Source organism: Gallinula chloropus (genome assembly GCF_964237585.1).
Source record: "Gallinula chloropus genome assembly, chromosome: Z".
NCBI lineage: Eukaryota > Metazoa > Chordata > Aves > Gruiformes > Rallidae > Gallinula > Gallinula chloropus.
Genome location: NC_140089.1, coordinates 37,987,694 through 38,059,782, shown reverse-complemented (window position 1 = coordinate 38,059,782; position 72,089 = coordinate 37,987,694).

The following is a 72,089-nucleotide window of genomic DNA, read 5'->3' as shown; positions in this document are numbered from 1 at the left end:
AGGGATCTTTAAGAACACAAGAAAAGCATCTGACAGGGATGTTTACTGAGCGGAACAAGAGACTAGATTACTTAAGGTCCCTTCCAGTTTTATTTTTCTATCAAATACAATTTTTCTTCTGATTCCTATGTCTTTATTTGACTCAAACACATCAAAGAATGTCTGTCTTTAGATCTATGTGACCTTACATTAAACATTAAAATATGCTAACATATATTTTCAGGAAAAATATTGATCTTGGTATTCATTGTCTATCTATGGAGAAATGTAGCAAAAGCAATAACATTTCTTTAATTCAGAAAAGATCAGAGACACCTAAAAGGGAGAAATATCAGTAGAAAGTTGGTCTCTTCCATTCATTTCCTTGGTTTTCATCTGTATGAGTAAGCATTTTTTTCAATTTGAGACTATCTACACCAGTGCCATGGAACGAGCACATCTGTGCTTTGGTCTACTAGTTATCTACTTCCCACTCTGTCTAACAGGGAACTCATTGGCAGCTTTTTTTTTTTTTTTTTTTCTTTTAAGCAGACAGCTGACACAATTCTGCATGTGTCATCAGTGCTGCTGTACTGTGAAACCTCTTTCTCTCCATCTTGCACACCATTTCTCTTTCCTTCCAGTAGTTAAAATACATCTTACCTCGGAGGCATTATTGTGACCTAAAGGGGGGCTACAAGCAAGCTGGAGAGGGGCTGTTTATAAGGGCATGGAATGATAGGACAAGGGGTGATGGCTTTAAGATGAAGAAAGATAGACTTACATTAGATATTAGGAAGAAATTCTTCATTACAAGGGTCTTGAGGCATGGGAAACAGGTTGCCAGATGACCCCTCCCTGGAAGTGTTGTGGTTGTCCACTCCCTGGTAGTGTTGAAGGCCGGGTTGGATGGGGCTTTGGGCAACCTGGTCTAGTGGCACATGTCCTTGCCTGTGGCAGGAGAGTTAGAAATAGATGATCACTGAGGTGCCTTCCAACCCAAACTGTTTTATTATTCTATGATTCTATGATTTCAAACTGTGAGACACATGTCACTCACAGCTGTACTGGTTTAAATTTAATGACTGCTCCCAAGTCACAGGACTCCTGCTGCAAATGGTGACAGGACCCTAGGGAACCTGGCTGGAGGCTCTTTACTTTCTCTTGGATAGACTTGTTGGGAATCCCACAATGTGGCAGCAACTGTGCCATGTGACTGCTGAGAAAGTGATGTTGAACTTAAAGATAACATGAGCCTTTTCTCACCAGGGTAGGCTTCCAAATAGTAGTAACCTTTAAGTCAAAATGCTCAATAATTAGTGACTGACTTTACAGAAGTTACACCCTAAATAACTACATTTATCAACAGTTTGTAAGGTTTTTGCTCAAATACTGTAGGATCATCTAGTTGACATAAAAGTAATTTTCATTTGCTAATTAACAACAAAATCTAAATGGTTGATTTTTTTTTGCTAGAGTATCACTCTTTCACTCATTTCTTTTGATGATGCCTTCAAATAGCAGATATCAGTTGGATCCAGATTTCCAACTATGCCATCTTTATTTGATATTCTCATTCCACACTGATCCTGATGAAAAATAGAGGATTCAGGAAGAACCAACCCACATTTAACTCTAGCAGTCCCTCACACCAACAGGATAGTTACTAGTTAGTTAGTAACTGCAGTACAGTTCAAACTCTGTTAATGTTTTGAAATATATAGACAGTAAATTTTTTTAAAAAATAGAAAAAACCCTCCAAAAACCCCCACAATAACCAACCAAACAAACAAACAAACAAAACAAACAAAAAAAAAAACCAAAAACTTTTACTGCTTTGTTCAACAATGATGTAGTTTCAGTACAAGAATGGACGAAAAGGAAACCTATCTGTGCTCCTTGAAACTTCTTGTCAGTGAGGATTTTGGCTCTTATATCTGTAGAAAAACTCCCTATGCCTCAAAAAATGACCCCTCTCCAGATCCTTCATCTTATGTGTTGTCAAATTCAGTTTCTAAGGGCAGCCTGCCATGCTGCATGGGCGTGGTAAAAGAAGCTTGTCCATTATGCAGGGGATATTGGAATACTTTCATGTTTGTTCACCAGCCCAGCATGGGCAAGACTGTGGCTGAGATTTGACTTTTGGTTCACATCTTCTCTATATCAACATATATCAACATATACTTCTTTACTGGGTGTTTGGTGTCCCCAACACAGTTACATTGGTGCAGCATTATGACAGAGCTGTCTCTGAGCTTCAGTGACCTGAATTTAAAAATCTGATTACAGAATACAGGCCTGACATTTATTAGTCTTCCCACTTTTGGGGATTGAGAGTAGGGTGGAGTCAAAATATGAAATAAACAACCTCACCCTGTCAGGGGAATGAAGATGAGATTGCACCAAGCTCATCCTCAGCATATGCCCAGCTCCAATCAATGCAGGAAGACAATGCTACTAGGAAAATCGCCAAAATTTCCAAATCCAGTAATTTACGTCAGCTTTTACCACATTAGTCTTCTATTTATTCTTTTCCTTTGGAAATGTTATTAACAGAGAGTTAAGGTATTAGACCTTGAACTGTGTTTACAAATAATGAAGCCATTTCTCCTTGGCTCTTCCAGTCACATGGATTCAGTGGGTTCAACTGTGGGTTTCGTGTCTATTGATATGCTATATCAGACAGTGCGAGTTTTGGGAAACAAAGACTTGTTTTGTTTGGTTCCAAGGCTTACATAAATTAAAGGGCAACACATCAGAGCCCAGCACAGAGAAACCAATATAGAACCTGACTTGGTAATTTGAGAGACTAGTCCATCTAGGTGAGGATTAAAAATTTTGTCAATACGGAATACACTTTTTTCTCGTGTTTAAGCTTTCACTTCTATTTCTTAAGCAAGGATAAATGATGGACCAGTCTTATGAATTTTTATGAGCACATACTCCAACAAGCAAAACATTCTATAAAAAAACTTCTCTCTAGATTATATTTACTTTGGGGGTATAGTCTGCTAGGCAAACAGTTCAACTCATATCAGGAATCATTAATAAGTCATATCCAAGTCTGAAATAATGAAACAGACCACGTCTGTTATCCAGGCTTTTAAAAAGTCAGGGCAAGCCAAGAAAGGGAAAAAAATAAAAAATTTTAAAAAATAAAAAAAAAATTGAGCTGTGTTTCTAGCTTGAAACATCTGTATTTTATCTCATGTACTAGATGATGAAATGGCTTTGGAAGCCAGGAGACACACTAGTGTAAGCTTGATTCACCAAGTGAATACAAACACCCTTTCAACTGGATTAGACATTTTGCAAGTTATGGTCAGGTCTTCATTTTGCCTGTTCACTGAAAATACCACACTCTAAAAAACTCATTCATTCCTTGGTTACAGGTTTAGTTTACCATTTTCTTCTGCAAAGTACAAAAGGAAAAAAATGGGTATGGAATGAGCTCTATTTCAGGTGTAAACTCAAAATGGAAAATGTGCTTCTTTACATGCAGATAATATAAGCTGTAGTCAATCATGTAGCTAAATAGCAGCTGGTTCTGTTTACTATTACATACCACCCCCTATAATAAGAGCAACCTCCCACAAGCAACCATTGACCAACTACATCCATCTTACCTATTTTCCGTTTCTTAAAAACAGAATAAAACAAAGCCAGTAAAAATGTACTGGTTGAAATAAAGCAATAACTCAGGCTATAAAAGTATTATTTGAAAGGACTTTAATGTAGTTATGCAGATATACCTACAAAAGTCTCAGAATATGGAAAGGAGGAAAAAATAAAGGAATGGGCAGAAAAGAGTAGTAAAAAAACCATCATCAGCAGAGAACAGGTCATAGTCTTCCAAATGTGAAAATATTATGACATTTAACGTGCAGAATTAGAGCATCATGGGAGGAGTTGGGAGACCTTTTTAAGCATCATCCATATGTGAAATTTCAGGTTGCTAGAGGCAGGCAAAATGATTCATTATCCCATATGTTCTTAGGCATGCCAATTTCATATTCTAGCTATTTGTTTGTAAAGTAATACTATGGTTGTTACAAGATAACTAGATTGGGAATTAATGGTTATTGGGGATTCTGATTTACTTCTCAGCACTGCTATAGTTTCCCTAAATTTACAGTTCACATAAGTCTTCAAAATGGGATAGGTCTAGTATTTTATTACATATGTATATTGTTTTCATTATGTTTTACCATGTTTATGTAATTGTAATTACCTCATGGAGATAGGTAACCTGGTTTTGTGGGTTTATTCATGACTGCACCAGTTTTGCAAGGCTAATGCCATATGCAGAATAAAATCTAACAAACTAAGTAGCATCTCAGCTGGATCACATTCAAGTCACATCTTGCTACACAATGTAAAAGCTAGACAGGTCACCTTCTAAAAGGAATACACTTGCAGTTACAAACAGCCGTTGCATTTAATTTCCTTCTGCATTTCTCACTGCAACAATTGTGCCATGGTCTGACAATAAAATATACTGTAAAAATTCTACTCCTTGTAGAAGTCAATGTCTAGAAGTTCAGGGTTTAAAAAATGCACATAGGGAAGTAGTTCAATAGCAACTTAAAAATACAAGTTTTTAAGTCCTTCTTTTACTCATAGAAGAGAACAAAGAAATTTTAAATGAAGATGACAAACCATCTTTTTTCACTCTGAACACTTACTGCTTTCACTACCCACCACAGAGATGCATTGTCCATAAGAAGCAGGTAGAGAGGGAAAGATGGACAGCACAAAGAGTATGAGTATACAGCATTATGAACTCTTATAACACAGTTGTAGAGTTAAATGAAACTGAGGAGGAGGCCATAAGGTACTTCAGATGCTATTATATTTAAAGGCATGTCTCTTTAGGTACTGCTTGTACGTCCTCAGGTTTTGTGAAGGATTTTGTGGTAGGTTTTTTTTTTAATAAACTTCATGTTTTCCAGAACAAATGGTTAGCATATGAAGAGGACCATACGTCTTTTCACATGGAAATGTTTTTCATCCCAAATATTTTTGGCTACGTACTTAATTTTTCTCTAAAAGCATATTAAAAAATTCTGGGAGTTCAAAGGAAGATCATTTAAGCAAAAGAAAGGAAATATAGGGACACTGCATCAAATGGAGTTAAATGTTATTCATTTTCCCCTTAATCCAGATTGGGGTCACAATTAAAGTGTTACAGTACTATATTTCAAAAAACTATCCCATTGTCTCATTAATACAGCACAAGCCTAAATGAGAAAATAGAAAAAATATATTTTTCAGTTGTCCCCTACACTTCCAGTTCATAATCCCTTGACAAGAGTGAATGAATGGTCAAAAGCATTGTGGCAACTTCAGAGCAGCAATAAACCTTAGCTCAAGAAATGGAATGGTGTGATTCAGTTTCTTGATATTTAAAAAGGAATATGAGAGACTTCACTGATATATGTCAAAGTTGTTACTCATTCTGACAAAGACACAAAAATCAACATGACATTGAGTCAGATTCTGACCTGAATAGAGTTTAAATAGAAGGAATTTTCATTTTGAGGCAGTTGGGGGGGAAGTGCCAAAAATTCCCACAAACCAAAATACACAAACAAAAAAAAAAAAAACACCAAAAGAGCAAACAAAACAAACAAACAAAAAAACCCCACCCCAAAAGTATAAGCATAAGGATAGCAACAGCTCAACAGGTCTGAAAAAGTAATGCATTTTGGACTTTAGAAAAGGAAGAGTAGAACAGTATAATAATAGAAAAGAGTTTTTTCAGAGTCAATGTCTTACTTGTAGAAAAGGGGGTGGTTTACAACTCCACGTCATAGACCTACAGCTTCTACATTCATGTTTCATTTGCAACCATGAGAGGTATAGACTGAAATTTTAAAGGAAAGATCATTGTATCCTCAAGTACAGAATGGCATCCTTTGTGGGAAAGCAAAATACAACTCAACTGCTAAAATCAGTCATTTCCAACTTTCCATTTATTGTCAGTCCAAAGACCAAAGAAATATACTTTGCATGGACGTTTTTCAGCTTTGTAAGGCTGTTCTTAGGAAAGCTCTGGTTAAATTATTGAAACTAGCATGCACAAGTTTCTGTAAACAAATCACTTTCATCTCATTTGTCTGTTTGTGGAACTTTTTTTATGCAAGAAAATTAAGATTTAAAAAACTTTCAATTATTCTAAGGGTGTGTTGAGGGTGACATTTTTAAGTAAATGAAAGCCTACTTCCAGTCAGTAAGGGCTTTATTTGAGGAAAAACTCGTTTTAACTGTCCATAATTTGAGGGGTGGGGAAGATTTCTTCTGTCAATACTAAAGTTGGGTCCTTTAAGCACTTACAATTGACTGGTAAGCTAAACGTTGTCCCCTGTGCCAAGTACCAAGAAGCCCAATTGCTTGTGTACATTCCCCTCTGGTGGCGAGTAGCAATTATTACAGAAAACAACAAACGCTGCCAAAAGGGCAAGGATTATATGGGAATAAAAGTTACCAAAAAAGATCTTTAATTGTAAAGCTTGAAAAGTTTTTGAAACTATGAGCTCCTTTAAAAATGTTTCAGTGGTAGTTAACAACTTCTGTGCTTAGCCATACCTTCCTCCTATTTATTTTTTTATATTACACCAACTGTCTTGCCAGGATCCAGGTTCTTTTCCCTTGGCAACACATAGTTCAGTAACATTTCTGGCTTGCTTCTTCATACACATAACTGATATTGAATTGCAGCACTTAAAACTACCTAGTAGGGTTTAAAAAAACCCCAAACAAACCCAAAACCTTAAGCCAGGGAAAGGTAGCTGTATGCAAAACTGCTGAAAAAGGAAGTGAAAATTTGCATTATTTACTACATATCTAGAAGGAGGCCAATGACATTTTCAATGAGAAAGTTAGAATTCTGCCTTGACAAATTCTGAAGGTTTATCAAAGCAACTGATGGAGGAACATAGGATGTGCAACTGCAGGCAGACATCAGGAACAGATGGCCTTTCTTTCAGCCAAGGTTCTAGAAGCAAAGTGAAAAACATTAACTAAAACCTACATGTCTGCACAATATATAATCAATTGTTCAATGCTATTTTTCAGAGTGTGCCACATGACTAGTAGTCAAAGGGTAAAAACTCTTGGGATTTGCAGGCCAGTGGGCATATTCTCTCAAGATCAGAAAAAGATAAAATGTCTGCATAAGCACAGAAGAACAGAAAATCTACTAACACCAAACATCCAGATTTTGTGGAGTATTCCCTATAGTCTTGCAGATGACATCAGGAGAGGCACTCTTTAAAATTAACAACTTAAATTTGCTTTACATTTGCTTGAAAAATAATACATTCGCTTGATAATAGACTCAGGAAAAAACCATGAAGCTAAGGAGTAGTCTCTCCAAAAACATTATGACAGTGAATTTCTGCATCTCACAAGACTAAGCAATGTTCACCAGCAAGTTACTTTGAGGATTATTTGGATAAGCAAGCTGAAAATGCTTGTGTGCTATATGGTTAGGTACGTACAGACGCTTGAAAGAAGCTTGAACTGCCCTCTAGACTCACAGCACTTAAACAAGCTAGAATCCTCTTGAAACAGCATGTTGTAGCTTGAAATATAGAAAATAGGTCTTCAGTGGGGAAAAAAGCCACAGAAAATATATCAGCAAGAGAGAGAAAGGATCTAAACTCACAAGGACTGCTATTGCAGAAAGCCCTAGAATATGGCCACATCATACATGAAAAAAGGGCTATGAAAAGCAGACCAGAATGCTCATTCTCCTCCAGAAGAGTTAAACTTACAGCCAGTTAAAACCAGAATTTTTTAAATACTTTGTAAGTCTAGTTCTTCACTCTCTAAACTATATGACTGGTAAGGTTTATGTAACAGTGCAAAATACAAAGCCTAATCAGAATGTTTCAAAGAATCTCACTCTCAATGTTCAATGAATTTGACAACTGCCTCCCCAGCAGCAGGGACCTCATTGCCCCATTTACACTGCTGGTAACAGAAGGTGGGGCACTTCATTGCTGCTTTTGGGATCACTGAATTCATTTCACACATTGAGGTCTCCTTGTTTGTCTCCAACCCTTCACCAATACCTCAGCAAGTCTGCAGATGACACCAAGCTGAGTGGTGTGGTTGACACAACAGAAGGACAGGAAGCCATCCAGAGGGATCTTGACAGGCTGGAAAGCTGGGCCCAGGTGAACCTAATGAGGTTCAACACTGCAGAGTGTAAGGTGTTGCACTTGGGCCGGAAAAATCCCAGACATAGACACAGACTGGGAGAAGAGCTCCTGGAGAGTAGCCCTGCTGAGAAGGACTTGAGGATTCTGGTAGATGAGAAACTTAACATGAGCCAGCAGTGTGCTCTTGCAGCTCACAAGGCCAATGGTATCTTGGGCTCCATCAGAAGAGGGGTGGCCAGCAGGGACAGGGAGGTGATTGTCCCTCTCTACTCTGCCCTCGTGAGGCCCCATCTGGAGTACTGTGTCCGGGTCTGGGCCCCCCAATACAAGAAAGATGTAGAACTCTTGGAGGGGGTCCAGAGGAGGGCCACAAAGATGATTACAGGGCTGGAGCACCTCCCCTACAAAGAGAAGCTGGGGCAGCTGGGCTTGTTCAGCCTAGAGAAGAGAAGGCTGTGGGGGGACCTCATTGCAGCCTTCCAGTACCTGAAGGGAACATAAAAACAGGAGGGGAATCAACTTTTTAAAAGGTTAGATAATGGCAGGACAAGAGGGAATGGATTAAAACTAAAGGAAGGAAGGTTTAGATTAGATATTAGGGGGATGTTTTTACAGAGAGAGTGGTGAGGTGCTGGAACAGGCTGGGCGGGGAAAAATTACATGTTGAGAGGCTACTGTCTTCTATCCACTGACCCACAATTTCTTTTTTGTAAGACACATATTCACCTGTTTTTATAGTTGCTTGTATCAAAATACAGAGCTGCATGCTGGAACTATCACATTGCACACCAGACTTTGTATTAAGTATGATCCTCAAATCTCCTTGCCATTTTGGAGTTAACAGATTGAACAGATTGGTCTGTGCAAACCCACAGGCATAAAAACTCCATTTAACACACATCAGATTCTTCCTTTTGGTGGGAAATGGCAGGAAATGGCTTTGGGGAGAATTATCTTCTTTCCAAACACTCATTCCTCTCTCCTTTCTACTCTGAGTTTTCTCCCTTGGTTGCAGGGTAATGATATTCTGGAACCAGCTAGTACAAAAATCTCCATGAAAATACCTCACTACACTAAGTCTCACAAATTTAGACACTTCCTTTCTCTTCCTCTTTTCAATCTATTAGGATTGCAGATCTGGATTTGGGTTTGAAGCACTACTTTGAAACTAATATTTGTAAACTAGATTATTGTTCTCATTTGTGGTGAGCAGTTCTGAACTGTGCCTTAGTGAATCTCAGGATAATGCTTATGTTTCCTATATTACAACTCCTAATATTTAAGAGAGTGGAGATGAACACAAATAATGAAGATCTTCAACTGTGCAAATTAAAAAAATCACAGAGGTACATTTTCAAAACAGCTTAGAAAAAGCCATAGGAGATGGCCTCCCAAAGGGAGGGGAAATGAACAAAATCAGTCTAGAAGAAGTAAAAAATTGATTTTTTTTTCCTTTCACCTCAGAGGCACAAAAACTATTAGAGTCCTGTGAACCTTCATGTAGGACCTGTGAGAAATCTGCTAACATATGTACTTCATGTCCAGAAGGTAAGACACTTCACCTTCTTTGGGTAAGTTTTGCAAAAAGCTAACATATTCTCTATCCTACATACTTCCAGGGAATATTTTCATCAATGGTCACCAGAAAGTTCTTTGACAGCTTAAAGCATAGGCAGGTACTCATCAACTGAAATTAAGCATCAGGTAGGAATTAAGAACATACCCTTGGCAGTATGGGTAAAAAACTGTTAGGCAGATGTTGTTCTTTTTCTTCCTTTAAATCAAAAGTTATAGGCATGATGCAGGAATTACTGAATAAGGATTTATTTAGGAAGGTGTACTAGATAATCACAATGATTCCTTCAGACCTTAAATTCCAGTGAAGGCTGAATAGACTGCTTTGGAAAATGGCTTATTCATATCTTTAAGCATCAAAAAAGTTACATCTTAAGAAAGTTGAAAGGTTTTCCTTACAGCCATCCACATCAAGAATCTTGTAAATACATTTCTAATTGTTGCCCTTCTCAACCTTTGTTGCTCTTTTGCCAGGAAAATTTCTTATCCATGACAGCTGCATTTCTCCATGCCCTCAAAAAACTTACGGCAACACTGTAAGTGGAAAGTGTGAAAAGTGTACGGATGGCTGTGAGGTGTGCTCTGACCAGTCACACTGTCAGAAGTGTCAGGTGGAACAGGACCAGCCACTTTTCCTCCACAATGGCAGATGTTTACAGGAATGCCCTGAGTAAGTAACTCCTCTTGGATGACTGCTCCTTATTTGCTCACTCTGCTCCTTCTCTTTAAAGTTCAGATCCATTTTAAAGCTTACAATGGAGACTTTAATGTGGCCTAATCTACCAGAGACTGACACAAGGAAAAAGCAATTTTCAGCTGGCCTGAAAAAAACCCAGCATTTTCTCTTGCTTAGAGAAGAAATGAAAAATCAAAAGTGAAACTAGACATGAAATCTTACGACAGCTGGTACATCTCCCCTTGACTTCAGTAAGACTATGCTACTTTAGGATGGTTCTTTAGGGTGACTGGACATAAGCCTATATTCATTCTCCGAACTTGTTACTTCATAGAATGGTTTGGGTTGCAAAAGACCTCAAAGATCATTAGTTCCATCCCACTACCATGGGCAGGTACACCCTCCACAAGTCTAGGTTGCTCAGAGCCCCTTCCAACCTGGTCTTCAGTGCTGTCAGAGAGAGGGCAGCCACAGCTTCTCTGGGCAAACTGTGCCAGCGCCTCACCACCCTCATAGAGAATTTTTTTCCTAAAGTGTGATCTAAACCTACCTTCTTTTACCCCATGCCCTATCACTACACTCCCAGGTAAATATTCCCCTTCCATCTTTCCTGTAGGCCACCTTTAGAAACTGGAAGGCTGCAATAAGGCATCCCCCAAGCCTTCTCTTCTCCAGGCTGAACAAGCTGAACTCTCTCAGCCTGTCCTCACAGAAGAGGTGCTCCAGCCCTCTGATCATCTTTGTGGCCCTCCTCTGAACTGGCTCCAACAGCTCAGTATCTTTCTTGTACTGGAGACCTCAGAGGTGAGGCAGTATTCCAGGTGCAGTCTCACAAGAGTGGAGCAGAGGGACAGAATCATCTCCCTTGACCTGGTGGTCACACTTGTTTTGATGCAGCCCAGGATACAGGCTGTGGTGGCTCGACACTGGCTGGAGGCCAGATGCCCACCAAAGTCATTCTATCACTCCATTCCCCTTTTCAGCTGGACAGGGGAGAATATAATTATTGGGAGGTTTCGGAGTTGAGATAAGGGCAGGGAGGGATCATTATGCAATTAGTGTCACGGGCAAAACAGACTCAACATGGAATAAGGGAAAGAAAACTCATTTATTACACTGCACTACACACACAGAGTGAAATCAGAGTCAGGTAATGAGAAGTGCAGCCAGATCTTAAATCACCTCCCTCCACCTCTCCCTTCTTAGCAGACTTCCCTTTAGTCAGAATTTCTCTCCCATCTTCCCCCGCTATTGGGACACAGGGAGGGGCAGGGAATGGGGGTTTCGGTCAGTTCCTCCTGAATTGTTTTCCTTCTTGGCAGAGGGGGACATTCCGCACACGCCTCCTCTGCTGCACCATGGGGTCCCACCCACAGGAGACAGTCCTCCATGATCTTATTCATGAATCCTTTCTGTCAGGACTTCAGCTCCTCACCAATTGCCTCAGCATAGCTCCCTTCCATGGGGTGCTGACCTTCAGGCCCAGACTGTTCCAGCCTTGTCCCCCACACAGTCACAAGTCCCCCAGCAAACCTGCTCCACCGTGGGTTGGTCTCCCCATGGGCTGCAGGTTTCGCTGCCAGGAGCTTGCTCCAACACAGGCTTCCCACAGAGTCACAGTGTCCTTCAGGTGTCTCCACCGGCTCCAGTGTGGGGTCTTCCACAGGCTGTAGATGGGATCTCTGCTCCCCATCATTATCCATGGGCTGCAGGGGGACAGCCTGCTCCACCATGGTCTTCTCCACGGGCTGTAGGGGAATCTCTCCTCTGGTGCCTGGAGCGCCTCGTCCCCCCCATCTCCTTCTTCCCTGACCTTGGTGCCTGTAGAGTTTCTTACATCTTCTCACTCGCTTCTCTGGGGGCAAAAAAGCATCTGCTTGCAGGTTTTTTTTTCTCCTAAATGTGATTCCCAGAGGCGCTGTGACCGTTTCTGATGGGTCTTGGTCAACAACAACTCCGGCCTTGAGCCAGCTGGTGTTTGCTCTGTGGGGCCTGCAGAGAGGTTCTGGCTGCCTCTTGCAGAAGCCACCCCTGCAGCCCCCCTCCTCCACCAGAACCCAGCCACACAAAACAGGCCTAAAGGAAAGCTAGAGAGGGACTGTTTACAAGGGCATGCAGTAATAGGACAAAGGGTCCTTCAACTGAAAGAGGGTAGATTTATATTAAACATTAGAAAAAAAAAGTATTTCACTGTAAGAGTGGTGAGGCACTGGAACAAATTGCCCAGAGAAGCTGTAGATGCCCCTTCCCTGGCAGTGTTGAAGGCGAGGTTGGATGGGGCTTTGTGTAACCTTATCTAGTGGTGGGCTGGTTTTGCCCATGGCAGGGGGATGTAACTAGATGATCTTTGAGGTCCCTTCCAACCTAAACCATTCTATGACAATTCTATGATTCTTTTCTTCCCAGCCTTCTCACTTCCAGGTTTTTCTCTTCTCTTTCTGCCCTTTAGGGCTACTGGGGTTATACTTCTCTTTCTTTCCCTGATATTCCTGTCTTTTCCTGAACATTATAGAGCTTCCAATATTATGTAAGAGGCAAACCAAGAAATGAATGAGAAAGTAAGTTCAGTATCCCTTGGACAGTAGGCACAAGAACCAAGGAAGGCCCAGACTCCCTTCATAGCACTAGCCATGCACATTTTCTGCTGGCAGACAGAGGGAATGGAAGTGTAGGATGGGCAACAAATCATGTGCAAATCCATTTCATCCAGTGAAATGTGTGTGCTGCGAAAGCCACATATATACTCATGATTCTTATAGCCTGGACTATTTGATAACTGCACATTGACCGTCACTTTTCTTTGTTTCCATTCAATAGGGGCTATTTTAATGATTCTGGGACTTGCAAGGAATGCAGTGGATCTTGTAAGACATGTATGGGAAGTGCAATCAAATGCCTTTCCTGTGAAAGTCCTTTGCTTCTGGAGGAGTGGAAATGTATACCCACCTGTTCAGAGAAGCATTTTGCCTCTGAAGGCATCTGCAAACACTGCCCTGAAATGTGTCAGGAGTGCATTCACAATCAAGTATGCAAAGGTATTACAAAGAATTGTTCTTATCTTGGCTAAAATCCATATGGATCTGTCTAGAGACAGACTGACAGAAACACATATCTGAAAAGAAATGCTGTAATCAGCAAAAATTCTTAAAAGTTATGTATATATCATTGCTAATCCCTAAAATAGAGGCTAAGCAATCGGTGCTTTGTGATGAGACTCAGTCTAAACCAGTAATTGGTCAAGATTTCACATTGCTTTTCCTGTTCCTGTTGTCCTTCCAAAATTCCTATTGGTTTGTTCTGTTTATGACCTTGTGTATCCATGCCTAAACACTTGCATACACCTTTACACCAGTGTTTCACACAGAATTTTTCTTTCCTAGTTCAGTCAAATTTGACATCTCTTTACTAATTTTGCAAATGACTGCGTCATGGTGGAGAATGAAATCTCTGTAATGAAATGTATTAGGAAAGCCTTAGATGTCCTAATGAATCTGGATGCCCCCACAAAAATTTCCACATTGTTATTTTCGATCAAGTCATTCTGAAAACATAAACATGGACAGGGGGAAAAAAAAAAGTAATCATAAACAAGGCTATTAAACCAAGTACTCAAAATTAGCAGCTGAATTCCAGCTTTATGCAAAGACAAACATTCAGGTCCATGTATTCTAGCCAGACTCATGTTTTAATAATAAAACAAATAAGACATCCAACGTGGACACACCTGATTTTGCAGGAAGTTCATAATGCAGATGTAATATCTCAGCAGAAGTCCACCTGTATTCAGTGGCAGCAAGGTTTGGTTAATATCAGCAAGGCTGAACACGTGGCTCGGATTCTCTGTTTCTTGGTGTAACACAGAAGATGCTGTGATTTGTTGTCATTATAGGTGGTTTGAAGGGGAAAGAGTTGAAAAAGAAAGTACCACCTTAGCCAACTGTCCTCATTCCTCCTGTTATGTCAGGGACCGAATAATTTATGATTTCCTAGGATTTCATCACTCTTTGCTTAGAGAGGTGAGAATTTGCTGCCTTCCTGCTTACCTGTTTGTTTGCTGTCCTCTACAGAGTGCATGGATGAGTTCTTCCTGCATGAGGGCAAGTGTGTGCAGGACTGCCCTTCTAACTTCTATGCTGAAGACAAGCACTGCTTTCCCTGCCACGAAACCTGCAAGGCTTGCAATGGGCCAGACTCAGACGACTGCACTGAGTGCTCCACCAGCAGCTTTGTCCTCTACAGTGGCACGTGTTTGGAAGAGTGCCCTGATGGGACATACTACGAAAAAGCCACTCAAGACTGTCAAGGTTGGCAGCTGCTGTTTTCCCCAGAACAGTATTGAGATACATGTAGTTCTGGTTAAAGACTATCCGCAAAGGGCCTACGTGACTGGCTGATGTCACTATTGGTGTCCTGGACATGAAGGAGATAGCTGATGAAATAAAATAACAAGGCATAGCTTAGAACAGAAAGAAATGGAGAAAGCTGAGAGGGAGGTAGCAGAGCTAGATTCATATAATGTTATGGGCAACCACTCCGGTAAAGTGCCAGTGTTGGAGGCAGCACGTTGAAAACCACTGCTCAGCAAAAGCAGTGCCAGAGCAAAAGGAAACCTAAGGAACTGTCTGCATAAGATTGAAAATAGCAAAATGCTTGACTATACAGATGCAGAGCTATCTGCTCTGCTTCCCTCAACCTCTCATTCTAAGATGATGGCTGCTCCTTGCAAAATTAAAACTGTCATAATAATCTGAAATAGAAGAAGACATGGTGACACTCCTATTGTTTGTCCATTTCAGCATGCAACAGGACATGCCGAACCTGTTCTTCTTCCACTGCCTGCCGTGACTGCAGGAATGGCCTGATGCTGAACCATGATGGGCAATGTGTGGCACCTGGATACTGCTCTCGCACCGAGTACTACATTGAGAAAACTCAGACCTGCAACCCTTGTCATAAGAAATGCCTCCACTGCTCGGGACCCACTGAACACGAGTGTCTCAGCTGTGTAAAGAATCGCTATCTTCTCAGTAAGTACAGATAGTGATCTTGCTCCTGCCTCTGGCTTTTATTCTACACTGAAAGTATGAAATAGGCACGTTTCTGTCACATTTATGAAACATGTAGGGCTGCTTCACCCAATCTAAATATTGCAAAGTTGACCTGACAAGCAGGTAAGTTGTGCAGAGATAATCACTTCCACAGGGCTGCTTGGAAAGGCTTTAAAACTGGGCTTGACACTGGGACCAAAGCAGGACTTCTATGTAGCAACAAAATTCCATGGCTAAGCAAAACATATATGTTTAATTTTACTTGGTAGGTACTGTTCCTGTTGTTTCCTTCAAGGAACTTAATAAGGCAAGAAGGACATCCTTAGCTTCTTTCATTTTTCTTTCTTTTTTCTTTCTTTCTTTCTTTCTTTCTTTCTTTTTTTTTTTAAAGAAAGAGATCACATTTTCACGTTCTCTAGTTTAATCCCTGCAGGAATCTGATGAGCAAAGAAATCCTTAAGCAGAGACATTAAAAAGTTGTTCATGGATCCCCAAGTATCTAGTGGATACCTGAGGTGCAAAATTACTTTTCTGACATTGTAGCAAAAGGCTGTACTGTACCTGAAACAAATTGGTCAAAGTATAAAATCCCAGAATTTAAACTTTTTTTCCATATTCTATAAAAAGCAAACAAAAATCTTAGAAAAGTATTGGGAGGAAAAAAAATTAAATTGATCTTTCATGCAGGAAAAATCTAAAGAGCGTTTGAATCAAAAGTGAATCAGAGCTTTCTAATTCTGACACAAGTTTTTCATTATTAGATTTCTCAAGTCTTGAATCTGACCTGTCCTTTTATCAACACACTTGGCTGCTTTGCACTTTTACAACTGGTAAAGTTGATGGAAGTATGTAAATAAACATCCTGGAGTGGAGAAAGAACTGCAAGAAAACTATAAATAAGGGGAATTACCTTCCTTTGCCCAGTTGCAATCCAAGCAGCAACACTAGAAAGAAAAGCTACATAATGAGTACCAGCTAAGAGTAATCACTGCTCTCTCAGCTTGGTCTGCTTGCAGTTGGTTGCATCAGTCCTAACTTCTCATTCAAGACTCCTATTTTAATGGCCCTCTGAAATCTCAATGAAAAAGCAGGATGTACCTGGTGCGTTTGGCAGCATTACAGGCACTTATTTCCATAACATAAAGCAGCAGTCACAGGCAGGGATAAGGACCAAATGTCATATCTCAAATTTACCATCAGATTCATCATACACACAGAATGCAATGAGGTTGATGCTTAGAGTGAAACCTAAGGGAAATGGTAATGCAGATATAAAGTTTCCTAATTACTGTTTCTTCTTTTGCATATTCTGAAAGATATCACAGCTGTTGTTCATTATTATTTATTATGCATCTATATTCCCCAAAATAAAAACTTACCTGTTTTTAAGAGCCTGCTAATGCACATGAAATGCAGAAATGAGGACTAATTAAGACATAGAAGACACAAAACATAATTACTATATCCCAACATTCTCATTTCTTGTTCTGGTACATGCTGTTACAGCTTCTCCTGTTAGAAGGTTTGCTCCAGCACTGCTGTACAAGATGTTTTTTATCAGCAAATACTGAATATGACGTGTAACTCTGCATTGTTGTCTGTGCAGATTCAACCTGTGTTAAAACATGCCCAGATGGGTATTATGTTGACAGCGATGAGGGACAATGTTCCCCATGCCACAGCGCCTGTGCCACTTGTACTGGAAAACACAGCTCACAGTGCCTTTCCTGCAAACCTGGCTGGTACAGACAAGGAAAAGGATGCGTAAGCCAGTGTCCATCTGGGTAAGATCTTTAGCTAAGAGCCACCTCACAGACAGACCTTTGAGAAATCAGATTACTCTGCCCTATCTTATTTTAGAGTGAAGTAAAACATAAAATTCCTATGTTGTCCCACTACTAAGTTGGTGAAAAACCTCCCCTCACAGTAGAAAAGCATAAAATTGGGGATAGCTTGATATGGTGTGACCATGCTTACACTCCAAGATGCTCTTAGGTTATGTTTATATAGAATAGCGTGAAACAGAATAAATATACTAAGCTATCTGTTAGTCAGTTTGATGACAGGAAGCAGTCTGACTTTCTTCAAGCACCCTTGCAGGCTCCACTTAACTTGAAGTTTGGATGAAGTTACTTTTGTTTTGCATTGAACTTATAATGGGTCATAATAAAACCAATCATTTGAACACCTTTTAACTGAGGACTTTCTGGTTCAGGTCCATTTCATTTTACAGTACAGTACGATCACACTGACTGCTAAATTGAGTTATCATGCAGTTAAATTGGAAGTCTGTAATGACAACATCTCAGCAAAATCACTGCTCAGCAATTCTTCTTTTCCCCTGACAGAACAATTTAGGTGAACACTGTTCCTCTGCTGGTATCCCCTTGGCTAAGCCTGTTTGTGCACTGAAAGGAAATATGAAATTTCTGAATATCCATCTGACAGCAGGTCATCAGGAGCAGTGAGGAACTCAGTGCCTACCCAATATCTCCAAGCTATCCCTTGTAGAGTCAAAACAGAGCTGAGGTTTTCTGAGCCCTGCCTGTTTGTATATTAACTTTGTGTCTGAATTGACCCTAGATTTTAAAAAGCCTTTCTTTATGTACCCCCAATTTAGAGAGTATTACTTTATAGCTGGATTCCAGTGGCCAAGGGGAGTTAAAGAAAACTAATTCTATTTTCACTGAGATTGCAAATGTTTACTGGGATCATATGAATATCAATTTTTTACATTTATATAATCACAGAAAAAAGCTAAGGGTGAAGGATGTTTTGGTTTTCCTGTCCCTGCTGGGCTCAATGCAAAGTCATGACTATCTGATTTATTTCAGGTATTTTGCACAAAACTCCACCGGATCATGTGAGAGATGCCACAAGGGGTGTAAGGAGTGTATGGGCCCCCAACCCACCGACTGCCTCTTCTGCGATACCTATTTCTATCTGTTGCGCTCCAAAAGCAAATGTATCAGCCCTTGTCCTGAGTACTACTACGAAAACAAGGACAACAACGTCTGCGAAAGATGCCACCCTTCCTGCCAAACTTGCACAGGTAAAAGCATACATTCTGCTTTGACCAAAAGAAGCTATTGAAGCACCTGCCATCTCTCTTTCTTTTTTTTCTTTTCCTCTTCTTTTCTCTTTTTTTACTCTCTGCTCCAAGATTTGGAAACACTTCACTAAGTACATACCATGTACAGTGCTACCAACTTGTGTGTGACCCAAGGAGCTGCAGTGGGTGACGCAGAAGTCCCCTGGGGCTGCCAGGCTCTCCCTGCCCCTCCTCCCCCGAGTGACTTGCTGTGCTGGCTGCTCCATGCTGCCCCCTTACTTTTAGAGTATTGATTGATCAAGATCAAAGCAAGGATATGAATTGCTGCCAAGCTTCCCCCAGGGAGCTGCAGCCACAGAGCGCAAGTGTAAAGCCAGCTGCACAAGCATGAAAGGCAGCTGCTGTTCACAGGGAGCACTGGAACTGAGTCCCGGTGCCAAGTCAGCAAAGGGAAAGAAATGGACAATGGTAATGAATTTTCCATCAGCTCATCGACTTCAAAAAATGGGGCTCTGTGGGCTACAGAGTTGGATCTTGCTTCTCACATGAACTCTGAATAATGACTGGATAGTATCACACTCTTTGAGCTGTCCTACTACGTATTACCCTGTGAATGCCAAGGAACCTAAATCCAACCACTCATCTTTACAGTCTGCACAGGGAAGAGCAGAAACAGCCATACAGTACATCTTTATGGTGATAAGCCAAAAAAAAAAAAAAAAACCCCAAAAAAACCCCAGTGATGTCTGCTGCTTTTAATATAGTTAAGCATTTTTCAAAGTTAACTTTGAGACACCATCTGTTTTACTCTGTGACACACTTATGTATTCAGTTTCTTCTTTTTTTCTAATTCATCTAATTCTGAAGCAAGCAGCATAAATCCCCTTGTACCCATTCGGTGTCCTTTTCTGTCTGAATGGTATCAGCTGATAGCTAACAAGCTCTGCCTGGCAGCTTAGACCACACCATGTTGTAATATACTAAGTTTGTTTTGGATAGTGGATGTACTGGATAGCACTGAATTGCATTTAAAATAAAGCAAATAACTCTTCAGAGTGAAGCTACCTTCAAAAACTATTACAATGTAACTGTATAACAAAATTGTAATGAGTAACAAATATTTTGGCTTGGATTTGGGACAAGAAAAGATGGCCATTTTAATTTACAGACTACTTTCATTGCTTTTTCCTACATGCGAGATAGATACTACAGAACAGATTTCCTGTCGTAATTAGACACTAAAATGAAACACAAGCCAGCCTTTCTAACCAGCAAACCTGTAGGTGTTCTGAAATGAGTCTGCGTTGCTGATGGATGAGCACATAAGTGTGATGTCTCTTGTTTCTCAAGAGCAGGAAGGCAAACCCTGCTCCACTCAGAAAATTCACAGTAAATTCACTGTGTTACAGAGGGTTGATAACTTCAGCTGCTTTAACTGCTGCTGCCATAAGCTACTTGCATTTCTGTTTTCTTCCTTTCAGACAGTGGCAGAAAGTGCCTAGTTGCAGGGAAGTGGACAGGTACATCTCAACACATAGGACAAACATTTGACTTCAGGGTTTCTGTGAAACACTGCATGCAGCATCTCTCTGAAAAGTTTCCAACACAAAATGTTGGAAAGTGAACAAAGTGCATCTAGTGAAGCTTTTTTTTCCTATGCAACTGAAGAACTTATTTTGCTATTCAAACATAAATATAATTTAATTCATTGCGGTTTTAAAATGGTTAGCTCACCAGCCTAGCAAGTATTGATTTTGTGAAGGAGGGCATTTGGTGAAGATACTTCATTTTACTGACCTAATTGATTTTCCTGAACGTGTTGCAGCGAAAATCATCTTTTCATTAATATCAAAACACGTAAGAAATCACTTTGTGGGCTCACAAAACCTCAAGACTAGGCTCAAGTCCCTTCTAATACCAACCTCCTTACACTTAATTCACTGCATCATTCCTGCTATTGACTAACACCCTTTTCCTTGGTGGCAGTAGTCAGTATAACTTAAAGAAAGTTAGATGACAATTTTTCCTGCTGTAAAACTAATGTTTTATTTGCCTTTCTAGGGAATGGAGCATTCAGCTGTACATCTTGTGTATGGAGCCACAGTTTATTCGCTGGAATATGCATTTCAGACTGTTTTGTAGGTGAATACAAAGTCCAGGAGACACCAGGACAAGAGGTATCTATTTGCAGGCACTTTTACTGTGCTTTGTGTGCTGAACTTTAACTTCTGAACACAATGCAAACAACACACTTCTCTGAGTTTTCAAGGCTGCTTATCTTTAAATATGCTTACCTCTTTCTTCTCTTGGCAGAGGAAGCATTGTTTCTCTTCCTGGAGTAGTCTACTAGAGAGGAATCCTCTACCAGTAAAGGCAGAACTTTGTCCATGATGATACCAAAGCCACATGAACAAAATCAGCTATATGAGTAGTATAGGACTTTTTTCCTTCCAGTGCAACTGAGATTTCCCTTCAGATTTCTGCTGCTTTGTGTGTATGAATTCACATGGCATTCCTGATTGACAGCTTTGCTGGCAGAATCTTCTAGTAGAGGCACATGCTGATGTTAACACAGATGTGTGCTTAGGAGAGTAGGACCACAACTAGTTTGGGTCAGTGCCACAGGTATGGGCACTCCAGCTTCCAGATTTCCACACCAACTGCCTTCCAAAGACGTTTATTCAAGAATATATCAGCAAGGCAAGACAGCTGGCCTGAGATGTTGCATACCCTGGAGTCTCTGGCCTGGAACATCCCCTTAGCATTGCTGCTCTGTAACAGCAAGAAATCAGCCTAAGAGCTGGGGCATAGAGAGGTCCCAATTCTTTGCAAGAGCTTTGAGCCTGAGAAACTGGACCTCACACCATAAGCCTCTCATCTTACCTGGGTTCTTCAATTCAGGACAAGCAGCCTTTCAAGTCAAACAGCAAGTTTGATGAAAAGTTATTGAAATTTCCAGATCCTTATAGGAGATGTGGGGTCCTGGCCCAATGTCAGAAAACAGCAGTTTTTTTCCCCAGTCTGCCAGGAACTGCGAACACTGGAAGCCCTGAATACCTGAGCTCAGAGCATTCTGCCACATAGATATGACCATGGTGATCTCTGGTAGGCTCCAGGAGCCAATCTGAGAAGTGTATTTCAATCTAAGTTGTTTCTGTAAAACAGAACACAACCTAACAAAAATCTGGTTTTCTAGAAAATTTCAAACCACCTTTATTCCTTATTTCTGCTCTTTCCCAAGTTGGAAAGATCCTTATTCTCTCAACTCATATTGATAGTCATTTTCCCAGAACACTTCATGTTGCATCTCCCGTGTCAGTTACTTTTAATGACAATCTTGAGTACACTTCTTGAAGATCACTTCACCATCATTACTGCCACAGAACGGTAGGTCTGCAAGCATGGGACTATAAAAACACAAACATAATTTCTGTCTTTTTCCATTGACACACACAATGCCCAGAGATGGCGACCTAGACAGGGAATGACAGGAGAGAACTGCCAGGCCAGGTCCCAAGAGTCCAAAATGAAAGGTGTGTGGCTTGTTTTCTGTGTCTGAAGGAGAACAAGCCCAAGTGTGAGAAATGTGACAGCTCGTGCACCGAGTGCAAAGGACCTGGGCCACGCAACTGCACGGTCTGCCCAGCCAGCATGCAGCTCTACCTGGAGGAAAGCCGCTGCCTGCCCTGCTGCAGCGACTCTGACCCAGCGGGCACCCCGGAGTGCTGCGACTGCAGTGAAACGCAAGGTAGGACCACTCTGCAGAGCACTAACGGTGGTGACGGGCTTTATGGCCAACTAGGCTGATGTTTGCAAATCACAAGGGGAATAGAGCAAAAACGCCCTGCTGAGCTGCCCATCACGAGGAAAGGAAGGGCTTTATGCAAGTGGCAGCAATCGCAAGAGATGCAGAAGACAGCACATTCTTTCACTCGCAGCTGTTCTGTTAAAGGGCCGGGCATTTCATGCACCCGATGACTGGGAAGTGCTTGCTTCAACAGACAGCCATCTGAATCGTTCCATTTTAAGCGTGTCAAAATGCACCTGTGTGCTCGTTAGCTTTTCTACTTCTTTCTGGTAGTTTTTAATCTGACAAAGCAGCACAGATATCCATCCAGCAGCCTTGCTTATGTCCTCACACGATTAAGTAATGTACTTAATCAAATGCGTTTTACAACGTAAGCAGGCCTAAACATTGTGCTGAGGTTTTAAAGACATCTAACTCCCACCACCACCAAACACTTGCATGCAAACTCATTTAATCTTGTTCTTTTTTCTTTTTCTTTTTTTTTTAACTGCTGTTGTAGATGACTGTGTGTTACGGACCACCCTCCCGCCCAAGAGCAAAAGCAAAACTACTTTTTTTGTTATTACCTGCATTTTGCTTCTCCTTGTCATTGGAGCCATTATATTCATCTGGAGAAAATCACGAGCCAAAACCCGGGCTGTCAGCACAGGTGGGTATGAGAAGCTGACAAATAACTCCAGAACCTTCCCTCCCTATGTGAGTAACTACCACGAGAGTCCCAGTTACCAAGAAGATCAAGTCATTGAGTATAGAGATCGAGATTATCAAGATGATGATGATGACATTGTATACATGGGCAAGGATGGCACAGTGTATCGCAAATTTAAATATGGACTTTTGGAGGATGATGAGGAAGATGAGCTTGAATATGATGATGAAAGTTACTCATTTAGATAACTCTTCACTAATTTATGAATTTCCTGCTCCGCTGTTTTCCCTATTAAATTACAGCAATTTAGTTATGTTTTCTTAGCATGCTGAGCTCAAGATTTTAGCTGACAGTTATTGTGAGACCAGAATGGTTTCTAAAAATATTTTTTCCTAAAGCTTTGCATAAATCTTGCTAGGCTTCTAAGTAGCACTCCAGATGTAGGACAGTAAAGAGATTATGTTTCTGCACATTTGTGTGGAGAGTAAATCCTTTCCCGGTATGTATTTGTGTGCATTATAACTAACACAAACTCTGCTGCAAACCATGCATGCACACACACACTGAGAACCTTGCCAATCATTACTAGAAATGTGTGGATGTAAACAAGATGGGTGTATTTATCTACCTGATGAATGGCACTGGGACAGGGTGCCAGTAGTTTACTACTTTGTGGTCACAGCTGCTCGGCAATTTGCAATAGGCAAGGCTGCTGACTTGACTTGGATTTTTTTTTGTTGGTATCATCTGGTGCACCTGTGTCCCTCAAAAACACCACTTTGCTCCTCATAACCTTATAGCATACTTACCAGTGCATTTGTGCTCCTATGACACAAAGGTTTAAGATTTCTGATTGTGACTCCAACTAACTATATTGTTTTCAAAGTTTGTATGAAAGATGACAAATATTTTATATATCAACCTCTGATTAATCTTTTCTGTGGTGTTTGTCAAATAATCTTTCATTGTACACAAACTTCTGAGTTTATTGCAAAAGGGAATGTGGTCTATAGGCACACCTATAGAACTCCTTTTTGTCTTTTTTAACTAGCTTCTCAGTGAATTAAACACAGAACATTTATTCAAGCAGCTTTACCATTTCTGTTGTAAATGGCTCAGGATATTCAGACAATTGCAAAGGGGATAATTACCACTTGGTAACATAACTTAAAGGAACAAAGCAATGTGATTTTTTTATTATTGTTACAGACATCTAATTTATCATACTAAAGATAAGGATGTTCTTTATGGCTCTTTGTTGTGAAATAAATTCTTTGCACAAAACTGTCTTGAAAATGCTGTTATCTGTCAAGTTTCATTCACTCTCAGCATTCCTCTAGATTTCCAGTAGGAAGCTGCTATATAACTACAAATCAATTAATTAGATTGTCTACAAAGGAATTGTGCAAAAACACCAGGACTTCTGACCGATGGCTCGGATTAAATTTTAAACCAAAGATAGGAATAAAAATAAAATAAATTTAATTACATAAGTTACCACAGAAGCCATTCAAATGGATATTTTGAGGTGGGTTTTTTTTTCCTCTTGAAAAATAATGTGTGTTTCAAGAGAAATATGTATTTTTGCATTAAAAAAATGTTTTCTTAGCAATCAAATTTGCTGCTTAAGAGTTACCTATAGAAAAGTTCTGATTATCCATAAGTCTCTATTTTACATAGGTCATCTTATGTTCATTTAATCCCCTGTTGGGCTGAGAGCAGGAGGCATGCAGAAGAACATATTTCAGAGCAGACCATGATCAACTATCAATTTTTCATCTCCCCTCAGCCTCTAATGTGTACATGTGGTTTCAGTCCTGAACTTTAAGGAGTATCCAGACATGCGCCCTAATGAGGAACAGACAGGTATTCTGAATATGGGCTCAAAAGAAATTTTGAATGGAAAGACTTCAAGTTTTTCCACTCTGTTTTTTTCCTAATTAGTACAAATATATATATATATATGGCAATATAAATAAGCCATCATATGAAACAACAGGTGACTGAAGATTCTGCCTGTACACAGTCATACTTCAATGAGCTACACACATTTATAGGTGTTAAGATGCAAAATTAACAGGAAAGGTATGCACATGTAACTTCTCCATTCAAGGTAGGTACTGCATGTTTGTACTTCACTGGTTGTTTCCAGAAATATCTTGCAATTGCCTAACACCTAAATTGGCTGATTTTACCATATCCCTCATGATTTTATTAATTGTTAAGATGGCAAAAGACAATTTTTCCCTTGGAAAAGATATGTAACAAAGTAGGCTGTAATTATTACTTCCCTCTGACTCACGCCCCCCCCCCCCATAACCCCTTTTCAGATTTCGTTTTACACTGGAGGAAGATCTCCTCTTACACATTAAGAAAAAAACCAGACACACTAATTACATCTTTGCACAACTTTGCAAGTTCATATTACATATTTAGTTGAATAGCAAAAAGGGCAGTAAGTATTCCATTATGCTTCCTCGTTTACATTGTGTATTTAGCATCTAGATAAGCACATTCTCTTTTTCACGAAGAGTTCAGGTGCTGCACTTACCTAACATAAAAGGAAGTAAAATTAAATTCTCAGTCATTACAGAATATAGACATTATATAAAATCATTAATTACACATTCACTGTCATAATCAGCAATGTTTATAAAGTTCCAGTCCCCTAAAAAACCTAAATAGGCCACACGTCTATCCAAATACCCCCAAAACTATTAAATTCTCTAAGCATCACAACAGCAAGTAGGCCCTTCTGTTTCTAATTTCTCATGTCTTTTTTCTTCCTTCAAAAAAACCCCAAGAAAATTAGGGAAAAAATATAGCCCTATATAGACCATACTCGCTACCAAATAAATTTGAAGGCAATTTGATTTTTTAAAAAATCTCATTTCAGTTTCACAATGAAAACTATTAGACCATCTGAGGCCTTAAAAATTATAGCACTTAAGTGTGACACAGAAAGTTAAAGAAAATAGGTGCTTGAGGATATAATTTTTAAATCCATACCATCAGTGTGGACACTGCTGTTAAGGCAGCACGATCCATGACAAATACCAATGTACACTCAAGAGTCTACTGTGCAAACACCAAGCCTTATACATACCCACACCGCCACTCTATGTTAGATTCTTTTCTGATACAACATTAGGGATACCATGTAGTTATATTAAGGTCTATGTATAAACAGCATGAAAGTATGAGAGAAACTTTTCCCCAAGATGTCTGAGCCAGATTAACGTGTTCCAAGACGCAGGTTTTATTCATTTTCAGCTGCCCTGACCCAGATTAATGCTTAAAAAATTGAACCAGAAGAACAGGATGCAACTCTTTCCACCTGATTTCTGAAAAAACTGAGCAGTTTTAAATTTTGAAGTAAAGAGTATAGACAAATCTATTTTCAGGTTACAGAATTCTGGGGAGGTAGCTCCCCTATGTCCCAAATAAAACACAAAAGTCCCCAAAATGGGACTGGTTTTCTGTCACACTTTAATTCTAGGCAATTTAAACAACCTCTGAACACTTTATTCTGTCAATGTTATTGAGGCAATCACCCTTTGCTTAAGACTGAGACACCTAGCTGTGCTAGACATTGCAAAGAAAAGAACCCTTTGTCAGAAGCCTCCTTAGGCACAAAATTTACTGAACAGCAATACTCGCAAGAGCGATATTATTATATACACATTATACAACGAAGTGGTAACTTTCACAGATTAAAAACTGAATAAACTATTTCAAAGAAGTCTGAAGCAGAATAAAAATGAAAAAGGATACCAACAATAGTTGGTATAGTATCTCTACATTGCAATTTAGATACGTCTTTCTAAGTCCAGACCAAAGTCATCAAAATATTAAGGTATCAAAGATACAAAAATAGTACAAAGCCTTTTGAAGAAAACCTTCAAAGTTCACCTACTGCAGCTTTGTGTCATTTTATTTAGCCACAGGTCTCAGATACACATCTGCAACTAGTCAAAGGACTAGGAACTTTAATTTCTTTTGGTTCAATCCAACCTCTCAATTCAGATGTGGCAAATGACATTGCAAGGATGTCAGTAAACTAGACCTCACACCTATTCTCCTTGGCAAATTTATCTCACCTTCTTGCCTCTCACGCTATTTCCATCTCAAGATCTTTCTGGTTTTTCCATCTTTCTTTAGTATTCTCATCCATCCATGGAGTTTCCAGTAAAATTGACTCCACATTAGTGCTACTCTTTCTGAGAACAGCTACTCATGACACTCCTTCACAGCATTTCAAGTCATTCTATTCATTTGGAAAACAATGTTTGACAATCTCCATGTCCACAATATGCAACAGTTAATGAAAAAAAAACAAACAAAACAAAACACCAGTAACAATTTTAACATTATAACTATTTTATAGATATATTCTTTTAAAATCAGGATTTTTAAATTGATTGTCAAGTTTTAGCGATCTAGATTTCATTTTCAGGTAGAATTCAAGTACATAGGGAATTTATTCTACTGTAAAAGGGATACCCAGTGAATACTGTTTCTGTATCTGCTTCTAGGAAGGCTGCAAATTCAAAATGTGTCCAGCCATACAAGAGGCCTGTAGGAGTAACAATTGCACACTATTTGGGTACATTATGCCTTTACATTTTCAACAAACTCCATTTCAGGACAGTAATAAACTTGCTAAGGAGACAGTCGATTAAAAGGGATCACAAGCTTTATTGAAAAAGTATTTGTAAGTGTGAAAATACTTCTGTTTCTTGAATTCCAACAACTCAGTGACCCTTATGCCTCTCTTGGTGTTCACATACTGCCTTACAAATAAAGAACTGCCAACATCTGTAATAATGTAGCACTGAGTTTGTAAACAAAAACGATTCCCCCACCCTCCTCCAAACTGAGAGAAGTTCAAGCACTGTAATTATAGAACTCTGTGGCACTCTTTCAGTATCTGCTAAGGAACAAGCACTGATGATCTGCATCAGATATAATGCAATCAGTCAGGAAACCTGTCATAAGCAGCATTACGACTTTCTCAGTTACATGCTTTTATTAATGGTACAATGTCACAGCATAAATTGAAATAGTTATTTTTATGTAATACAAACATATAACCCGTCAGAAAGTTTATACTGTGCTAGGAATCACATATTGAGCTTAAAAATCAGTATACAATATTTTATATTAAATTACGTGCAGAGATAGGTACACTCAGCTAAATGAATGCATCTCTAACTTGAAGGAAAACATGCAAAAATCAGATTATCACTTTACCGTATACATACTTCACACTTCAGGTGAGAGCTGTGAGCCAACTAAATTTCTCAAGTTTTCCCTCTTCTACTGTTCTTTCTCCTCAAGCACAGTAGTTTTAAAATTAACGAGGAAATTAAATTTGAATAGATGCATTAATTAAGAGTTGCAGGACAGTGTTACTAAGACAACCAACTTAAGGCACTGTGATTTCCACAACCGACACATGAAATCACAGGTAAAAACTAATTTTCAAGGCAGCTACAAGCTTAGTTTTAATACCACAAACAATAAAGATTTATTCTTTAAATATATTCTTGGCAATGTATCACATTGCCCAAAATGGCTACTATTTTTCTATAATAAAAACAAAGTAGAGAAGTAAAATATAAACCAAGACCTTGACAAGAATGCCTTGTTGAAAAAAATTTTCACATCATCCCTCAATTTTCAAGTGGGGAAAAACACAACTCACATCCAAGAAAATTCTTACACAGACTTCCAACACACATACAATAAAAATTCATTGACCTGTTTTTTGTGGGTTTGTGGGGTGTTTGGGGGGCATTTTTGTTGGTTTAGGGTTTTTTTAAGTATTTCTGACAGCAGGTAAGTTAATTTTCTTTCACTATTTTCCTACTTCCTACTAGGAAGGCCAAAGTATGCTAAAAATGTTCAGGCCATGGTTAGGACAAAACTGTCAGTGTTTTTGAAGAGTTAAATTTATAAACAATCTTAGCAACATTGGTCAAAATGCTGCTTATTCTACTAAGTGCTTTTATAGAAATTCTTTCCTCCCTCAAGAGGGGTGACTCTTTTCTATCTTAGCCATCAACCAGACTGATGAGTAATTCAGCTGAATCCTCAATTTTGGCTGAAATACTGCCCAGCCACAAGGCCTTCTTGACTTGCTCAAAGGCCTTCTCCCCAGTACCCCATGAGAAGGATTGCAAGTTAAAACGTTATGAACTAGAACTCTGGCAGGCTGACAGCACCCACCACAAAGAACTGGCATCAGGCTACCTTTGCAGAGCTCTCTGAAACAGTGTGGTGAAGTGCAGGCCCAGAACGGGAAGAGAAAAGGAGTAAATTCCTAAAATTTTACTGGGGGAGGGGGAGTAGATTTGGAAGCACACACACACTATATTGACATATATATTATCTAATTTTAACAAATATTCTTCAAATTACTATCAATTTTGACAACACACATTTATCTGTGCAAACATTTCAGAGCGGGAAAGGCCTCGATAACTGGTAACAAATACTCACTATCTACCGAAGTGTTATGTACTACTCCAAGAATGGTTTGGGTTGGAAGGGATCTTTAAAAATCACTTGGTCCAACACTCCTGCAGTGAGCAAGAACATCAAGGACAAGGGGCAATGGCTGCAAGTTGGAGCACAGGAAGTTCCGCACCAACATGCGGAAGAACTTTTACACAGTGAGGGTGACAGAGCCCTGGGACAGGCTGCCCAGGGAGGTGGTGGAGTCTCCTTCTCTGGAGATATTCAAGACCCGTCTGGACGCCTCCCTGTGCAATATGAGCTGGGGAGCTGCTTTGGCAGGGGGGTTGGACCTGATGATCTCTCAAGGTCCCTTCCAACCCCTATGATTCTGTGATTCTGTGATCTAAGGCAGATTCCAGCAGCAACCAGAGGGCAGCTGCTTTAGTTAGCTCCTCTGCCTTAGGGCCCAAAGAGCAGAAAAATGTTCAGTGCCAACCACATTTACTGCAGGATAACCCTGGTAGGCAGCTAAGCACTCTACAGCCACTAGCTCGCTTCCCCCACACTCCCACAGTGGGACAGGGAAAGAAGAATGGAAAAACAAAAGCAAGAAAATGTATGGATCAAGATAAAAAAAGAACAACAGAGAAAGGAGAAGTGAAAGAAGAAAAAAGAAAACACTCAAGTGATACAAAGGCAATCAATCAAAACCTCCCATAGGTAGACTGATGCCCAGCCAGTTTCCCCCCACCTCCCCCCACACCCCCATCCCAAAAAGATGACAAACCTCTCTAAAGACCCTCCTCTCCGTTTTATTGCTCAGCACCACTATTATGTTGCATGGAATATCTCTGATGCCATGCAACCACTGTTTGGGAATAGCTAAAAGGTTATGATGTTCATTGTTTCGGTCACAAATCTAAAACACATCACCATGTATGCTCCTACAAAGAAAATTAACTCCATCCCAGCCAAAGCCAGTACACGTGCATGCGTCATATGTCAAATGATACATCATAGTGCAAAAGAGTTCCAGGAGATTAAAAAGCACACGTGGGTTTGTTTAGTGGGTTACTGTTTGGGGGTTTTTTTGTGTGTGGTTTTGAGGTTTGTTTTTTTTTTACTTCTGGCAGATAAAAGAAGTTGTCTTCTTTGAGTTTAAGATGTTCTGGTAAATCTAGCTGTTCGTTTGCTTCTCCAGTGTCGTCTTGAATTGCCGAGATGAGTGCCTCTGCAAAGAAGAAGTAAACAATAGGGTAATATTTAAAAGCTAGACTGAGATCTGAACACACACTAGCCAGTGAAAAGGAGTCTGCTACAGAGCACCAGAAAACAATCACAGAGGCAGAATATTATTATGCAGTTGCAAAGCCAACATTCTGTCTCTAAAATAATACGCTTTTGACATGCATTTCACTTTTCACTCCTGTATACACTACTTTTTCCTTGTTCCAATGCATTTTATTGAAAAAGTCAACAGAATTTCATTAACTGCTTCAGTTCTAACACAGATGTATTTTTAAAAGAAATGGAAAGACCAGACCAATGCTGTTAAAAGCAACTCATGATTTTCAAGCTACTCCTCAGACAACTGACATGACAATTTAATTTTTAGAATGAAATAAGTGAGTACTGGTAATCCAGAAGCTGTGGCATTTTGGTGTTGTTTTGGGATTTTTTTTTAAATATGACTAATTTACATCTTAGTTGACTCAGCTTAAAAAAACGTTTTACTGAAAAGTCAAAGTTAAGACATAAAATCAGAGTATCTCAAGTTGGAAAGGATCCATAAGGATCATTGAGCTCAACTCCCTGCTTTTTACAGGACTACTGAAACTAAACTATATGACTATGAGCATTGTTCATATTCTTCTTGAACTCTGACAGGCTTCGTGCCATGACAACTTCCCTGGGGACCCTGTTCCAGTGCCCGACCACCCTCTCAGTAAAAAGCCTCTTCCTAACATCAACCTAAACCTAAACTTTCCCTGCCACTGCCTCATGCCATTCTCTCAGGTTCTATCACTGGTCATCAACAAGTGGAGATCAGAGACTACTCCTCTGTGCCCTCCCTTGAAAAAGTTACAGAGAGTGATGAGGTCACCCCTAAGCCTTCTTTTCTCCAAGCTGAACAAAGAAAGTGATTCAGCCATTCCTCAGAAGTCTTGCCCTCAAGGCCTTTCACCATCTTGGAGACCTTCCTCCTGACACACACTAACAGTGTGATGTTCTTACACTGAGGCGTCCGGTGTGTGCGCTGCACTGCACACAGCGCTCGAGGTGAGGCTGCATCAGCGCAGTGTGGAGTGCGACAACCATCTCCTTCTACCGGCTGGCTATGTTGTGCTGCATGTACCCCAGAACAAAACTGGCCCTTTTGGCTGCCTGGCCACATTGTTGACCCATATTCAACTTGTCACCAACCCAAACCCCAAGGATCTCTTTCTGTGGGGCTGCTCTCCAGCCTCTCATCCCCCAGTCTGTGTGTGAAACCAGGATCACCCCAGCACTTGGTGTCATTAAATTTCATACAGTTGATGACTGTGCAGCTCTCTAGTCTATCCAGACCCCTCTACAAGGCCACTCTGCTCTTGAGAAACAGGTGATTAGGAGTAACAGCAACTCTACATGAAACAACTGATTATGAAGACAGAACAATGACACAGTACTTCCAATATACAAGAATGTGACCAATAAAACATTAGTTAAAGAGACTGCAAGACTGGCCTAAAGAACTGAAGTTTCTTTCTGATTTAGTATATCCAAGAACGACTATACTAAGAATCTGTCCATAAAAGTCATCTTTAAAAGTGTTGATAATGTGTGTTTCCCAAAAGAAGAAAAATACATTGACGCATTTTGAGTTTATTTCCCTTGTTGTGAGGATGTTGAGCTAGTATCAATAACCTGGATTTCTCCCACACATATCAGGAAAAATGGAGACACTTAGTCTAACGTATAATCCCAGAATAAGAGGCTAGTGCTTTTGATTACGTTAGCTGGGAGACTTGTGCTTTACATATCCTCTAAGAACATTGTGAAATTTATTTCAGAGGTAAGACTTTCAAGGCAGAAAATCACAAATAACGTCTAGATTCATTTGATCATTAAGTTTCTGGGTCCAGATAACTGTAACAAATTGGATTAGAAGAGTTCTCTCAGAGCTTTTGCAAGTAACTCACAGGAACTAAGTGATAAAATTCTAAACCAAGTGAAGACAGCTACCTCTGAAGCAGGGATTCATGTCAAAATAAAACTGCTTCCAAGCACTAGCAATTAAAACCAAGTTCTGCAGGGCATGAGAAGCATCAGTGCAAGATAGCAAGAAAAACATAGATGCCACAGGTCAGGATTTTAACTCTATCTTGTTAAAATTTATTTTAATTTTATTTATATCTTTTATTTTATTTATATCTTGATACTGTATATTAAGCCACTACACCATACATATGGATTCCACCATTTAAGAAAAGAATTTCTGGAAAATCATTGCAAATTAAGATGCTCTAGAATATCAGACTTTAAATGTGGATGGCTTGCAGAGGATGAGAGACTATTACAGCTCATTTTAGGGGTCTCATGAGCACTAAACTAAATAAATCTATTAAGATTATTTATCTAGCTATCAGCACACCTGGATATATGAATTTTTATTTTGTAACTATTTAAGTAATGGTGACAGAGGCAAAAGAAAACAAATTTTATTTATCTGTGGTTGAATGCCTTGTGGCTACTGAAAGGGTTTTTTGGACTTCTTTTTCCCCTCTCTAGAATACAAACATTTGCAACAGATTACCAGATGGATTTTTAACAGCAAAGGGAATTCCTAATCTCATTTATGGATCGAAGTCCGTGCGTCTCATTCAAAGTCAATTACTGTCTCACACTACACAAATCAAAATTCTTACTGCTGATTTCTTAATATAGAAAGGATTCTATCCTATGCTCAAAACCATTTGATGCACATCTCTGTTTCCAATCCCAGGCTGTCCATAGTATATACCAGTCGAGGTATCAGGTGGAAAGCTTTCAACTACTTGCTCAGAAAAGTTAGCTGCAAAAATTTTAGAATGTGTACATTTGTGTAGCAAAGTGCATCACAGAATTTTCAAACACCTAAAAGCCAAGTTTTGTCTAGATTTTATTTATAAGCAGAACACTGATGATGATAGTCACTTGAAAAGTATGAGCCAGGAAACAGCCCAAGAAAACGTAGTGTCTGTGGTAACACCAGAGTTACCTCATCTCCTACACGAACTATCTCACAGTTATACACATTCTGTGCTGTATTTAAAGACTTAGTTGTATAGTTCAAATTCATAAACTGAAGTATGCAGCCTGAATGCATTCCACTATTAGGACTACCACTGTTTTACTCTTGCTCAAGAACAGAAAATTAAACTTTCTTCTATACTGTGAAGTAGCATCTTAGAATTAAGTAAGTTTTAGGGCTTGGGGTTTATTTAATAAATAAAATATGTAAAAATGAATTAAAGTTAGGATTTTAGACACCTGTCAATTTTTTATGTTGCCTTTAAGATTATTTGTATCTGGGGTTTTCTAGGATTTTCTTAGAAAACTAAAAATATGAAATAAAATAGGTTCCTTTCTGGCCAGGGGGAACAAATGTAAGCCTTTAGCCATGCAGTTGCCCTACCTCAACTTCAGGCATGGGTAGAGCTCTTCGTGCAAGGTGTCAAGCTGATTTTAAAGAATTTTTCCAGTTAGTAGATTCCTCTTTTAAACCCAAAATTTTCTGTTCATGAACAGAAGGAGGTCCCTCACACATTCCCTGGTACGAATAAGACACATATAAACAAGAGAAAAAGTTTATAGGAACAGATGTTGTCACATGTCCTGTACCTCAAGACTTGTTATGGAAGGTTGACTCACCTATTAGGAACTGTGCATAACGCCCACTGACCCTGCCTACCCTCGGAAACTACTGGGGTTTGAGCACAGATAGAAGCTTATCAAACAGGCCAGAGAATGGCAGCGGGAGAATACGCTTCTCTCCAGGACAACTGCACTTGCTCTCCGTTTTAATCTCAGCATTATTTGCTTTCCGTTTCTTTCCCTGAGGCTACTCCCAGCGCCCACTTTGTTTCTTGTCCTGGTGTGAGGCCCAACGAACATTACAAAAGGGGGCATTTTCCTAACACCCCGCGCAGAGCCCTGCCATCCCAGCGGCACAAGGCCGACACAAAGCCCTAGACGGGACAAGCGGAGCCCACCGACAGGAAGGGCCCGGCATGCCAGTGGGCACAGACGGGCTTCTACCGAGAGCGACCGCAGCCGCCGGGCCCCGCGCCCCCGCGCCTCCCCCCACGGGTGCCCGCGCCCCTCCTCCGCCCCGACTCCACGGCAGCACGGCTCGGATCGGCTCTGCCCAGGTGTCCTGAGCAGTACCGCCGGCCGAACTCCCCTGGGCGCCCTCCCGTCACCCCGCGACGCCGGACGGGGCGCGGAGCCCCGGCCCCGCGCGGGCCGGCCGAGGCCGGGTGGCGGCGAACAGCTCTCGGTGGCCTTGCCGGCAGGTGCCGCCCTCGCCCCCGGGGAAGCGGACAGCGCTTCGGGACGGGCCCCCGCGCACCCCGCTCACTGGTGGGGACGCCCAGCTCCTCGGAGCCCCCGCCGAAGCCCTTCACGACCTCCCCGCGGCGAAGTACGGCAGGTGCTCCATGACCCCTCGGGGCGGCCAGCTCCTGGCCCCGCGCCCCCCGGACCTGTTTCCAGACGCGCGCAGCGGGGCTCACCTCCGCCTTGCTCAGGGCACACCTCCGCCTTGCTCGGGGCTCACCTCCGCCTTGCTCGGGGCTCACCTCCGCCTTGCTCGGGTCACACCCTCCGCCTTGCTCGGGGCACACCTCCGCCTTGCTCGGGGCACCACCGAAAGGAGGAGGAGGAGCTACGGGTGGAGCGCTCCAGCCTTTCCGTTCACGGAGCTCTGCGGCAGGCACCTGCCGCCTGTGGAACCTGGAGTCGCTCACACCCTCGCTTCCACCACACCCAGCCAGGCGGGGGGGCGCGGCACGGCTCCTTGCCGGGTGGCCCGGGCGGGCGGCGGAGCCTGCTCGGAGGGATGGGGGACCCTAGGGCCAGGGTGTCGCGCAGAGCCCCTCTTCCGGAGGCTGAGCGCTTGTCTGCGCGGGGCAGGCCGCTGGCGGGAGCTGGAAAGAAGCAGCCTGCCCGGGGCGAAGCGGGTGGTCCGCTTTGGGAGCTGAACCACGGGGCGTCTCAGAAGGGAGGCCGGCAGGCATAGCGCTCCGGGAGAGCCGTCACGGCGGTGCGAGTCCCGCCGGCTGGCCTGGCTGGACGCGCTGCTGAGGCAGCGGACGGCGCTGGGCAGTGCTGCGGCGAGGGGCGAGTTCGGTAAGCCCGAGAGGTCAGTCCCAGCTGGTGCTCAGCACCTGTGGCTGTACACAGTGACCGTCCCTTCCTCGGGGATGCTCGTTTTGCTTTTTATTTCAGAAAAGTCCCAGTGCATCAGAATACGGCATGTAACCTGCGAAAATCCGTGAAAATCAGATTTTTTTTGTTGCGTTTTGTTACGTAATTATGACAAACTATAGCTGTGTGCTAAAGAAAAAATAATTACCTGCCCATGGTTTGTCATCCCACTACTGGGGGGATGTTCTTCAGGAAAACACACCCAGGCAGGAACACTCATCCTCCGTTCGCTCTGTGTCAGAAAGTAAAGGTCCCCATAACATCCCTCTTTTATTTAGGGTTTCCAATCTCTTTGCATGTTGTGGGAGTCTTACTATGCTGCTTTAATATCCCCAGCTGATTAACCCTGTCCTTTCTGTGTGTCCAGTCCAGCTCAAATAAATTGAATTTGCACATGCGCCATTCAAGATGTCCTGTTGCTGAACACCACTGAGAAGAGCCAGGCCTCATCCTCACCCTGTAGATATTTATAAGCATTGATAAGATCCCCTCCTAGTCTTCTCTTCTCCAGGCTAAACAGACCCAGCTCTCCCAGCCTTTCCTTATACAGGAGATGCTCCTAGTCATCCTTGTAGCTCTCCACTGGACTGTCTCCACTAGTTCCAAGTCTTTCTCAACCAGCCCAGAACTGGATCCAGTACTCCAGATGTGGCCTTACCAGGGCAAAGTAGAGGAGGAGGACCTACACCAACCTGCTGGACATGCACTTCTTAATGCAGCCCAGGAGACCATCAGCCTTCTTGGCCAAAAAGGCACATCTCTGCCTCATGGACAGGTTGGTGTCCACAGGACTCCCAGGTCCTTCTCTGCCAGTAGATCAACTCCTAACCTGTAAGGGGAGCCTGAGATTACCCCCAGGTGCATGACCCTACAATTGCCTTTCCTCTCCATGCAACTCTCCAGCCTGTCCAGATCTTGCTGAATGGTAGCACAGCCTTCTTGTGTGTCAGCCACTCCTCACAGTTTTGTATAACCAAGCAAAAATTATTTTTAAAGATCATTCTACCTCAAATATACTCTCTTCCTATTTTTTTTCTCTCATCCTACTTTCCCCACCACTTGTTTAATCTAACATTTTAATTTATTGCTTTAGTTTGAGTAACTTTGATTAGCTTACAGAATTATTGTTTACACAACTTCAGGTGAACAAAAAAGAATCGTGGTAATGTGTGAATATATATATAGGAGATGTGGAAGAAAAGCAAGTCCTAAATAAACTACATACATTCTGTTCTGCTGTCTGACAGCATGGAGGAAGATATTTTACAAAAAGTTTTGTTTATGAATATTTAGTAGTGGATGTGTCTTGGATAATTAACCCCACATACCGAATCTGTTAGTTGCCTAACTAATGGCAGGTGGTAACAGCAATGTGATCACACACTTGTGGAATTTTTAGTTTATTTCAACTGTAGAGGGAAAAAAATAGTGAAGCAGGTACATTTATATTGTTCGTAATATTTTTCTTCCTATTAATAACTAGTTATGCTGTTGGTTGCAATTTGCATACAACAGATCCATACTTGTGTGCTTCCTTTCTCTTTATAATAAATACTTTCCGAAGTAAGTTTTTCTGTTCTTGTGGCATCCACAAGATGGCAACCGATCTCTTCTTCAGTATCTCCGGGTTTGGGCACGGGGTTTACCATCTCCTCTCAGTAACAGAACAAACGGATCTTGAGACACAGTAAGTCAGATAAATATTTGCTTAAGCACTGCATGGTTAGTGATTTCACAGAAGCCTTACTGACAACTTATATCTCATTCTGTCAACTACTTGTTAATCCTTTTCCTCAGTTGTGACGGGTTGCTGCGATCCACGGTAAAGATTTTTCATCCTTCATGCCAGACGTTGTGTGTCATCTGTGTAGGCTTTCTTTTTCCCAGGAATAGCCTGCATTGGCCCCCTTTTTTACAGAAAACTGAAACGGCCTTGTTCAGGTCATAAGAGAGAAAAGTTTTCTACCTATGCAATAGCATCAGAGAGAAAAGATTAAAATGCTGACCCTACTAACTCACGCTGCAGGCAGAAGGTAGCAAAGGAAACATCTGCAATGATTTTTCCTTCTTGATCATTATTATTATTATTATTTAAGCTTATTCTCTTCTTACCTTCCCTGTACTTCAATATGACAAGGAGACCTTGAGCAACTGAAGTTGCCTTTACAGCCTTGTCCCAACACTAAGCAGTGACTGACCAAACATGAAAGATTCTGGTGACTATTTTCTCACAGTTAAAAGGAACCAGACGCTTACAATACTCCTGCCAACACCAATACCTGATGCTGTCTCCCAAGCATGTGCAGGGCATGCCTGCTACAGCACTGCCATTGCTTTATACAACAGTACCAGGAACTCTTCAGATGACATTGGGTAGTTTGTGACAGTGAGCAAGGCATGTCTATGGGGCCTTGTTGTGCATTAGGCACATGTGCCTGCATGAGCAGGTGCCATAAGGGAACCTGTGGGAGTGACCCATGCTGGCCTATGCCCTGCACTGGTGATGTTTTGGCAGAAATAGTATTGCAACCTGCCAGGGGAAGAGACACCTTCCTGTTTGTTACACAAAAGAAAAGCCACCGCAGCATGGCGGGGAGAACAGAATCTGCAGTGTGCTGGGGGGGGTGGGTGTGGAAAACCATCTGGGGTCCCTCTGATGCTGCATCTTAAAGCCTGCATAAGATTGACTCACTATCTATACTCCTCTTTTTATTAAAACAGCTGTTTTATTAAGCCAGGTGTTGTTGGGTCTTTCACGTGAGATCCAGAAACAACCCTGTACCATTCTCTCCTCATCACACCTCCCCATCCACCCAAGTGCAGAAGAGCACCCGCTCTTTCTCTTAGGACAGTGCTGGAAAATTTCTCAGAGCTGAACTAATGCATCAAGTCTCCCAGAGGAGTGCCTGAAAAGCCGTGTGTTTGGACCCCATGTTTCTGTAGTTTAGGATACTTTTATGTCTCTTTAGGATACTTTTTATAGGGTACTTTTATGAAGGTGGTGTACAGAAAGCTTGCCCGGAGATAAATTTTTAAAAAACAGATAACTTGCTGAAGAATGTTCTGCTGATCCTGGTAACCCTGCTATAAAATAAAAATTAAAAATTCACAAAGATAGATAATGTACAGCAAAAACACCCCTGGATGAAAGTTCAGAAAAAAACAGAAGTGCTGCCAATTTCACAGGAAGTTGGTAAAACTGAACCATATCACAGAAAAGATATGGTGATTTTGAAAGCTTAATGTCACTGTGCATGTTAATGATATTTTAGCACTGTGGTCCTATACTGGCATTGATTTCTTTGGATGTGCTGCAAGAAAAGTGTTCATACTATCACAGACATAACCAGAATACAATTTTGATCAGGTCAGAACAGAAGCAGTGTAATTACTATCACTACAGGAGAGAACAGGGAGCAGCAGAGTGGCTGTCCCTGCTGATAGGAACTCTGCCCAAATGGGGCAGTTAGCGTTGATTTACCTGAGGGTTATACAACTCCTTCTTCACTGAAACTCTGTCAGATAAGCAGGATAAGGTAGATAACAGCAGTGATTTAAATCATTCAGATAAGGAGTCTCTAGGCAGTACATTCTTTTACAAATAATCTGCTCCTTTTATGAATAATCCACTCCTTTGTAATTAAATCTTGCTGACTGGCTAGATCTTTACCTGCAAATGTGTCTTAATTAGGGATGCCTGCAGAGGTCTATGAGACTTTTAACTATTTTGCTCCCAAAATGCTGGATTCTTTTTTTCCCTCCTTTCTAAAAGTACCGATACCAGAGAATATAGCATGAAATAATAACTTTCTGCCAACAACACTGAAGGCTGCAACATCAGCAAAATACAAGTTAGAAGCTAAGAACAGAACACCTGTTTGTGCAACAACCGATGGGGAAATACCAGCATTGTAAAAATACATATATCACAGAATCACAGAATCACAAGGTTGGAAGAGACCTTTGAAGATCATCAAGTCCAACCATTCCCATCCTATGCATCCTATAGCTAAATCAAAGATGCTGCTCATGTTATACAGGGCCACATAGGTTTATTCATTTCTAATAGAAAGGAAATACATGCTTATCTAGCAAAAACATTATCACAAGAGGTTATAAAATGGTTTTACTGCGAATGTTTTTCTCTCTGCTGTAGCAACTGAACATCAGTGAAAGTAGAAGGGAGAAATGGGGCTGGAATTTAAAAGAGAAAAATCAGCCATGAAATAGTAATAGATCACAGAAAATCAAAGGAATGGATTGAGCAGACAATTGCAGAGGCAAAGTCTGCAGTATTTCAGAAAGACCCTTCAATTAGATTACCTTTAAAGCAATTGTGAGACCAAGCTCTGAAATTCATGAAATCCAAGAAAGGAAACCAGCTCAGACATTAACTCAGAAGTCCTGATGAATACACACACACATACATACTTTTTTTTTTAATTATTTTTTTTTTTGTGGTTATGTACGTAATACAGTCATTTCATTATTTATTATTATTTTTACTTTGGGAAAGTGGACTTCCTAGAATAATTGAAACTGTTAGTAAATAAAATTTGGAAAATTTTGAAATGTGGATGTTAATATAATTTGTTAGCTTCTCGGGTTACTGCTTCAGGAGGAGCTTGACTGATTGTCCTCATGGTTTAGGTTTCCTGTGGCTAAAAGGCAAGCTTTTTCCAGCTTTACCAGAATCATCTTTCATCACTCCTGCCAGAGAAGCCATCAAGAGAAGGACTAATTCATTTCCCAGACAGTCATATTAATGCCAGGCATACTTCTCACTTCTACAGTGTGATCAGCAAGTCTTTCTTTTTAACTGGATCAAAAGAAGCAAAGTCATCTTAGAGGCACAATGAGAGGCCCCTAATTTACCCAGTACATGTTTTGTAGGCAATTTCAGCAACTCTGGGCAGCAATCAATTTCTTTTTATATTTTCTAAAACCATTTCTATTTTCAATTCTGTTAGTTAGCCCAACTGCTGGACTAGTCTCTTGGAAGGAGCCTGTCCCAGGATGACATTGATCTGACACGGATGGTTCATATTAAACTAATTTTAAACTCACCTGAAAAATTTGCCTAGCAAAAATATGACCATTTGTGTTGACTCACAACGGGTAAAATGAAAAACTGTTTCTGACGGGGATCACATATATTCATTCATATGGAAAGTGCAAACGTGGCCTTACCTTATTAACTCTCACCACGAGTCATGCTTGTCTCTGCAACTGGGCACTCAAACACAGTAAGTCTTCTTGTCTGCTTCAAAGTCTGCTTCTTGGTTTAATTGAACAGACTCTTCCAACTGGAAAGGGGCAGGAAGAGAAAACGGATGCTGATGGACTGGGGGTTCATCCCCCCTTTCTGAGCAGTAAGTAGACCAGCAGGCTCTGCCTGGCCCAGCACTTGGAGGTCACTGAAGCAGCCCAGGCTCCTCAGCAGCTTCTGGGGCTTCTGGCTACTCACTGTGTATGTCTAATTAGACCCGTTCTCAACCACTGTTTGCATCCAGGCTGAAACATAAAGAGACACCATGAAACAGCACGGCAGAAAAGTGTTAATTCAAGATGATGTTGTTTGTTGTTGATCTCTTAAACCCTCCTGATAGAGCACAGAATGCAATGTAGTGCTAGAAGTGATCAGGACCCAAAGCAGAAAATCAATCACTGTCACTACCCTAGCCCCAGTCAAAGGAGTTTTTTTAATGGGGAGCATTGAGTTAAAGTGTCCCAGTTGGACTAGGTGTTTGCCTCTTCTCCCTCCTCTCCCGTCACTGCAGGAGCAGGTCCCTCAACCAGGAACCCGGGCTAGTCATGGGACCAGAGGCACATGGTATGATTCTCTTGGCAGCAGGAAACACTGGCACCATCAACCCTCCAAAACATTTTCTGTTTCTGAAAAGCAGCTGGAGAGCACCTGCTGGGTGTGTTCTTTGTGAGGCTGCTTTGAGACCAACACTGAGGGTGGGGGGACTTTAACTAGAAACGTGACGGAGGTACAAAAAAGATACTCCGCTGGCAATTCCTGGGTTGAGTTTTGCACACAGGAGAAAGAGGGGGGAAAAACATAGCATTCCTCAACTGGAGTGCTTTCACTCTGAAGCACATGCACAGAGACACAAAATCCATCCATTAATTAGATTCTATATTCACATACATTAAAATATTATCCAAGGTATTTTGCCTACGTGGGTGAGGAGGGGCCAGCCAGGGAGGATGGCGGAAGAGCAGCAATCTGGGGTGGGAGGGGCAGTAGGATTTGTCACACACTGTAGCTATTCTGTGCATCCTGGGAATTATCCTCCTCCCATCCTTTCATTTAGGATGAATGTAGTAAGAAGGGAGTTTAAAGCCTTTAATTAGAGACACCTGACAGCAGGTGCAGTTTGTGTTTTGTTTCGCACAAGGGCACAGGTACTATAAGTAAAGGGAAAAGCTGGGTAATGTTTGCTGTACAATATATGGGACATATAGTTGATTAACATAAAAAAATAGGAATTTTTAATCATTTTAGTGTTGCTGAGTATATTGAAGTCCCTGAGAACAGCTCATCTCAGAAGCAATATAAAACCAACAGAGGGAGTAGAGTATCATGTCTGACACCTGCATTATTCCAGCTCAGCAGCAACTGCTTACATAGATGGAATGGCAATCTTCCAACATTAAGGTGGTTTTAAATAAGCAAAATGTTTTAAAAGGCCAGGAAGGCTTTGGGCATTTGACATTCAGGTTAGAACAGCACCTGCTGCCTTAACGCACCATGACCCTGTAACTGGGGCACCTGATCTGACTGGAGGAGAACAGCTGCAAACCAGGTGTACTGATGCCTGGGGTTATACTTCTTCAGATGCAGGACTTTGAATTTTTCTTTGTTGAACTTCATGAGGTTAATTTCTGACCATTTCTTCAGCCTGCCAGATCCCTCTGAATAGCAGTGCAACCATCTGCTTTAGCCACTCCTCCTCATTGTAGATCATCTGCGAATGTGCACTCTATCCCATCATCCAGATCACTCACAAAGACGCTGAACTGTATTGGCCTCAGTATTGACCCCAGGTAAAACACTAGTGACTGATCAGTGAACTTTGGGACACTGATCTCAACTTTCTGAGCCCAGTCATTCAGCCAGTTTTCAGAACACCTCCCTGTGCAATTTTCTAGCCCATTCTTTATCAAGTTTTCTACAAGAATGTTTTGGGAGACAGTGTCAAAAACCTTATTAAAGTCAAGGTAAGTGGAACCCAATGTGGGATCTACTCTCTCCTCAGACACCAAGCAAGTCATTGTAGAAGGCCATCACATTGGTTAAGCATGATTATCCCTTTCAGAAATCGCAGTGACTACTCATGGTCACCTTCTTGTCATTCATGTATTTGAAAGTTGCTTCCAGGATTAGTTGCCTTATCAGCTATTTAGCAATTAAGATGAGACTGACCAGCCTTCAGTTCCAAACATCTTTTTTCTTGCTGATAGAAGTGTCATTTTCTCTCTTTCAGTCTTCAAGAGTCTCTCCCTTTCATCATGACCATTCAGACTGGTCTTAAAATGTCATCACCCAGCTCCCTCAGCACTCATCCCCATGAACTCATGTAAGTCCAGTTTGTTTAAGTGGTCCCTAACCTACTACTTCTCTACTGAGAGTAAATTTTCTTTGCTCCAGACTTTCTCTAGGGTCTTAGTGTCTGACTTGGGATTCCTGAAAACTGGTCTTACCAGTAAACATTGCAGAGCAAATCCTGGAATGCCTTGGCTTTTTCCATGTCATTTGTTACCATGGCCTTTTTCATTCCATTTGTTACCAGTTTCCCTGGTAAACTGATATTGCATAGTTTGCATCTAGTAAACACCTTCTACTCTTGCATGAAGTGGCTGTAACCCTGACAACTAGCACAGGCCTCTTGTACACAGCAAACTCACAAATAGGTTCTCCCACTGGCAGCTTACAAGAGACAGTTCAGCAATGTCTCCCTCCCTTCACCTGTTATTTAGGATTTTCAGGTCAGACAAAAGTCCCCAAGCCCCAGTGAGGCACCTTCCAGAAACGCTAAGACTTTTGCTCCCAGACTGCAGCACCCCTGGCCTCCAAGGTGATCATGGGGTGGTCTCTCCTGGTAGATGTTGCGCTAGCCCGGTGGGTCTCATCACACAGCCCATGGGAGTAGATGAATCAGGGTGTCAAGAAGACCCCATTCAAAAAAATATTTAATCTCTTAATTATTTAAAGATATTTCAATTCCTCATTCCTTCAAAAATGTTTTGATGAAAAATTCTGATTACATACAGTTGGTTACAGTATTTTTTTCCTAAACATAAAATAATGGAGTAGGTGCTCTTTCCAGTCACACTAGCTCTGTACATGTGTGCAGGTCCCATCCATGCAGTACATTGTGCTGTAGGGGACCCTGAGTGAAACAAACTGATTTCTCAACTGGAAGCTGTAGAGATACATCAGTACTATGTTGTGAGTTATCATCATGAGGAGGATCTTCAGTCTGAAACAGAGTCACAAAAAATTTAGTATTAATTTTGAATACCTTGATTCGTGGAGCCTCATTTCAGTTTTCTTCTGTTTTCCCCAATTCTATGTTAGAAAACCTTATAACTGTGTTTGAAGGGTTTTCAAGCTAATACATATTTTGAAAAATGTCCAAGGCTTTTAGTATGTTATGGCACGGAAGGAAAAATAGATTATAGCATGGCCAAAACATTGTATGGGGTAGCTAGTGTACAACAGCTTCTCCTTTGGAAAAGCCCACATGCAGTAGCTATGCTCCAGCACGTGGTGCTATCTTCTGCAAAAATGGTGAGTCTCCAGCTTACTACAGCACGGTTAAAATGTATGGTGCCAGTCATAGTTCTCAGTACAGTAAAAATGATCGATATTGTAAGGAGATTTCCAATTTTTCTACCAAGCAAGCAATCCCTGAGGTCAGCTACATAATGGCCTTTCGTCACTGCGCTGGTTTGTCAGTGACAAATCTTGTCCCTTCTGTGCATGTGCTGAGAACATACCTCTCTTGTGAACATCAAGGGAAGGCCCAGTCCTTCTCAGCATGCTCCTGCTTGCTTCAGAAAGCACTGACAGCAATACTTCTTCTTGGCATGTGGTAGTTTCATTCAAGACTAATGATTTGAAAGATGTTTGCGTCACAAGTGCCTCCCACAAAAGTGGTCAGTATATATTTGGTGTGTTTTGTTTCATGCAGTTTCCCTGTTCTGCACTTCCCTTTGCTGTAGAACAGGCCATCAACTGCAGACTGCAGTGATACACGTCCAAAAGGAAATCCATCTGCTACAGCAGCACGCTTACATCCACATATTAACATTGTGGCACAGGACATGTCTCTAGGTAAGAAGAACAAAGCTCTTCAGGAGATTAAATTCTAGCACAGTATCTTTAGATGGCCAGAAACACAATGCAGGTCTTTTGGGTTTTTACAGTGTCTGCACATGGGCACTGTGCAGGAAAGCAAGTAGTATTTATGTCAGTTTGGTAGCTTAAAACCACCTTGAGATTAATGTGAACTATCTTTTGAAGGTTTTGCCTACTGCCAATGAGTATGGAGTGGCTGTAGTGCAAATGAGAATTGGGTCTTTTCCTGTGTGCTTGCACTTAACTCATGCAAAGTTTGTTGAACTTGTGAAATATTGAAAGGACATGTTGTAAAGAAAACTAATTTGCTCAGAAAAAGGAAAATCTGTTCTGTCTGCAGTAGAGTGTCCCAGAAGACAGAGAAAACAAGGTTTTCCCGTACCATAGTCCCATGTAGCAGACAGAGTGGGGTATGTATCACTCATCCTCACTGCCATGTAAAATGTTTCTCGTTCTGAGAGAGAAACAGGGACAATAAAAATCACTCCACAACCTAGTATACAAAGGAAGCAATCCCATATAGATGTACAGAGAAAGCCTGTAGCACCTTAACTCTGGACACTAGTGTTCAGTGCTTCTGTTTACTACGAGTTCTCCACAATGCTTCAGGACAGGTGGGTTGACTGTACTAGCTGAACCTCTGTACCCATTAAGTGTTCCATCTGCCAATGACTACACAGGCAAACAAGCAGTTTTGCAAAGCAATTCCTTCATTAATGAGCTCCAAGTTAAAGGCTGCCCCCCATGCCCTTACCCTTTCTGTTTCTTCCCAGGGATTCACACTTGTCAGAGATGTCCAGTCCTGTCCTCAAAGCTTGTGAAGGCCCCAGCCTCACGCTTGTCAATTTATTGTCATTAGCTAGCTCTATGACACAAGCTGCTGCCCCCTCACTTTGCTAAGTGATTCTTTTAAGACTGATATGATCAGGTACTTGGTCGAGAGGTACCCAAGGAAAAAGTTAGATTAAGCGGAGTTGGAACTTCCTTCCAACCACAAACCAAGAACAAGTAAACTTCCAAGATCTGCTTTCATGTACACTAGTAATTTAAACGAGTTCAGAAACATTTCTCCTATTTTTCTGAAATGGCAAATTCCTTTCTACATTTCTGTTTTACTTCAGATTAATGGTCTCTCCACTTCAGAGATACCATGTGTGTTTTCTTTAAGAGATGGCCAGTTTGTAGGTATCTGCTTAAACCCTCTGCAAGTTTTAATTTCGCTCTGATCTAGTACAAGGTATTGTCTCTGTCCTTTGTCTTTATCCTTCGACATCAACCCCACTGTTCAAAAATAGACTTATATTCCAAATAAAGTTTTAATTCCTTTAAATGCTATGCTGAACATCATTTTGAATCCATGTTCTTCCCAATGCACTCAAATATTTGGAGGTCAAAGTGATACCTTTGTTTACCAATCTATTGAAAAAGCCTCCGTTTTCAAACCTGTAAAAGATGTAAGTTATCACCATCAGCAAGGAAGGGGGGGGGGAGGGGCAAGGAGTGGGAAGAATAGGAAGGCTTTGTTATGATTGAGTAGCAAAATAGAACAAAAAATAGAGAGAAACACTTTGCTTTTTCAGCCCTAAAATCAGAAACAGTGTTCTACCATCAAGGCAATACGCCTGCTCTGAAGTCCACTGACAATAATAAAAAATCTTCCCATTACTATGATTGGTGTGTAGTAAAGCAGAAATGAAAAGGAATTTGCCTTTTCAGAGAAAGAAATGGAATGTGCTTCTTCAGCAGTTCCTAGAAGTCTGATTACTTTCCCAATTAAGACCTAGAGAGTTACATAATCTAATCTGAAAAAGTAAACAACCCAACGTTTTGTTTCAAGTAACTGAGTCCACTGCACTAAAAAAATTACAAAATTCTTTTTTGGGCAAGAAACCCACGAGTTAATTGCTGAAAATCTTTCTCAGGTGAGCTGTATCCTTCTCATCACTTCACTTATGCTGAAAAACTCATCAGGGTGATGAAAGAGTCAGGTTTGTGCTACTGAGCACAGCACAGCTTATGATCAAGAGCTCACAAACATGTCTGCTTAACTACACATACTTTTCCCACAGTCAACAACCTGATTAGAAACTAGTGTTCCTTGCAGACTTTAATTTGTGAATGGCATAAAAGAAAAATATATTTTGGGGTTTTATGACCACATAATGCCTTCCATCAAGGCTCAGCCTGGCCTGTAACACCTCCCAGTGCGTTTCCAGGGACCTCACTGGTCATCTCAATAAAGCCATACTTGGTGAGGGGTTTTGTCATGCATGTGATGGAATACAGACCCATGAAACTCGGCTTGAAGGATGTAAAACACCTGTGCCATGGAAATAACTTCCAGCCTTTAGCAAAACTGGCCAAATCCAAAATAATGATTGCCAGACAAAATGCCATGTGATACATTTAATGGGATGATAAACTACAGAAATATCACACGCCAGTTAGTTTGGAAAGGTCAGAAATAAGTGAACATGGTATGTTCTTCTGCATGGTTTTCTTTTTCATTGTATATCATGGGTTCCCCTATAGCCAAGAAAGGATCAGGAACAACATCTGACACTCAGACCTTCCCATAGAAAAGATGATCTTGTGTGAGTGTAGGAGTAATTATTGGTAGAAGTATTTGAAGCAGTCTTCCATAGTAAGTATGTCCTCTGCATGGGTAGTATATCTCTTCATGAGACAATATTGAAAAACAGATGAGCAAAGGAACATGTCTTGGGGGTGGGAAATTCTCAAACGCTTTTAAGAGGTCAAAAAACTCATGAAAAAACATCTATGAAAGGCAGTCCAGGATGGTCACACTAAAGCCTCAAAGGGACATGACTAAAACCAAGCTGCACATTCTGTCTCCCAAGCTAAATGGGTTTGTGTAGCAGAAGCTTTCCCAAGTCTTACTTGGGTTTGAGGCTGGCCAGTTCACTGAGGCCACCATACACCACATGGACATTTCCTGTGCAGGCCCAAAGGCCAAGGAGCGCAGTACTGTGCTGCTTCTGTTGCGGTTTTCTGGAATCAAGAATTCAGCAGATGGGAAACAGGAGCATTTAGCAATTTAGTCCTAAGGGAAAAAAGCAACTTGTACACTGGGACAAGTGATAAAATGCTGAGTTAGACTGGGAAGCTGTGGAGAGGCCGGAGTATCTGCCCTGCATAGTGGTTAAATTCTTGCCCCAAACTATTCGGCATGTCTGTTCTCCTTTAAAAAGACCTTAGACTTTCATGAGACAACTGTTGAGAAAAATGTGGAAACTGAAAGGGTCTCAGTCCTTTCTTAGTTAACCTGCATAAGAGGAAAGACAAATTACTGTAGCACATGCCCAGCTTTGCAGTGGGCCAGAGTTGTTCTGGCCAAGGTGTCCCACTGGGTGCTACCTGCACCCACCAGCAGTGAGGTGCCAAGAAGAGGTAGAGGCAGGACCTGGTCTGAACTGAAAAATCCATGTTCTCAGGAGTGATGAAGAGCCGTATCACATTATAAAATAAAAAAAATCATTCTTTCATTTGTGTCCTGATTGTATAGTCCTGTTAGAAAGTTGCCTATGAATAGTTTGAGGGCTGTGGGTTGCTCAGCAATGGAAAGGAAACAAGTAAAATCTTGAAGGCACTGCATCCCAGAGGAGAAGAAGGAGTTCCCAGGAGTACTTGAGTATTTCTGCTCTGTGCTATCCCCCAATGGAGGCAAATATGGCATACTGGAAAATGTTTATAAGCATGTTGCATGCCACTGTATGTCATATATGGATTGTTAGAAAAAACAATCAAGACAGACACACAACAACCCTGCTCAGACTAAATCCACACTTAGAATGAAGCCCTGTTCTGGCAGAGAACTAGACATCCTCTAGTGCTTAAATAGCTGACGACAACTGGACTACAGAGACACCCTGTGCTGGAAAATTGTAACCTGGGGCCTCACTCTGGGCCAGTGAGTTGCTGTTTCTATGACAAATGTGTGCAGGAACATTCTTCTAGTGGCAGCAGCTAGAGCTCTGCTCTGATACGAAAAAAATTACTATACTAACACTTAATTTTTGCAGATTGTAGCAGGAGGAAAATATACTTAGCTGACAAATAAAGTGTTCATTCTCTTTCTTGTCATAAGTATTTAGCAGAGAGAGAAAGCATTGTGTATATATGCAACATGATCAGTAAGTCTTGAGAAATACTATTGTTCTCAGAAGCCCGAGAGTGTTTAGAGAACGGTGTTTGTACTCTTACTCCCTTTGTGCACACATGACATTTCCTGCTTTTGCAATGTAACAGCAGTATGAGGAAGTATTGAGAGCACTGCAAGAGAAATTGTCTCTTCACATTACCTCAAAAGTCATGAAAATTTATTGTCCAAACCAATAAGAGGGTAAAAAGCAGATAAATTTGAAACTAGTGATGACAGATCAAGTTCTTTTTCCACAAAAAATCCACGTTATTGATAGTTTAAAATCAGAACGTACTGAAATGAAAGATACAAGGCTACCTGACTCCCTCACACCTTGCTCCCTCCCTATCCAGCAAACAGCTAGAGCAGCGTCCCAGGATTCAACCAGGAACAGAGAGAAGGGTCATGCACGGCATCATACTACACAGAGCTACGTCTTTACTTTCCTTGTCCCCAGGCTCTCTCATTTCCCTATACATCAGCACGGGGGGAAGCGCAAGAGGAGAAGTCACTGTTGCAGCCAGGAGAATTCATGAAGCAGTCAGCGACCACTGGTCGCTGCAGAAAGCAGGAGGCGAGAGGCACTTGAAGCAAAAGAACAGCAAGCGCCTCTACCGAGGCCCGCGTTAGGCATCTGGGAAAAAAAGATGGAAAATGATGTTTTGTCCCATGGCGTGCGTGGAAGAAGGAGCTCCCCGGCACAGCGCGGCACGGGGCCGCAGGCCCGGCCTGCCTGCAGAGCCGCGCTCTGGCGCGCAGGAGAGTTGCAGGAGCGCCACCTAAGGGGCGCTCCCTCCGGCAAGGACGGGAAGAGAAGCTGCCCCCCGCTTTCACCCCTGGCATTGCTCTGATGCCAGCCCCAGACACACCTGCTCGGTTTAAAGCTAAAATAGGTGATCTCCTGTGTGTTAGCTGGGCAAGTGTTAAGAGAGTGCGTTTTTCCTCGCGCTTGCTTGTAAACCTGTAATCCTTGCATTCCCAGGGTTTGTTTCCTCAAACAGCCCGATGCCTTTTCTTCAGGTTATAGGCAGTCCCTGGGCCCTTGGAAACCTTTTCTTCCTTCAGAGGAAGCAAATCTTTACCCAAAACATAGGTGTTTTTTATAGATCTCCAATCTTAACAAGAGTACTCCTCTAAAACCTATTTTTTTAATCAGTAATTTTTTGTTGTTGTGTTGGGGTTGTTGGGGTTTTTGGTGGGTTTTGTTTTGGGTTTGGTTTTAGTTGTTTGGTTTGGTTTAGTTTTTTGCTTCCACCCGGTGTCTCAGCAGACCTGTGCTGGAAACAGAGGCCTGCACTCCAAGAGCATGAGTGCCCCACCTCTGTGTCACCTGGCCCCTGGGGAGCACAAGGAGCAAAGCCACCTACTTACCAATTCAACACAGAGGAAACAAGAGGAACCAAGGCCTTCTCTTCATGCAATAACTTCTATACTGTTTGAAAACAATGAATCAACTAAGTGTCATGATAATACTACAATGTTCTCTCTCAAAATGTGGATTTTAATGTTATTGCCCTGTGGTGTGCTGGGCTTCACTCAGCACTTGCATGTTGAAGACATTCATAGCTTAATGGGCACAGACAGATGTGTACAGAGGGAACACAGTAGAAACACCACCAGTGCTGTTAACTTGGAATCATATCATAGAATCACGGAACGGTTTGGGTTGCAAAGGACCTCAGAGATCATTTAGTTCCAACCCTCCCCACCAACCTGGCCTTGAACACTGTCAGGGAAGGGATATCCACAGCTACTCTGGCCACATTTTCCTGTGCCTCACCACCCTCACAGTGAAAAATTTCTTCCTAATATCTAACCAAAATCTACCATCCTTCAGTTTAAAGCCACTACCCCTTGTCCCATCAACTTCTCATTAATACCCGTATACCATTAATATTGTCCTATCAATTTCTCATTAGTGTCAGTAATGTGCTCTTACATAGAACTACTGCTCTCTCATGGTTTTAGGGCACAAGATTGCTGAATAAGGTGATTTATAATAGACTGTTCCAAAAATATCTGTTACGGTATGTCCTTTTGAGATATCTGAAGCATTTCTTGGTCAGAGTTGAAACACTGATCTGATCCAATGCAGTACTTTCTGTGGCCTTGTGTTTTTATTCATGCTGCCAAACAACTGCATTCTTGTTATTAGTTAAAAAAACCCCTTATCATAATGTAGGCTACTCCATAAAATCCCATCGTTCACATATCATCCTGAATACATTTGTCTGAAATACAGCATTTGGCAAATAAATTAATATTGAAAATATATTTTTTAAATTTATATTTCGCATTTATCTTAACAAGAATAGGAAAGTTATTCTTTATATTATCTGATCCAGAGTTTTCTTATCTGAACCATACTTAGGTCTCATAGCTAACTCAGGGTTTCATTTAATCCAGTCTGATTTACACACATATTAATGTATCTCTGGGGGTTTTATTTAGACAAAACCAAAAACCATCTCCCAAGCACCAAATACATTCTCCTCCTGAGTTCAAAGTATACTCTGGAATACTCTGGGTATTTTGTAATGGACCAGTTTTGACAGATGTGAAATCATGAATGAATGTAGATTGAGGGAGTAGAAGGACTTTTCTAGAAATATCTCTGTGTAAATATATTTCTTGCCTCAGCAGGGAATATATTTTTAAAACAACAATCACTTTAAGAATCAGTAATACAAACTCCTAATGCGGATTATGCAAACATCACACTTTATTTTTAAACTTTTTCTGCTGTAAAAAGAGCTTTTGGGAGGCATGATGGGAAAAAGACCTCTTTGCTTTTACTGAAGTAAAGAGCTGCTCACCTGATCTACTTTCTGTAACGCAGCTGGGGTAGTAAATGCCTGGCAAGCTTAGCAGTACTGTAAAATACGATGCCTTTGTCCCCATATCAACAGCGGTGTATTTAATGAAGGCGTGCTGGTCACTGGTGAACTTTCAAGGACGCAGACCTAAACCCACTGAAAGAAGTTCAGATTTGCTGAGCTAATCATTTTGGTAGGGAATTTTAAAACCACATCCAACTTTGATTCACATACATAATTCTTGAATTTTATAGTCATAATGCTGTGTTAGAGAAATTACACTTCCCCACACCTTTTTACTAGCTTTGGTTGCCATTTTATTGGTATCTTTTGTTGAGGAGATTGGACATTGGACTAATGTTTTTTAAAATAGCTTTTTGGAAAGATGCCTGTAAGCCCAGTAGGTCCTAGGAACTAAGTTTCTGTGGAAGAATGATGTGTACAGTTAGTGGGGGACTGTCTGCCTTTGCCTATGACAAGGGGTACCTCTGATGAGTTGTCCCATGTTAGGCATTGCTTTTCCCATCATCCCCCAATGACTTGATTTGCCTCAACAACAATCATATACTAATGCGTCATTTTGAAATTAAATTTACCCTAAGTTATCAGAACATGTTTGCAACTTCAATGTTAGAAAGCTCATTTTGAATACAGCTCAGCTGAAATCAGTTCAGCCAGCAAGGAGAGGTGCTCTGCTGGACCTCATATTCACCAACAATGAGGGGCTTTTTAGGCAGGTGAAGGTCAAAGAAAGCCTTGGCTGCTGTGGCTATGGATGGTGGAGTTCAGGCTTCTGAGGTCCGCAAGGACATCATAAACCTGGACTTAAGGAGAGTAGACTCTGGTTCTTCAAAGAACTGCTTGGAAGAGTCCCATGGAAGGATTCCCTGGAGGGAAGAGGGGCTAACTAAGCAGGAGAGTATTCAAGGGTCACTTCCAAGCTCAAGAGCAGTCCATCCCGACAAATAAGAAGTCAGACAAAAATGTCAGGAGGCCTGCATGGAGGAACAAGCAGCTCCTGGACAAACTCAAACACAAAACAGGAAGCAACCAGAAGGTGGAAGCACAGGCAGGTAACCTTAGAGGAATACAAAAACATTGTCTGAACATCCAGGGAGGAAGTTAGGAAGGGTAAAGCCCAAATGGAATATAATCTGGTCAGGATGTCAAAGACAAGAAGAAGGGCTTCAATAAGTACACAGATGACAAAAAGATGACTAGGAAAATTGTGAGCCCATTGCTCAATGAGTCAGGGGACCCAGTTACGCAGGAGATGGAAAAGGCTGAAGTACCGAATGCCTTCTTTGCCTTAGACTTTACAGGCAAGGCTGGCCTTCAGGAATCCCAGGCCCCAGAGACTATGGGAACAGTCGGGAGCAAGGAAAAGGTACCATTGGTGGAAGAGGATCAGGTCAGGGAATACTTACATAAGTCCATGTTCCCTGATGGGATGCACCCATGAGTGCGGAGGGAGCTGGCAAATGTCATTGTGAGGCCAGTCCTGATAACCTGTAACTGGGAGAAGTGTCTGAAGATTGGAGGCTGAAAGAGCTGGGACTGTATAGCCTGGAGAAGACAAAGCTGAGGAGAAATCTCGCAGATGCCTATAAATCCCTGAAGAGAGCGTACAAAGAAAATGGACCCAGGGTCTTTTCAGTGTTGCCCAGAGACTGGACAAGAGGTAATGACAAACTGAAACACAGAAGGGTCCCTCTGAACTTCAGGAAATAGTTTTTCACCATAAGGGCGATTGTGCACTGACACCAGCTGCTTAGGGAGACTACAGAATCTCTATCTTTGGAGATATCAAAAGTCATATGGACATGGTCCTGGGTACCTTGGTGCCCTACTTACACAGGAGGATTGGACTAGATGACTTGCAGAGATCCCTTCCAGTAGCAACCAGTCTGTAATTCTGTGATTCTGTGAAATACAATGCATAGGTTTGAATCTCTACCCAATCTCTTTAAATGTGTTTGGTTACATTCCAAAATGGGACTCAGATCTCTCATGAGACCAAGCTTCCCACCCAGCTTGGAAAGGCAGAAAGGACTTTTCTCAGGCTTTGTTGATACTTTTGCTTCTCAGCTGAAACAAGAAAGTACAGTAACATGACTGGTAATTAAAAGTCAGAATGTAAAATTAAGATAAACATTACCACATCAATGCTAGGCTGAAAATTTATATGGATTTCTGTCTTAAACAAATCAGCCCTTTCTTCCCAGTTCTGAGCTGCCAGAGCCATGAAGACATGGTGCTTTCCCTGAGAAAATCAATACAGCAGATGGCATGATATGTAGAGTTTTGAAGGTCATATGGTGCCTTCTTTGGTTTGCACTCTACAAAGTAGCATACATTTGCTATTACCAGGGGATTTGTAATTGCAAGCTGCACACAGGAGTAAACAATCAAATAAATACTGTTGAGCTAATGAGGGTTAATGACAGAATAAAATATCTTATGTTAATTTCAAGGCAATTGTAAACTTTAACAATGGTTTGAACATTTTGCAGCAGAAAGGCTGATTACTTTAGCACATGAATATGTTAAAAATAGTGCCAAATAAAGGGGAGATTTAATGGATAAGCACTAAATAGATTGACCACCTTTTCATGTACAGATTTACTCAGGAAAAAGCAACTCATTTTCCTTAGTATATACGTACTGGTTTCATGAGAGAAAATTTTAATTGGAACTTACAACCTAACATATTTCCTTATTTTTCCTTATTTTGCTTATTCAAATTATGATGTAAGTATAAAATTCTTCCCTAGATAAGATATCACAGAAGTCATTAAGATCAGCAATTTCCTTAGGCAGATCTTTTCTGGCTCCATTAATGTTCTAGCATGAAGTGACGTCAATTAGATTTCATTTTTATTTGGTTTGTGTGATAAGCTATGAGATAAGGTCTCTGGGAAATGTGGAAAAACTTTATATTAGCCACCATGTACAGAGTTTCATTCTGGTTAACTGGTCAGCACTGGTTGCTGTTTCTGTAAAACTCAGTGGCAGCATGGATGTTATTTAAACATGTTGGGTTTTGAGAAAATGGCTGTGCTCTATTAAATAGTTCATGTTTCTGATGAACAACTGTCTTTTAGAAAAAAAACCAAACAACCAACAATGCAAAATCCTCCACAAACTAAATGGAAAGGTCATTGCCCTTCTCCCATGCCTTCTCTGTGTCCTCCCCTTCCCAGATACAAGCTACAATTTAAATACAGAAACTACATCATGCTGATCAGGGAATTGTTTCCTAGGGATCCCCTTCTTTCCATAGGTAGTAAGCATACCTACAAAAGTAACACATTAGGAAAGTGATGTCTTTTAAACTATAAAGTACAGTAATTCTTTTAAAAATTGTAATGGATACTAGTGACACATTGTGCTTGCTTCACAGTAGTGACATTTTAGGTGCAACACCTAAGAAAAGGTGTAATAGAAATACCTACCACCTTTCCTAAACCATGTATCATGCTCTTAGCTCAATGATCTCAAGCTGTGGTGAAGCAGAAGGGCATGCAGGCAGCAGATGGACTATTTCCTGAAATTGCCACAATGCCCTAAGGAAGAAGGGCACAGGCCGTTCTTTTAACCCACCCATGCCGGCACAGCCGCATTGCAGCCTCCATGGCAGGACGGCAGGCAACTGCCCCAGCTCATCTTCAGTGTTTCTCTGACCGCCCAGCCCAGCTAGAGGCTGCATTGGCTGCAAACTCCTCACACCCTCCCTTTTCTCTGAGAAAATATTTTCTCATTATGACTGAGGCGAATATGTTGTTCTCACAGCTCCGTGTTTGTCAGCTAGGGGTATGAAAGGGGGAAGTAACAGCCCTGTCAGACCCATTGGTGGTCAGACGCACCCCTGAACCTCAATCACTGGTTGTAAGGGAAGCAGCTCTGCAGGAAGCCAAATGGTTTTGATTTTGTTTGTTCCAAAGCCAGCAAAATAGTTTGTTTTTCACATCAGTTTTGGAATTTGAGAGCAATCTAGGAGACTGCTAAATAAACTGGCAAGCGTGGGAGCCAGAGCCATTGCTGGAGTTTAATCATATTCACATGAGAATTCACTGGAACCTGGCGACTTGCCACCATACATCTGCTTGTTTATTTTATTCATCTTTTTCCGTATCCACAGGTTTGTTAGAGCCACCCAGTTCCTACATTGTACACTAGCTGTGTTCATAAAAATACTGAATAGGCCAATTAAAAATTAAAGTATAAAAAAAGTTATGCCAGTTTCCTTTCCTGAGATCATCCCAAAAAACCTGTCAATCCTGGGGTGCACTTCACCTGTGAGCAGATCTCTCCCTGGCTTGTGCTTTGTTTGCTTCTGTGCCTTAAATTGGAAGTTCTTTGGGCAGCAGGTCTGCTAATGACTTAGTATGCTTCCTTTATTGGAGACGGCTGTGTTAACAGTAATAGCACTACTAGCACTGTCTTGTTCTGTGCCAGAGAGAAGACAGCAACGTGCTGTAAAACTGCCAGATCGCTTCCTTCTTGTAATGAAACTTTCCAGCAATCAAATCACAGCAATCATGCTGCTGTAATGACAGAGGAACAGTAGTCATGACACCAGTGATAGTAATCACAGTATCTGATTTTTTTTTTTATTTTTTCAGTAACAGAATGCAGTAGCAATTAATTTTGTTGTTTCTTATAGGCAGATCAGGTTTAAGTTATCCCCATAGCTTACTTAGGCAGAGCAATGGTGTGACTGCACTGCTTTGCTACACATGAGGTAGCTTAGTAACTGGAAAACAGTGTAGAAAGTCACAAGGGACTAAGTCCTGAGCTTGTTGAAGTGAAAGAAAAAGTCCCATTGGCTTTAATCAAGGAGGATAAAGCCTCTGGAATGCAACATACAACTTTGAAACAAATTTATTAATAAAAGGCACTGAGCTGTTTCTTCTCAGACCTGTGTGCTTTTTATACACCAGAGTCACTTTCAGCAATGTGGCAGGGGAAGATGTCAAACCTTTTACATTGATTGTAATGTTGGACATTTTCGGACATTGCTAGCACTTACTAGCAAAATCTGTATGACTTGAGTGGTCTGATTATGGCTTTGACAATGGCATCATCTAATGAAACATGCATTGTGTGCACACTCAGAAGATTTTTCTTGCTGGGATCGAGACTGTGTTTGCTATGACACAGATAAAGGAACAACAGAACTGACATAGCAATATGAGTCTCAATAGATCAAATATCAGGTGTTTAAATCAAATAACTGATTAAATGTATCATTTTTTAAAATGGAGAAACACTATCAAAGAAACAGATTCCTGTGGGACATACCCAAAGCGTGTATTTCATGTATGAAAGTGGGTAAAGAACACATCTGCTTACGAGGCAGATCAGAAGCACTACTCCAGTTATCTAATCAGATTTCCCATGAGATAAGGCAAACCAATCACTCTGTGATAACTACATTAAATCCTTAATTGCAGAGTGACATTGTAGACAACTGCAAAATACCTTGCAGCAGCAAGACACCTCTCTGTAGACAGCAACTAAGGAAGCTGTAACATTCGCTTGCTGTGTATAAACCACTTCAGAATGGGACTTGACGACTCCCAACAAGCTGGTTAACCTTTGAAGGAGAACTGCCTGTTTCCATCCATTTCCAACACAGCACTGAGGCTCTTGCTGATCACACAGTTCCTGACAGTACAGCTGTACATAATACTTGAGGAACACACTTTCCTACAGCTATGCACATCCCTTCTGTACTAGCCTGGGGAAGGTACAAGCTTATGCCCCTTGTGCTACTTGCAGAGCTTTTTTTTTGTCTGCTTATCTTTTTAACCATGGAAGCCTCATGTCTTCAGAAGGTGTTACAGTGCGGGCTCAGCACCATGCTGACCTGCCCCTCTTAAGGTTTACCAGAGTTCTGCCCACTAGAACTGGGGTCTGGCCTGTTGAGCAACCCCCCTGCAGCCCCTAGCCCAGGCCATCGCCTGTGTTCCCCAGCAGATAGATGCTGGTTTAGAAATACTGAGTAAATGTACTCACAGAGTCACAAGCTTCACGGTCATCACTACCAGGCTTCTTGATCCCAGCAAGCACAGTCTTCTGAGCATGCACAATATATGGCATCCTAACTTCTCCCATTGTCATTCTCCTGCACACTTCTTCCCTACCTCTTTGTACAGTGCCACATCAGACAAAAGGGCTGTGGGCGTTTTGCATAGGCCATGTACTCCCAGGGGTTCTATTGGGCTTGTGGGGCTTCAGTGCACACCATGAAGAATTTCTTGTGCAGTTTATTCCCATACCATACTGTAGAAATACTATTCTTATACACTCAGAAACCCAGGGGTCAGGGGGAATCTTACCCCAGGCGCACAAGTACTGAAAAATTAAATCAATCACTGCAATGAAAATTTCTGTCCTCTCTCATAAAGAGCTGCACTGCCAACATGACTAAAAGATTCACTTTCAGTAGCACAATGGGCAGTTTCAGTGAGGTACAGGGAGAACTACCAACAGGAGGGGTGCCACAGCAGCTGGAATCTGCTGCTTTCTATAAAGACATGAGATGGGTCAGAGAAGGAGACAGCCATGCTGTGACTCTGCAGAGGACCAGGAGGATCAACCGCACCTGGAAACATCTGTGCAGGGCTCCTGTAGTTTAACCCTGGTAGGTAAGAGGACCATACAGCCTTGCCCTATCCCCTTCCTCTCCCAAGGGTATGGGGAGGAGAGTGAAAAAAAACCCCACATGGTTTGAGATAAAGATGGTTTAATAGGATAGCAAAGGAAGAGAATAACAACAATAATACTAAAAATATTGGTAACGGTAACAAGAATCATAACAACAATAAAAGTGTTGCACAAATTTAATTTTTCACCCACATGCAGGAAAAATAAACCCCAATGCCCCATCTATTCCCAAGCAGCGATCCCACTTCCCAGCCAGCTTCCCAGTCAGCTTCCCAGTTATATGTGGAGCAAGATGTTATGTTTTAAGAACTGGCTCAGCTCCCCCGGCTGTGTTCTCCCAGCTTCTTGTGCACTTGGCAGGGTGTGAGAAGCTGAAAAGTCCTGGACTTCATGTAGACACTGCAACTAGATAGCAAGAACTGAAAACATCAGTGTGTTATCAACATTGTTCTCATACTAAATCCAAAACCCAGCACCATACAGGCCACTAGAAAGAAAATTAACTACATTTCAGTGAAAAACAGGAGAGTATCATCTCAGATGAAAGGTGTTTGAAACAGTTATGATTTAGTCATATATAGTAATAGTATAAGATAGATCAGAGGTCAGATTTGAGGGGTGCTTAATGACTAATTGAAAGTTTTACAAGTAATTCAGTAAAATGTTTTGATCAAAACAGCAACTTAATTACAGATTCAAAGTTAACAAGATTCATGCTAACCTACTACAAGGTATCTCAACTTAGCATATGTAGTCATAAACATCAAAAAACACAAGAGAAACAAATACAAACAGAGATATTTGGGACCAGAAATTTACGCCACCTAAGCTCATAAAGGCAAGGCTAGGTATTTGAAGATATATGTTAAGTAGAGAGGTGCATGAAGGGAACCAGTTTAGAGTTAGGAGTTCCTCTTTGAGTTTAGAAGAAATAAAATGCATCCGCATTCCTCAGTGTGCAATGGTTGAGATTCAAGAATCACAGAATCATAAAATGGGTAGGGTTGGAAGGGACGTTAAAGATCACTGAGTTCCAATCCCCCTGCCATGGACAGGGGCACCAGAACGCTGCCTTCACCCAGGCAGATGATTCTCCCAAAGTTTGCACCTTGAGAGGTGTCTCAGTTCAGGTAGAGGTACTGGTCACAGCCCACTGCAACCCAGGAGAGCTCCAAAGGGTCTCACTTAGAATCACTATTTATAGGGTCCGAGATAACTGACTTGTATCAGGTACTTTTCCACTTCAGCCCAGCTTGGGTGACGACATCCTCTGGTACCTTCCACCACTTGCGCAGACTCAGAACTTTCTGGTATGCCCCCCCCCTTTTGGGCCACGGCTCAGGCACAGGTGCACCAGGTTGTCAGGAGGTGATCGATTATCGCTATTGTTCCCAAGTAATAAGGGAACAAGAATGTTACAGTTTGAGCACAGATGTACCAGGCCGTTCTTGTTACCAAGGGAGCGAGAACAAGGCACATTAAGAGGGTGCCTCAACGCTCTGGTCTGCTGCTCAGGTATGTGGCCCAGAAAAGTGGGGAGGGAATGTGCCAAGGATCGAGTGGCTCAAGGGAGGGGGGAGTTGAACCACCAAAATCCACACTGCGACTGAAGTGAATTTATCTCATCCATCCAGTGGCAGTGTTGCTGCCTCTTGCCTTTATGCCTATAAGCAGGTATTGATATAATCTAGTTGTACCTGTGAGGGAAAGTTTGTGTGTTTATATGTTCGGTTAGCTTCTGTCAATTAGCTAAAGTTTCATTAAAAGGGGTTAAGTGATATTATTTACGTGTAGGGGACATATATGTAGGGGAATTTTTGCCATGGTGTAATTTCTGTAGCCCTTTTCCACATTCTGATGTATAAAACAATAACCCTAACAAGCACAATACAACTACAGTTACCAAAACCACAGTGGGGTGCTACATCCGTTTCAGTGTCCCATCCATGCAAAAACAGGGCTTCTCACCAGTTGTTCTCTTCTCCAACTTTCACTCTTCTTAGTACCAGTACATTTCATTCACATCATGATGAACTCTGATAAGGATCTTTTGTACACTTTTTAGTGCTTGTTGCAGGAGGTTGATCAAATCAGTATGATGGAGTTGTTTGATTATGGTTAGATTCATCCTGATAGGTGTAACTTGTAACTTGCAGTATAGCATGTAATCAGAAGACAGATTATCATGAGTAACTATTGGTGCAGAGTAATTAAAATCACAAGCAATGAACATAGAAAAGTCATATGCACAGATTAAATTCATTTGTTATAAGTAAATTCATCTAGTAATAAGGATTTACATAACGTTCACATCCAAATACATCCTTTCCTAACATATTGCTGTGGTTTCAGGAATTGCTTTTGGACGGATTTCAAAGTGGCAAAGGTTTTGTTCCATGTCCAAACAGACATCTTGAGCTTTAAGTGTATTACTTTCACAAATGAAACCTTACTTTCACAAATGGTAACTTTGACTGTTGGATTTCAATTCTGAACTGAAGAGCCATGCTGGAATGAAATTCAGGGTCAGACAAAAAACAAGTTACGAGAGCTGAGTGGAGTATGGAAAAGGTATGTCAACACTTGTGCCTGTAAGGGCAAGTGTGTGTATGGTCAAAATCATGTTTGAGCTTGTTTCCAGCATATTCTACAGCACAGTACAAAGCTGTCACACATTCAGTGTGATGTTCAACTTGACATCCTATTACAATGGTGTCTCTAATCGTCTTTTTTAGAGACGGAATTTGCCAATCTTCATCTTTCATAATCCGTTTGTGTTTATGGAAGACCAAGTTATTACATAATGCTACACAGACAAATTTAGAAATTTGGCAGGGTGACTATTGGGTGCATATCTGGGATAGCCTATATGAGAATAGATCCATGGCAATTCTGCTGTACAGAGGTTCCATATATTGCGTGTACCAATTGTGAAATCAAATGAGAGGTCTGTGTTCCTATAGCCCCAAGTACAGGATGCAATTATAGGTCTGGTAAAAGTGAAATTGTACCAACAATCTAAATTTGGATCTGTTATTTTATAACAATTGTTGATGTCTCTTGGTTTAGAAAGGTCAGCATAAAGTATCTTAATTTCAGTTGGTCTATGGTAAGCGGATCCATTGATTACTCGACACCCAATTTGTATTCTCTCTCCTGGCATGGCCTGGAGTTGAGCCATCTGATGAGAGTCATCCCAACCCCATTCATCTTTTGAGTATACTTCATTCCCATGTAAAACTAGAGTAGAAAGATTTAGATTTGCCTTGTTTTGTGGTGTTCCATTACTTCCAGTGTATCTCAGTACTGCCTGGTCCCAGGGATCTTGTGCTTGGGATGTTGCAAATATACTCACTCCAATAAGCAGGTAAAAAAAGAAGGAAGAAGGGCCGTATAGCCAATGTCTGTGTCGCCAGCGATGGACATCCCAGCAGGCCAATGCAGCAAGGGAGAGGAAGAGCAGGGATAGTACTGTGAAGATGCCAAGGTTGAAGATGAGGATTGTTTCCACGGTACCAGAAGTGGAGTTGTTAGATGTGTTGTTTTTTACCACAGAACCATTGGTGAAATTCATTATTTCTGTTAATGAGGAAGAAAGAAAGAGAGAAAAGTCTCAAAGGGGAAGGCTGAACCGGTTACCCCCTTTAAGATATACATTAAGTCCATCTGGTACTAGTGCTGTCCTCTTTTCCAACACAGTCAGTAGCATTGTGTGTTGGAAGTCCCTGTGGTTTAATTAGGGTTACTGACACTGTTCCCACAGATGATATTTTTCCCATCACAGGCTGCCCCAGTTTCATTGAGGACCAGTTATGCTAATTGTTTAGGGGCTTTTCTGGAGAATGTGTTAAAAAGGCTAAAGTAATTTGGCTTCCATAGGGACCATAATGATTGATTATTTATCTGGAGTAAGGTTTTAGAAAGGTGGCTGTCCCAGTATCCATCATGTGTCTTTATTTCTTTAGCAATTGGATCATTTGACTCAACCATTGGTTTGTGGGTAATAGGGTGTGTGAAATACCTATTTTAACCCTTCTTGTTATATCCCTGTGGGAGTCTATTAGATGTATATTGAATTTTTCTTTGTCCTCCTCCTTCAAGGGAACCATAAAGAACATATCTTTCACATCCAGTGCTTCCATACAAGGATGTACTGCAGCTTGAAATGTGGCTGTAGCAGCTGCAGTTTGGGGGATTGCAGCTGAGCTGTCAATCAGGCTGTCTTGGCATTTAAGTGTCAATAATCAATTGCCAAGCACCATATTCCATCAGGTTTATGGACTGGCCAAACCAGAGAGTTAAATGGAAAGTAGGTCCTAGAAAGAATTTGACATTTTCCCAAATCTTTAATTACTTGAGAAATTCCAGTCCATGTCAGAGCAGAAACTGGGTACTGCAGGACATTAGTGACTTTTGGTTCAGGAAGTACTGGAACTGTGCAGAGCACTTATACTGTGGCAGTTTGTTGTTTTTAATTAAAATTAAATTTTTCATTTTAAAGCTGACACAAAAGACCAAAGTTTATCATCTGACAGACACCAGGTTCAGCATCAAAATTTAGGATATTTTCACTGTTTAATCTTTAATTTCAAAATGAAAAGATGCCATACACTTTTCACTAAGGAGCTATAAATTAACTTTTGCGGTTTGACACGCAGCTCAAGTTCCTGTAACTCCAGTAAATTTAACCTTTTGCTGTCCAGGTTGTGTAGCCAGCTCCTCAGCATCTAGATGTCTAAGTATTGAAACTTTTGTCCCAGTATCAATTAAAAATTTTGTTAATTGTTGTCAAAATATAAGGACCATTTGCATTTTACCATGCATATGCTTGTATTTGCCAGACAGGCAGACTCAATAGCTGCCCAGGCACTGTTAAGTTTTTTTGTTTGTCTTGTAGTTGCACTTTACTAAAAGAGAAAGGGTTATCTCTCCCTCCAGGAGCTGGTGACAGAGGAGTTGGAGTATTTGGAGGGTGGCATTTCTGAAATGTATTAATCAGACTCAGAATAACATCAGTAGGCTGTATCTGAATTGCATTTCTAGCAATTTCTAGTGCCAGTGCTTGTTTCTGTATCTCATTTCTCCACTCCTGGCTCCTTAGATGGTGCTCAGAGGATTTTGGTTCTCAGGAGTCATTTGCCTGACAGCATGACCTCTGTTTTTAATTTTACTGGGAATTTCATACGTTTTATAGTTTCGGGCATTTACACTCCCCAGGTGAGGACTTCCCCTTGCACTAATTCTGCTTCTTCATTATCCACAACAGCTTGCATCAAGTTTATTAACTCACTGTGATTTAAATATCTTTGGATTTCATCTCACTTTGCAATGAAAAAGTGTTTGAGTGTGGCAGGGGCTCCTTTTATTAATGGTCTAATTACAGCAGGATCTCTTGGTGCTGAGGTAGGAACACCAATGTGATAGCACTGATTCATAGCCTGGATACAGGCAGCTTTTGTGCAAGCTACAGAGAGTTCAGGTAGAGATGTAATACTTATTATGGTTTGTTCTCTCTATGGACACCAGCACAACATGCCATTCTGCTTGTAAGTGAGTGAGGCTGATCTGGAGGGTCGGGGCCAGTATTTAAGAAGACACCCCGACCCCAAAAAACAATTGGCATCATCACTGTTTAGCAAAATTATATCTCCCCTTGTTTGAGACACTATCCATAGATATTCAGTTTCATTTTCTCCAGGTTTATGGCCATAACATTCTTGTATATTGGACATTTGAATTGGATCAAAGAGGTTATTTTACTAATATGATTATCTACCCCACTCCATGGCCTTGTAGTTACTTCTGGTTTAATAATTGTTTTGACTGGGAGTATGGGGTGAGTGAAGAGAATTATCTTATTGTTTGAATCGTGCCAGATATGACTGTCCCAGTCTTCAGGAGACACAATTTTTTAATTTGGACTATGTCATGGGGTTTTGAAGATTGTATTAGCATAATTTCAATGTATTTCTCCACGTTTTGGGTTTGGTTTTTTTACTGAGATTCTTTAAGTTGTTTTTGCCACTCTTCAATTTTAACTGATAACAGCAATTCAGTAGATTTGAATCCCTCTATCTCATTGTGTAAGTCTTCTATTTTATGAGTGAATTTTTCTCTTTCCTGATAGGCAGTTTCTAGGCACACTTCCAACATTTTAAAGATTATACCTTTTTACTTTCTGAATTCAGTTGAACCTCTGTCATCATTTAACTCTTTCTCTACCACTTCCCACTTATGCCAATTATTACAAACCCAAACATTTGGGAAGATGCGATTTGATTGGATATTGTGTTTTTTGTAAATACTCAGTAATTTTGCTTGTCATCATGCCAATTTGTTGTGGATGAAACGTGTTTGACACAGATAGGATTTAGTCAATCGATCAAATTTATGAGGTAGACGGAGGTTAAATTTGAGTGGTGCTTAATGACTAATTTGAAAGTTTTACAAGTAATTCAGTAAAATGTTTTGATCAAAACAGCAACTTAATTACAGATTCAAAGTTGACAAGATCCACGCTAACCTACTACAAGGTATCTCAATTCAACATATATAGATATAAACATAAAACATCAAAAAACACAAGAGAAACAAATACAAACAGAGATATTTGGGCCCAGAAATTTACACCACCTAAGCTCATAAAGGCAAGGCTAGGTATTTGAAGATATATGTTAAGTAGAGAGGTGCATGAAGGGAGCCAGTTTAGAGTTAGGAGTTCCTCTTTGAGTTTAGAGGAAATACTCACAATGCATCCGCATTCCTCAGTGGACAATAGCTGGGACTCAGGAAGGCTGCCTTCACCCAGGCAGATGATTCTCCCAAAGTTTGCACCTTGAGAGGTGTCTCAGTTCAGGTAGAGGTACTGGTCACAGCCCACTGCAACCCAGGAGAGCTCCAAAGGGTCTCACTTAGAATCACTATTTATAGGGTCCGAGATAACTGACTTGTATCAGGTACTTTTCCACTTCAGCCCAGCTTGGGTGACGACATCCTCTGGTACCTTCCACCACTTGCGCAGACTCAGAACTTTCTTGCATGCCCCCCCCCTTTTGGGCCACGGCTCAGGCACAGGTGCACCAGGTTGTCAGGAGGTGATCGATTATCGCTATTGTTCCCAAGTAATAAGGGAACAAGAATGTTACAGTTTGAGCACAGATGTACCAGGCCGTTCCTGTTACCAAGGGAGCGAGAACAAGGCACATTAAGAGGGTGCCTCAACGCTCTGGTCTGCTGCTCAGGTATGTGGCCCAGAAAAGTGGGGAGAGAATGTGCCAAGGATTGAGTGGCTCAAGGGAGGGAGGGAAGTCACACCACTCATTATTCCATGCCATCTAAATCATGTCCAGGTGCTATACTTTCAATACCTTACAATTAATTACCATCACTTTTTCAGTACACACACATAGATATCAATTCATTAGTCTATGGGCCATTGCTCTAAAACATTCACTGAGTTCATGACTTTTGGGCTCCATCCTTCATAACAGCGCCTCACAGCAGGGGTGGTGGGGGGTGGGGGGGGTTGGATTGCTGCATGCTGCATCCAGAGCTCATAGCTGATGCATCTAGAGCAGTCAATGCTCATGCTCTGCAGGCTGAAAGTGTCAGTCTCGAGGAAGTTGCTGGCTGGTTGTTGCTGAAGTCAGTTCTGGTTTCATCAGCCTCGAGTTTTATCAGAGTTTATTCTTCATTATTCTGGGTGAGTCTTACAGTAATACCATGGTTATGGCATATAGCAACCATAGTGGTGAGAATATGCAATATTATGTAGCAAGCAACATAATACAATTTAAATTATTTGCTATTCTCACTCAAATTCAAAACCCCTCGAAGAACACATTGGACTTCCCCAACTTCCACAATATTTACCAAATGCACCCAGGTCTTTGAGACAAAGCAATCCTTTGATATGGGTTTGTCCACCTGAATCTTCCCTAGCTTATTCTTTACATACTACAGTAACTTTATATCTCCTTCTACATTACCGAAAATGTTTAATTGGGCAGGACCAGCTCAATTGGTAGATTCCCTACTGTTAACAAACCAGGTGGCCTTCACTAAACATGTATCCCACTCTTTGAAGATCTCATCATCCATGGTCTCAGTGTAGTCTTTAATAGTCCATTGCACAAGAATTATTTCCAGAAGCTGAAGGCTTCTGCTCCTTTTCCAACAGCCCTGTCAGTGACCCCTTCCCAGGACATGGATCCCAGATACTTAGCTTCCCTATCCTCTAATTCCAGGCTACTGGCCCTGTTAGCCCAGCATCAGTATATCCATGTGACAAGTTGGTCACCTAATAGATGACTGAGATATTTTCACATAACTTGCAACTCACACAGATGTGGTGGTTTGGCCCTGTCTGGAGGCCAGATGTTCACTAAAGTTGCACTCTATGACTCCCCTTTTCAGCTGGACAGGGGAGAAAATATGTATTGAGGGGGCTTAGCAGTCAAGATATGGACAGGAAGGGATCACTATGCAATTAGTGTCACGGGCAAAACATACTCAACCTGGAATACAGGAGAGAAAACTCTCTCTTTTATTACACTACACTACAGACACACAGAGAAACGAGTAGGATAATGAGAAGTAAAACAAACATTAAAACACCACCCCCCACCCCTCCCTTCTTCATGGACTTAACTTTATTCATGTTTTCTCTCCCCTTTCCCCCCTCCAGGTGTCACAGGTGGAGGTGGAGTTGGTGATTTTGGTCAGTTCCTCACAAGTTGTTTACCTTCTTGGGGCGGGAAAGCAGGGAATTCCTGATATTCTTTCCCTGCTCCAGCATAGGGTCCCACATACAGGAGACAGTGAGACAGTCCTCCACAAACTTCTCCAGCATGAATCATTTGTCCACGGGGCTTCAGCTCTTCACCAACTATACCAGTGTGGGTCACTTCCATGGGGTACAGACTCTCAGGCCCAAACTGCTCCATCCTGGTCCCCTACGGAGTCACAAGTGTCCCCAGCAAACCTGATCTGGCGTGGGCCTCTCCATCCACAGCCTGCAGGTCCTGCCTGCAGCTTGCTTCAAAGCAGGCTTCCCACTGGGTCACAGAATCCTTCATGTGTTTCCACCTGCTTCACCATGGGTTCCTCCATGGGCTGCATGTGGGATTTCTACTCCCTATGTTCTACCATGGGCCTCTGGGGAACAACCTGATCCACCATGATCTCCATGGACTACAGGGGAATCTCTCCTCTGGTGCCAGAAGCACCTCCTCCCCATCATTCTTCACTGATCTTGGTGTCTGTACAATTTCTCACATCTTCTCACTCCCTTCTCTGGTGGCAAAAAGCATCTACTTGTGGGTTTTTTCCTCTTAAATGTGATTGCCAGAGGCTCTGTGACTGTTGCTGATTGGCTCGACCTTGGTCAATAGCAGGTCCTGCCTTGAGCCAGCTGGTGGGTCACTCTCTCAGGCCTGCAGAGAGCTTCTGGCTGCTTCTTGCCAAAGCCACCCCTGCAGACCCCCTCCTCTACCAGAACCCTGCCAAACAAAACCACAGTGTAAGGGATAAGGATCAGATGGTTATTTCTGGTTCTGTCTCTTCCTCCTGTTCTTGTGGTAGCTTTGTTTCACCATCCTTTCCTAAACAAGATGACTTCTGTGTCTATTTCTTCTCATGGATAGGGGCAACTGATGCCAGTATGGGTTGGTGTGCTGGTTTAGCTGTAGTGCCTATCACTGGGGTTTGAGTAGTTGCATTGCTTGTCAGGGGGATTGATCTCTGGGTGACATTCTTAAATACTTATGTAATCCTAAACAAGACCTGAACCACATTCAGGAGACCTAGCAATAGAAACATGTTGATCTGAACATACCAAGAGTGTTCAACATTCTCAGGAGCTATTGTAATTAGACTGGAGAAGAAGGGTAAGGTGAAAATGTAAAAAGCATAATTGACAGATGGTTCCCAAAGTACAGAGATGAAGCCATTGCTGTCACTCCACAGCTGCTAGGAACAGATTCAGCTGTCACTGAATACAAATACAAACCTAGTCTCACTATGATTTTATCATGCCAGAAGCCAGCAGCACCCAACAGCAAAGTGATAACCTTAATTCAATGCCCAGAGGTGACAAACTATACATAAACACTGATAACCAGTATATAGGGCAAATAAGGTGTTACATAACACAACTCAAAGAACAGCTCTGTGAGAAATAAAATAACATTGTGAAAAAAAAAATAACGTTGTGACATGCAATGATTAAACTAACATAATAAATGCTTACAAAAAATATATTTTAACATGCTCTGGTCAGATCTGTCATTATCTCAACCCTTCTTGCCCCACCTTGGGCACCAAAAAGGACTGTCATGATTTAGCCCCAGGCAGTAACTAAGCACCACGTGGCTGTTTGCTCACCCTCCACCCCACAAGGGGACAGGGAGGAGAATAAGTAAAAATCCAGGACTGGTGGTTTAAGTTAAAGACAGTTTAATAGGATAACAAAGAATATTGATAATAATAATTTTAACAGAACAATAAGAACAGTAAGTGATGCACAAATGCAATTGCCCACCACATGCAGAAAAGAAACCAAACTGATGTCCAACCTGTTTTCAAGTGGCGACTCCACTGCCCAGCTAGCTTCCCCAGCTATATACGGAGGCTGATGAAACACAGTATGGAACTTTGGCTACTCTGGCTCAGCTGTCCTAGCTGTGTCCCCTCCCAGCTGCTTGTGCACCTGACAGGGCATAAGAAGCTGAAAAGTCCTTTCCTTAGAGTAGACATATCAACTACTGAGCAAGAACTAAAAATATCAATGTGTTATTGATATTATTTTCATATTAAATCAAAAATACAGCACTATATCAGCTACCACAAAGCAGTGGCTTGCAGCGACCCATCTAATGGTCTCACTGTCCAGGAGACTCTGCATGAGATAAAACTACAGAATCACCACCTTGATAACCCAGCTGTTGTTTCAGGGACTGTGATAACCAGTTATGCTGTGTTTTGATTTTGAACTGCATTTTTAAGGAGCACATTTAGAAATGCCAAAGTTCACACCTTACCACACAGAATTTAGCTTGATGGCCTTGTAAGAAGTTCTCCTGTGTTCAGGTAAGTATACTGAATACTATTCCAGAAATGTCGTCTCCAAACAGACAAATGCTTTCAAATTATCTAAAACTATGTCACTCTACCAGTAGTGCAGCCTCTGCTGATAAGTTCCACCTAATGACTGGGATAATACACTATTGCTTTTCCGGAGGACATTAAATTATGCTCATATTCAGAGTAAAAGTGGATTTTTCCTTTGCTTATTTCTCCAGATATGTTTACTTTAGGAAAATTATGTTCTTCTCTCTGCCAAAGCTTTGGTCTGCCAGCAAAGCTGCTACTCTCCTTTGTGACATTCAGTACCCTGCTTATTAATATTTGATGATTGTGATATTTATTGGAAAATGTGTTAGGCAAAATATCTCAGGAACACTATGCTCTGCATCTAGTAGTAGACTTGCTCTATGCCAATTACACATGCTGAGCATTTGGGAAATGTAGTATGGCATTGGATAATTTTGAATTTTTATCCAAGACTGGGGGAGGGAAGAAATATAAACTCCGAGTATCTCAAAGCTGCCTTTCTTTTCATAAATATTTTCTGGTTTTCCAAGGTAAGTAAGTTTCTTCTGGTAGTCTAGATTGCCTTCTAGGTACTCCCGTGTACCTGTGCAAAGGGTGAAAAGGCCACCTTGTTCAAACATGTAATCTTCATAGCTATCACTTATGACCCAAAAAGAAGGAATGAAAGAGAAAATCAGACACAAGTTACAGCCCAGAGTTGTTCCCTTGGATACCGAAATACTGTGATTTATAAGTTGTAACATTAAAATTATGATAATTTTCGCCTCTTTTCACCTCTTTCACATTTCTCTAAATTATGAACCTGAGATTGTGTTTATCTCCATGTGTAGCAATGAAACACTACTCTGATTAAAAGGGCATCAGCTTTAGATGAATTTATTTTCTTTATACTGGTAAGCAGAGGTAAACATAATTTTTGAGATTCTCTCCTCTTATGTAACTTGTAACTTTACTTCACCTTTACTACACTGTAGTGCCATGAGTGTATCCATCATGAAAATCTGACCTTTGCTTTTTTGAAGAATCAGTGTCAAAAGTCCTTGGTTTGTCCTGTATATATGTCATCTCCTGGAAAATCTGTATGACACTGTAAAACAATAGTTGTTTACACATCTGAAAACAGCACTTAGGGCTGCACATGCTCGCCATTATGAGTACATGGCACCTAATAAAAATCAATTGTGCATCTGCCATGAAAGTATGGAGAAATATTTCTTACAGACTTCAAAGAGTTTAGCAGAGAAATAGGATTTTAAACTTTATTTGAACTTTGTCCAGGTTTTGGAGAGAGCAGCTCTTTGCCTGCAAGGTCTGAGTTCGGGATTCTGGGAAAGGTCCCTGGCTGTCAAAATACAGCCGGAATGAAACTCTATCTGTGCTAGGGAGGACACAGCATCACTACCATTAAGATTCTGGTTAATTATATAATGATACAGCTCTTAAATGCAGACAAGTCTCATACTGAGTCAAGGTACAAGATTACATGTACAAGATGAATGAGTTCAAGCCTTTAATCAGATTACTTGCAGCAATCATTCCAGCCTTTCTGGTTCCTTTTTAATTTTCTTTATTTATTTGCATCTGTCTAGCTACTGTGAGGCCTAGGCATTCAGAAATAAAGGGTTTTTTTTTCCCTTTGTCTTGTTAATTTGAGTTTAATAATGCTGCCAAGTGGTGGAGGTATGAAACAGTAACCCAAAATCATCCCAGCTTTTCTGCAGTTTAAGAATTGTGGGATGGATACACTATGCCATGGATTGCAAGGACAAATATACACTATTTCTGCTTTTATTTTTCCCTATCAAGGTACCTATATTTCTTTTCTTTCCATCTACCAGTCTCTCCTATAACTATTTTTTGCTTTCCCCAATGCTATTTTTCTTCTTTGCCCAATGTTCCCAATTTCCCTTCTGTATATAATAGTTTTGTTTCATAATTATGGCCACTACTATAAAATCTGGGTTAATAACGTAATAGGCTGAAACTGACACCCAGACAAATGGCTAGTTTCATTCTATTTTAAATAACAACTCATTAAGAACTTCAATTTTCACATTCTTCCTGTAAGAAGATAAAGCAGCAATGAG